This window comes from Macrotis lagotis, chromosome 5, assembly GCF_037893015.1.
Source record: "Macrotis lagotis isolate mMagLag1 chromosome 5, bilby.v1.9.chrom.fasta, whole genome shotgun sequence".
NCBI classification, from domain to species: domain Eukaryota; kingdom Metazoa; phylum Chordata; class Mammalia; order Peramelemorphia; family Peramelidae; genus Macrotis; species Macrotis lagotis.
Window position 1 is genome coordinate 114,828,257 of NC_133662.1, and position 72,089 is coordinate 114,900,345.

General features: G+C 34.3%; 2 pseudogenes; both read right to left on the bottom strand.

The window, feature by feature from the left end:
- Positions 1-15,487: 15,487 nt before the first annotated feature.
- LOC141489352 (ras-related protein R-Ras2 pseudogene) lies at positions 15,488-29,072 on the bottom strand (annotated as a pseudogene).
- Positions 29,073-43,260: 14,188 nt separating this feature from the next.
- On the bottom strand, positions 43,261-44,327 carry LOC141489842 (pleckstrin-2 pseudogene; annotated as a pseudogene).
- Positions 44,328-72,089: the final 27,762 nt, after the last annotated feature.

The window sequence follows — 72,089 nt, forward strand, 5'->3', positions numbered from 1 at the left end:
AATGTGTTTACATATTAGTCATTAGACATTTTTAAAAAAGTGAATTAGTACTCATTTAGATGGTGGCTTTTTGTTTTTTTATTCCTTCTGAATGTGGATGCCATTGTCATAATACGTATCCCAGGGCCGTTCTTGCTTTTTTGAACTGCTGATAGGAACTACATCCATCATAGCTCCATCAACTCACAATGTTGTTAATGTGTATAATGTTCTCTTGGATCTGTTCCCATCATTCAGCATCAGTTTGTGTAATTCTTTCCATACTTCTCTATTCATGGTTTCTTACAGAACAATAGAACTCCATAATATTCATATACCATAACTTGTTCAGCCATTCCCCAGTTGATGGGCATCCCCTCAATTTCTAAATCTTTGCTACTACAAAAGGGATTGTTATGAATATTTTGGAACATGTGGAACTTTCCCCATTTTTATGAATTATTCTGCATATAGGCCTTGTTTAAGTATTGATGAGTCAAAAGTATGATTAGTTTTATTGCTCTTTGGGTAGAGTTCCATGTTGTTCTCTAGAATAGTTGGATTAGTTCACAACTCCACCAACAATGCATTAATGCCCCAGTCCTCCCACAAACTTTCTAATGATCATTTCCCCTTTTTATCATCTTTACCAATCTGATAGGTGTGAGGTGGTACCTCATAGTTGTATATACATTTCTCTAATCAATAATGATTTGGAACACTTTTTCATATGACTACATGTGGCTTTAATTTCTTCATTGAAAACTACCTGTCCATATCCTTTGACTATTTAGCAATTAGAGAATGGTTTGCAGGCTTATAAATTTAATTTCAATCCTAAATTTTAGAAATGAGACCTTTATCATTTTCCTAGTTAGGGAAATTATTTCCTAGTTTTCTGTTTTCCTTCTTATCTTAGTGGCATTGGTTTTAATTAGTATAAAACTTTTTTAATGTAATATAGTCAAAATCATCCATTTTACATTTTATAATGTCCTCAAACAGAATACATTATTTCTTGAACTTTTAAGTTGTCTTTATTTCTAAATTCTGTGCCCATTTTGACCTTATTTTGGTACAGAGTATTAGATATAGATCCCTGTCTAGCTTTTGCCAGACTATTTTCCAGTTTTCCCAACAGTTATTGTTGAATAGTGAATTCTTATCCCAAAAGCTAATGTCTTTGGGTTTGTGAAACAATAGATTACTGTAATCATTTACTACTGTTTCCTTTGTACATTTCCTAATCCACTGCTTCATAATTCTAATTCTTTTTTTGTTCTTTGTTTTTTGCAATGCAAGGGGGTTCAGTGACTTGCCCAAGGTCACACAGCTAAGTAATTCTTAAGTGTCTGAGGTTGGATTTGAACTCCTTACTTCAAGACTAATGCTCTATCCCCTGTGTCACCTGCCTCTCATTACTCTATTTCTCAATCATTACCAGGCAGTTTTTATGATTGCTGCTTTATGGTATAGTTTTAAATATAGTAGAGCAGGGTCACCTTCCTTTACACTTTTTTCATCAGTTCCCTGATATTCTTGACCATTTATTGCTCCAGCTTAATTTTGTTACTAATTTTTTATAGCTTGATATATTAGATATTTAGTAGTTTGGTTGGTTTGGTACTAAATAAGTTGTTTAATTTGAATAGATTATCATTTTTATTATATTAGCTCAGCCTAACCACGGGCAATTGAAGTTTTTTCAAATGTTTAGATGTATGTTGGATGAAAAGTGTTTTCTTAATGTGTTCATAAAGTTTCTGGGTTATCTTGGAGGTAGATTCCCAAGTATTTTTATGTTGTTACTTTAAATGGAATTTCTGTATCTCTTGCCCTTGGGCTTTGTTGTTCCCATGTAGAAATACTGATGATTTATGTGGGCTAATTTTATTTCCTGCTACTTTGCTGAAACTATTCGTTGTTCCATGTAATTTTTAGATGATTTTCTTGGGTTCTCTAGATATACCATCATATCATCTGCAATGAATGAAAATTTTGTTACCTTGCCAATTATAATTCCTTCTATTTCATTTTCTTCTCATTGCTAAAACTAACATTTCTAATACTGAATTGAATAGTAATGGTGATAGTGGACCTGATCCTATTGGAAATGCTACTAGTTTGTCTCCATTGCACATAATATTTATTGATGGTTTTAGATACTGCTTATCAATTTAAGACAAAATTCATTTATTACTATAATATCTAGTGTTTTAAATAAGAATGGATGCTGTATTTTCAAAGACTTTTTCAGCATCTGTTGAGATAGACATTTCTGTTAGTTTTACTATTAATATGTTTAATTATGTTGAGTATTTTCCTAATATTAAACCATCCCTGCCTACCTGGTATAACTCCTACCTGATCCAAGGTATTATCCTGGTAATAACCTGTAATCTCTTTGCTAAAATTTTATTTAAGATTGTTGCATCAATGGTCATCAGGGACATTGGTCTTTAATTTTCTTTGTCTTTTTTGACTCTTCCTGGTTTAAGTATCAGCAACATATTGTGTCATAAAAAGAATATGGTAGAACTCTGTTTTTCTCCTATTTTTAAATAATTTATGTAGAATTTGGAATCCATTGTTCCTTAAATGTTTGGTAGATTTCACTTGTAAATTCATTTGGACCTGAACCTTTTCTTAGGGAGTTTATTGATGCTTATTCAATTTATTTTTCTGAAATGGGGTTATAAGTATTTTATTTCCTCTTCTGTTAATATGGGTAGTTTGTATTTTTGTATTGTACTCAGGTTGTCAAAGTTATTGGCATACAGTTGGGCAAAATAGCTCTGAATTATTTTTTTAATTTCCTCTTCATTGATATTGAGTTTACCTTTTTCATTTTCAATGCTGGTAATTAGGTACTTTTCTTTCCTTTTTAAAATCAGATTTCCCAAATGTTTATCTGTCTTATTGGTTTTTTAAAAAAGGTAACTCAGTTTTATTTATTAGAAGAATGATGTTCTTGCTTTCAATTTCATTATATTTTTTTGATTTTTCAGAATTTCTAATTTGTTATTATTTGAGGATCTTTAATTTATTCTTTTTCTAGCTTTTTTAGTTGCACATTGATCTCTTTTTCTATTTTATAGACATCAGCATTTAGAGATATAAAAATTTCCCTAAAATCTATTTTGGATGCATTTCATAAATTTTGGTATGATATCTCATTAATATCAATTTCTTGGATGAAATGGTTATTTCCTTGAATTGTTATTTAATCCACTCATTCTTTAAAATTAAACTTTTAATTTCTAATTAATTTTTGATTTATCTTTCTCTGACCCTTTATTCCTTGTAATTTTATTACAACATGATCTGAAAATTATATATTTATCATTTCTTTCTGCATTTGATTGTAATATTTTTATGCTTTAATACATAGTCAATTTTGTTATGGCGTATTACAGAAAGAAAAAGGTATACTTTTCTATCTGCATTCAATTTTCTCCAGAGTTCTATTATATCTTAGTTTTCTAGGATTTTTATCTACCTTAACTTCCTTCTTCTTTATTTTGTGGTTGAATTTATCTAATTCTAAGAGAGTGAGGTTAGAGATCCCCATTATTAAAGTTTTGCTGTCTATGTCTCTTTGTATGATGAAAAGTCCTTTGATTTTTCCTTTTGGGCAGCCAGGTCGTACCTTAGTTCCAAGGTCTTCATTGGCGCACACAGACATGACCAGTGTATTCAATAATGAGAGTTCAACCAGGAGAGATGTGTAACAGTTTTTATTAACAGGACACTACATCTCTACATCTCTAACTCACATAGTTGACTAAAGGTATATATAAGCCTAGTCCCCCTGTTATCAGCATTCTTCATCTCTAGGCACTGTGAAAGAGTAATGGGCATGCCACAAAAGGTGTGTATCCTGGCTTAAACAGGATGAGGATGAAAGGCAGAGAGAGATAAGGGCCAAAGTTCCTTCCTGAGAATCTTCAACAAGATAAGGATGAAAGGCAAAGAACAGAGAGAAGGGCCAGAGCTCCTTCCTGAATTCAGTGCACTCTGGTATGGACATTCCTGTTGTCCCAGGTCTCAGTTACTCTCAGGATGAATTCCTCATGGCCATGTACGCTGTCTATTTACCCCTTACAATTCCCCTTTCTTGTTTAAGCGCTAAGCACCCTATAGATTCCCAGAAAAGGGTTGTCTCAGAGGATAGATAAAAACATCAGTCAAAACCTTTCTTATGCATGAGATGAAGACTTGCATCACAAGGGGCACACACAAGAAAAATAATAAAAGTCCAATACCAAACAGTATATAAGGTAACAATACATGTAACCTACCATCAGATGGAATATGAAAGAACTGAATCAGCTTATCTGAAACCTGATTAGGTCGTAAATCAGAATCTGCTTCCTGGTCAATATAATCAGCTATTTGGGCTAATTTTGACAATTCTAATGTAACATTTTCCATACTCAATCCATGTAGCTGGGTTCTAATAACATTCCATTCTACTTCAGATTCATTATATCGCGCTTTGGTCAAACAATATTGATTATATCTATAATCACATTGTAACCTGTGTTGTGATTCCAAGTATTGTACTTCTTCTCCCAAAAACATAGTGGCTTTCTGCACTTGATATAATGCTTTATAAAATTAAAATTATAAAACTTGAAGATGATGTTTAAATCCCACTGAAACATTCTGCATTAATTCTTGTAATCCCTGTGCTTCAACTATTTGATTCTGAGTATTAGATATTGATATAGCAAGGGCTGTAGAGGCCACAATGGCTTCTACCAGTAACGTAATGCCCAAAATAACACAAGAAATACATCTTTTGTTTCTCTACTGAAAGGATAATATTTTTTCATTAATTGTATCAAAAATATGATCACTAAGTGTTCTATACCAGTTTTTTTTTTTGTTTTTACAATAGTAAATGCACAATGTGGTCATGTTACTATGAAAACTTTTCTACCTACAGCAAATTTAGGGCCTATGCAGGTCCTTACTAAATGATTTGTACAGATTAAATTGAACACCCCATCAGAATATTTAATTTAATATTAGATTTTCCTTCTACTAAAAATGCAGAACCCTCACCCAAGCATACCCTAGCACTAATAGTGATATTACTAGTTATATTATTCCTTATATCAATATTAATCAATTCAGGCATTCCTTGCACAGTATGTCCCCTAACTGATGCAACAAGTTTTTCTCTCCCTTTAACCTCTATTCCAGATACATGTATATATTGCAGTTGAGGATAATTTACTGCTCCTCTATCTTGCATGTCTCTTGTGGTGTTATGACAAGATATTAAATATTCTGCATAATTTATAAAGTCTTAAGGTACTTTGATGCACTGATCAATATGACAATATGTAAAGGGCATGAAACCAGGATAATGATACATAACTGAATAGAATTACAAGAAGACCTTAACCTGTTCCCTTGATATTGTTTAGTTTCATTCAAAGATATTTCAGTACCATTTAATCTCCATGTATATAAGTGATATTTCCTGGTGTCAATTTGTATAGAATTCTTGTTTGTTTTTACAGCAATATCCCCCAAATACATCCTTCCATCCACAATCTGAGTACACCATCTATCAGCAGGTACAATAATTTTAGTGTTCAGTGCCCAACCAGATTCCTCCCATTTGTTTCTGGAAGCACACAGGAAATCCTTTAATCAATCCCTTGAAAGTCATTGTTTTGTTAAAGTTCTGTATGGATTCATTACTTTGTTATTTCCTCAGCACCCCCTTCATCATACATGCAAGAAAGATTTCCATGTAAAATAAATTCTGGCATAGTATCTGTCCAGGATAGTGCTTTCAACCACACTGGAGATGGAATGAAAGCCCATCAATGATCAGTCATATCAGACTTTCCTACAGTTAACAAGTGCATCATCATAAATGTTCTTATGACTATCTTTAATTGTCTTTTATGAGCATGATTCTTTCTTACTCTCTTGCCTTGCCTTCTCTTTTGTCAATTCTTCCTCAGTTTCCACATTTCTTGTTATTTTTGCAGGAACCCATTTGTCTCCATGATCTGTGGAAATACAAAGAAAACCTGGACCCCACATTAATACTCTATAAGGTCCAGACCATGAGCCATCGAGCTCCTTTACCAATACCACAGATTTATTTTCAGAATTATTTTTAAAGTATTTTCTTTCCAATTGTTTCTTAATTTGTATAACATGTCTCATGGCTGGAGACAAATCGTGCAATTTAGAAATTTGTAAAAAATTATACGTATATATTGCTTTGTCTAGAATTCCTTGTGATAGATGTCCTCTTCCCCTTTCTTGTTTAGCGAGGATAGCCTTAATAGTTCTCTTAGCACATTCCACTATAGCCTGACCTGTAGGATTGTAAAGAATTCCAGTGACATGCTTTATTCCCTAAAACTTTTAAAATACAAAAAATTCTTAAGACCAATTTTTTTGCTGAAAAAGAATTCCTTCTTATAACTACAAGATTTTCTTCATATTTCTCTTAAATTCCAAAAGTCATATTCAAATTAGTTTTAAAACATTTTTAAATCATTTTAAATCATTTTCTTTCCAAAAGCCTTTCCAAAATTCTTATCATCATCAGTGCAATTCTACCTTCTCAATGCTTTCACTTATAAGAACTTTCTATCCTTATTGACCAACATTTCTTAATATTAGAACATTCTATATTCTGGGAATTAGAGATTCCCCACAATTTGAGATATCAAAGTGATATGTACTAATTCTTTACCTTTACTGTTTATCATTACTCAATCAATCCAGATTCTTCCCAAAAACATGAACTACATCCCAATCAGTGTAAAATTCCCTTTGTTTAGTTGTTCTAAAGCTTAAGAACACATAACTCACAAGTCTGTCCTGACTCCCATGACTGTGGAGGGGCTATAAAACAACAGAATCCAACTCAAACATATTCTTTACAAACCCCTTAATTCAATTTACATGTATCTTTAGATTAGTACATTATAGGATCAAAAATAACATAATAAAATTAACATTTACCTAGCAATTGCTTTCATATCAAACTTTTCACTTTATGGGGTTTATTATTTTTCTAATCAATTCATTGCCAAACATTGCAAAAAATACCAATTTAATGCAACTTTAAATCACCCCAACCTCATATAAACACATATCTCCCTATAGACTTACAGTTCTATACTTTCTTCTTTTCTTATAATGATTTGTACACCATTTTCCAAAGTTCCCAAAATCCATCTTTTGGATACAAAGTCAACCCTGATCAAACCTTCTATCTACATACTTTTACCACTTTCCATACTTAACAAATGTTTCAAAAGAAACCCCAATTGTATCTCTAAGTCTGGATTTTCTTTCCAGTGTTTTCAGAATCTCTTACTCAAACTGTACAACTCACATTTTCCACCATTCCTTTTCATTAGCTTTTCTTGACTTTAATTCATACTATTCCAAACTAGAGTCACATGGCTTATACAGCTATATAAACTACAGATATGATTCCACATTTCACAATGCATTTTTCATTCCAATGTTTTAATATTTAACATTTCTTGATTACAACTGCTAAAATCCTAGAGAAGGCAGTCGTTCAAAAATCCCTTAGCCTAATTAGAATATTCCCTGCCCCCCTTCTTCAAATAGAGTCAACTGAATAACTTTTATAGAGAGAGACCATCCTAGATTCTTTCGGGGGGGTGATCTTCTATTCTTCAACCCTTACATGTCCCATAAGTTTCTGTAATAACTAACAATATCTGACTCTATATTGATAAACTCCTCAAGCTCTAATGATGCCATATCATTCTGGAAAGAAGATTAATTATTTAGTTTCTCCTATATGGGCATTTTGGTAACCACATTATACACTTTAGGATTAACCTCTCTTGTCTTTCTGAAATTTATTTTCTCTATTTTCAAAGCAAAATAGCATTTCTTTCTATGATTTCTTTGTTTAACATATTTGGTAATATTTGCTGTTTCTTTAACTTCAAAATAAGGTCATTTTTAACATTTACTTTACTAATTCTTCCTGAAGTAGCTCTGCCCCCTGTGAGAGGGAGGGGGGCAAACTGTGAGGGGGAAACTCTCCGGCAGCACAGAATCAAGGATAATGGGAAAGAGAAGGGAACATAAACAAGGAATGGGGGGCCCCCTCTCATAATAGTAAAATAACAGGGTGAGTAACTTGGCCTCAGTCAATTTAACACCAAAATCCATTCCTTTTTAGAAATAAAAACAAAAAAAAAATCCTTCTTGGAAGTGCTCAAGAGGAGGGGGATCAGATTACTCACAGAAAGCAGGCTGAAGGGGAGAGCCAATGAGGGCATTAGACGTCAAAATAACAAAGAGCAGCAATTTAAATGAGGCAACTCAAGGACAATTTTAGGGGAACTTTTCTCCCCATCTAGGAAATCAATAGAAGAACCTGAACACACAAGTAAACAGAAAATCTAAACACATAAAGACAGATGAGGCACAAGCAAAGATCACACAAACGCAACAGAATTTTCCAAACTGACAATCTCAACAGATATCCACAAACACAGACCAATGGCAAATTCCTGACATTTCAGGAATGCCGTGAGGGGAGATTCTCTCAAACTAGTAAGAAGGAGCTGGTGGGGGAGGAGGAGGCCAAATTTCATCCTCCTGTATAACTTTATTTCTTTTCTCTATTTCCTTTTTATCTTGTACAGTTTTATTGTCTGTTTGGCTTTCTATAGAGAAATGTCTTTTAGGTTGCTCAGTTCGCTCCAAAAGCATTTTTTACTATACTAAATATCAAGGAATCTAGTTCTTTAAGATAATGAGGGCATTCTTGTTCATAGCTAGTCGTCTGTTTGCCTACTATTTTCCATTTTTCAGGGGTTAATTCAATATCTTGAAGCCCTGGTGAAACAGTCTGAATTCTTTCTATGAAACTCTTTAAATTTGGAAGATACTCCTTGATTCTTTACAGTTTTATATAATTGTTGAGCACAAACTTCCTGTTCTTCTGGTTTAATTATGGGTAACATATTTCCCATCTTCCTGACCTTTTTCTCAGGGTACTCTCACTACTTCCTGTCTTTCTGTTTAGACAGGGTCCCGGTTCCTATACTGCACTATCCCCCTTCCCCATCCCTGTTCGGGGAACCACTTGAAAAGTTCTTTGACTTTTCCTTTTGGGCAGCAGGGTCGTACCATAGTTCCAAGGTCTTTGTTGGCACCACATGGACACGACTGGTGTGTTCAATAATGAGAGTTCAACCAGGAGGGATGTGTAACAGGTTTTATTAGCAGGAGACTACATCTCTACATCTCTAACTCACATAGTTGAGTAAGGGTATATATAAGCCTAGTCCCCCTGTTATCAGCATTCCTCATCTCCAGGCACTGTGAAAGAGTAATGGGCATGCCACAAAAGGTGTGTATCCTGGTTTAAACAGGTTGAGGATGAAAGGCAGAGAGAGATAGGGGCCAAAGCTCCTTCCTGAGAATCTTCAACAAGATAAGGATGAAAGGCAGAAAACAAACAAAGAGAAGGGCCAGAGCTCCTTCCTGAGTTCAGAGCATTCTGGTATGGGCATTCCTGTTGTCCCTGGTGTCAATGACTCTCAGGATGAACTCCTCATGGTCATGTACTCTGTCTATTAACCCCTTACATTATGACTCTTCTCCTTTAAGATTTTGGATGCTATACCACTTGGTGCATATATGTTCGATAATAATATAACTTCATTGGCTAAGGTGCCTTATAAGATGTAGTTTTCTTCCTTATTCCTTTTAATGAGATTTATTTTTGATTTTCTTTTGTCACAGATCACTCTCTCTCCCCTGGATTTTTTTACTTCTGCTGAACAATAATTTATTTTGCTCTACCCATTTACCTTTATCTTGTGTATCTCTTTGCTTCAAATATGATTCTTGTAAACAACATATTGTAGGATTCTGGTTTTTAATCAATTCTGCTATTTGCTTCTGTTTTTTGGGAGACTTCATTCCATTCACATTGAAGATTAAATTTATTAATGCTGTATTTCCCTCCTTGCTCTCTTTTCCCATTGATACTTTTCTTTCCTTTCCCCTTATTTCTCCTCAGCAATGTTTTTGTTCCCTTTCCCTTTAACTTTTCTTTTAAAGTTTAACTTTACTTACTTTTATTTTTACCTCTACCTTCCCTTTTATCAATTTCCTTCTTCCCTTTCTTTTTTTTAATTTAAAAATTTGTTTATTTAATATTTATTCTCGATTTGTACAAATAATTTTTATACATTAATAAAATATTCTTGTTTAAGAGTTAAAAAAATACCCCTACCCCCAAAAATATAGACTCACTTGAGTGATAAAGGGGAGAGAAAAAATTAACATTAACAGAAAAAAATAGGAATAATTGTAGGTATGACCAGGTTGCACAGTGGACAGAGCACCAGCCCTGGAGCCAGGAGCACCAGAGCCCAAATCAGGTCCCATACACCCAACAATCACCCAGCTGTGTGACATGAAGCCACCCCATTCCCACTGCCCTGCAACCCCCCCCCCACAAAAAAAGACCTAAAATAAAATAAAATATTAATAATAGTGGGTGCAGCTGGGTGGCAGACAGAACATTGGCCCTTGAGCCAGGAGCACCCGGGTCCAAATCTGGCCTCAGACACCCAATGATCACCCTGCTATGCGACCCAAGGCAGGCTACCCAGCCCCATTTGCCCTGTACCCCCCCCAAATAATAATAATAATAATAAATGTGCTTCAGTCTGTATTCTGTGTTCCAACACCACCAACTCTGTCACAGGTGGATCATATTCTTTATGATAAGTCCATCACAAAAGTTACTTCCATATTTTTTCACCATTTCCATTGCTGATCACAACTCCCTCCTTTTGAATTTCTCTACTACCATGTACTATATTTTCTCTCTCCTTTCACTCTGACTCTGCTCTAGGGTAGCTGAATGGCACAGCAGACATATCCCTGGCCATGGGGCCAAGAGGCCCTGAGCCCCATACCACCCCTTAGGCCCAGCATCCACCTGGCCTTGTGATCCCAGACAGGCCATCCAATTCCAGCCCATTGCAAGAAGTAAAAAAGAAAATATGTTATATCTGACCACTCTCCCCCCATGGTCCATCCTCTCTTTCATCATTCACATCCCCCCCTTCCCCCTGCCCCCCCCTTTCTTACTACAAACATCTATACCCCATTTAATATATATGCTGTTTCCACTCCTAGCCACCTCTGATGAGAGCGAAGATTCCCTCATTCCCCCTTGCCTTCCCCCTTCCATATCATTGCAATAGCACATTGTAATAAAGAAAAATCTTATTATAAGAAACATCTTGGCCTATTTCCCCTCTCCTTTTTCTTTCTCCCATTACATTTCCCTTTTTTTCTGTTGATTCCATTTTCACACCATATTTTATCTTCAAATTCAGCTTTCTCCTGTGCTTCATCTATAAAAGCTCCTTCTACCTGCTCTGTTAATTGAGAAGGTTCATATGAGTATTATCAGTGTCATTTTTCTATACAGGAATACATGCAGTTCGTCATCATTAAGTCCCTCATATTTTCCTCTTCTCCTCCAATCTCTATGCTTCACCTGAGTCCTGTATTTCAAGATCAAACCTTCTGTTCAGCTCTGGCCATTCCAATAGGAACGTTTGAAATTCTCCTGGTTCATTGAAAGTCCATCTTTTTCCCTGGAAGAGGACATTCAGTTTTGCTGGGTAGTTGATTCTTGGTTGCATTCTAAGCTGTTTTGCCTTCCAGTATATTATATTCCAAGCCCTATGACCTTTTAATGTAGTTGCTGCTAAGTCCTGTGAGATCCTGATTGCACCTCCATGGTATTTGAATTGTGTCCTTCTGGCTGCTTGTAATATTTTCTCTTTGACTTGGGAGTTCTGGAACTTGGCTATAATATTCCTGGGGGTTCTTATTTTTGGATCTCTTTCTTGGGGACATCAGTGGATTCTCTCCATTTCTATTTTGCCCTCTGCTTCTAGGATATCAGGACAATTTTCCTGTAGTAATTTTTTATAAATGATGTCAAGGCTCTTTTCCTGATCATGATTTTCAGGTATTCCAATAATTTTTAGATTATCTTTCCTAAATCAGTTTTCCATATTAGTTGTTTTTTTCAATGTGATGTTTGACATTTTCTTCTAATTTTTCATTCTTTTGGTTTTGAAGTATTGAGTCCTTATTTCTCATAAATTCAGCAATCTCCCTGAGTTCCAGTCTTTGTTTGAAGGATTTGTTTTCCTCAGAGAGCTTTCTTATCTCTTTTTCCATCTGGCCAATTTTGCTTTTTAAAGCATTCTTCTCCTCAATAACTTTTTGAACTGTTTTATCCATTTGACCTAAGCTGGTTTTTAGTTTGCTATTTTCGTCAGCATTTTTTGGATTTCCTTGACTAAGCTGCTGACTTCATTTTCATGTTTTTCTTGCATCTCTCTCCTTTCTTTTCCCAGTTTTTCTTCTATCTCCCTCATTTGATTTTCAAAGTCTTTTTTGAACTCTGTCATAGCCTGAGCCCAATGTCTGTTTTTCTTGGAGTGTTTAGATGCAGGAGCTTGGACTTCCTCATCTTTAGACTGAGTGTTTTGATCCTTCTTTGGCTCACAGGCAAAGTATTTCTCAATGGTGTTCCTCTTTTTTCTCTGCTTACTCATTTTCCCAGCTTAAGCCTGGTTTTGGGGTGCTTCCTGAGCTTTTGGGACTCTCCCACAAGGATCTCAGTGTGTGAGGCTCTGTCCTCCCTCCTCGTCTGTGAATGACCATAAGTGCGCCCCTCTGCCACAGGGCTGAGGTGGGGGGATCCTGCTTTTCTATGGGGGGGGTCTAGACTGTGATCAGGATCTGAATGTGGCCAGAACCCCAGCATCCTATACCAGGTACAGAGGACAGAGCTGGGTAGTCTCTCTCTGCTCCCTCCCTAAGCTCTGCACTCATGCCCTGGGGGCTCCTGCTTACTGGCTTCTGCTTCCTGTTCCTGGATCTGGGGTGCTGCAGCCATGCTGCTCACTGTGTGCCTTGAGGGCTGGGCTTCATTTGTTCACTCTGGCAGAGGTCCCCTTCTGTCCCCCCCAGTTGTGCCTGGTGCTCCCAGGGTGTAGGTCAGGAAACTCCCCCACTGCTGTGAGCGGCAGCTCCCACCACCCTGGGGCTGCTTCCAGGAGGCTGAAGTTCTTTCACTCTGGTGGGTCACCCCTCTGGCAGGCCACCCCTCCAACCCCATGGAGCAACGCCTTTCTACTCTTTTCCAGGTTACCTTGATTAGGAGAAGTGCCTCACTGGGTCCCTCTATGGTTTCTGTCTCTCGAAAATTTAGTTAAGAGTCCTTACTTTATAAGTTTTATGAGAGAGCACCTAAGAGACATCCTCTCTTGTCACCATCTTGGCTCTGCCCCCCCCTTCCCCTTCTTTTCAGTTTCCCCCTCCCCAGTTCCCTGTGGGGTAGGATAAATTTTAAATCTAATTGGGAATGTATATTATTTCTTCTTTGGGCCAAATATTTTGAATAGGATTTACTCAGTGTTTACAACCTCTCTTCTTCCCTCTAAATTATAAATCTTTGTGCCTCTTTTCCTGGTGTTATTTATCTACCAAAACCTGGCCTCAAGGTCAAGTACTGCACTGATGGCAAATGTTTTAAGTTGAAAAGGCTACAAGTCAAGACCAAAGTTTAGGGAGAGTTGATGCATGATCTCTTTGTAGATAACTGTGTATTTAATGCAGCCTCTGACAATGAGTATGGATTGATTCTCTGCTGCTTGTGCTAATTTTAGTCTAACAATTAATACTATGAAAATACAGGCACTCTTTTAGCCAGCACTATACTATCTATATTTGGAACCATTGATTACAGCAAATGGAGAAATTTTGAGTACTGTGGACCAGTTCATTTATCTTGGCAGTGTCCTTTCCAGGAGGTACACATTAACAATGAGGTTGACACTCACCTTGCCTGAGCTGGTATTTGGGAGGCTCTGAAAGAAAGTGTAGGACAGAAGTATTAGAATAACTACCAAATTGATGATTTGCAGAGCCATGTGATTACCTCATTACTGTATGCCTGTGAAACCTGGACAGTCTACCAGGGCCATGTCAGGGAACTGAATCGCTTCCATTTGAATTGGCTTAGGAAGATTCTGAAGATCACCAAGCAAGATATGATATTAGACATCGAAGTAATTTCTCAAGTTAAATGGCCTAGTATCCCAACATTACTACAAAGAAGGCAACTAAGATGGACTGGGCACATTGTTGGAATATCAGACATATGCTTGCTAAAAATACTATTTTATGGAGAAATCACAGGGTAAGTACTCACAAGGGGCTCAGGAGAAGCAATACCAGTACACACTGAAGATCCTACTTAAGAACTTTAGAATTGATTTTACAGCATGGGAGTCATTGGCACAGAACTGCCCAGCATGGTATGCCCTCATCAGTGATGATGCTGCATTCTATAAGGAAGGAAGAATTAAAGCAGCTCAAAGGAAAAGTTTAGAGAACCCAACCCAGGTGTTCATATAGATTTTTTCTGCCTGCCCTGTGGAAAAGCATTCTGACTCATATTAGACTATTAGTTACAGTCAGGCACATTGTATTTTGTCTCAAACATAGTGATGTCATCTTGATCTTCTTTGATTAGAAGAACAAGAACCAACCAACTAGCCTTCTCTTAGTATAGTTATTTTTATGTCTTTATTGGAGACTTGGGCTGCACTGTGACTAGAAGCCTCCTACTTACATTAATACACTTCTGCCTAGCTAGGTTTTATTTTTCCCTTTTTCCCTGGAAGAGATAGATCTTCACTGAAGATTCTCCATGATGTCTACTGTTGAAAACTTATTTATTTTTTTTTTGTGCGATCTGTAGCTTTTTTTTTTCCTTGTCATTGTCAGTCTCTTTAATTCTAGCACCCAAAGCTCTACAAGGGCATATACTTTATCAACTTTGTGGGGCTATTGTACACATTTGGTAGAGTGGTGATTGTGCAATACAACTTAGCATCTCAAAATCAGGGAGCATAGTCTTGAATTGTTTAAACACAATTCACAAAACTTTAAAAAAAATCAGAAGCCATTCACAGTTAAACAAAGAGTCAGCTTGTACAGTTTAATACTTCATGTAAATGGTCAGTCTCCAGTAAGGGCTACCGAATTTTGAGATCCACATCTTGGGAGTTGTACCCGTGATAGTATCTTGGGCAGGGATGTGACTGGCCAAAAGTGGGCCCTACAAAAACCCAGAAAAATAAAGAGAAGTTTTACCTCAGTTTCTGTAGCTTCCAAATTTGCTTTTGTGTGTCAGTTAGAAGTGAACTGTGAGAATTAAATACTCATCTTTACATATACACACGTTATGCTGTGAAAGCATATTGGCTTACAAACACATAAAAACACTTGTTAACTAGTTAGATAAGAAAATAATGTATAAAAGTATATAGCAAAAACATTAATCATCTCTGACCCTGGAAAGATCAATTCCATTTTTTTATATTACATAAAAAAAACAACTACAGTTTACACCTCATTTTGATAATTCATTTCAGTGGGTTTAAGGCTAACTGAAGTTGAAATCAAATTTTATTCTCTTGGGCAAAAAAGCTAATTCACATTTTCTCCCAAAACAAAACAAAAACCCACAACAAAAACTCCCTAGGTTTTGATTTAGGATGACAGTAGGCAATGTGATCTCAGAAGTTAAAAATTAATCATTTTGCATACAATGATTTCAGTTTAGAAAACAACTGGGGACTCAAGGGTGATTCATCCCCACTATGAGTGTAAGCCCTTAAAGAATTGTGTTAATTGTGTGTATGTGTGTCTATGTGTATACACACGTATAGATATCTAGCTTAAAAAGAGTAATTGGATGGTCTTAGAGAAGCAGCCTTAGTGTTTTCATTAAGTCTGTCCTGACATGACCAAAAAATCAGCATCATCACCATCACCACCAGCTCCAGGCCAGGATTCTTGAACTAAGGCTAACATGGTGGCCATTTCAAGGACATGCTTGCATAAGGCTAAAGAGGTACCCAACAGGATGTAAACTGGAGGGAAGAAAGGAGCAGATGAGGGCTTTTTTCTGGCAGTCAGCAGCTAAAATTCAGGGGATTCTTAAAAAATGACACAATGGCAGCCTTTCTTGTCTTTCTCTTTCCTTGCTCGTTCTGGGGAAGAAGGACATTCTTGCTCTTGAAATTTCCTGATAACACGGACAAGTTCATGGAAAGCTTGGTCTACATTCATTCCAATTTTTGCAGATGCCTCCATGTATGTCACCTTGAGTTGTCGTGCAAGTTGCTGCCCTTCTTCTTGTGTTACCTGTCTTTGATGGTCAAGTTCTGCTTTATTACCAACTAAAATCATTGGAAACTCATCTCAGTCCTTTACTCTGAGAATCTGTCTTTGAAATTTATCAATTTCTTCAAAGCTTCCTTTATCAGTGACTGAAAAGACCAGTCAAAAGCCCTCTCCAGTCCTCACATATTGTTCTCTCACTGCCCCGAATTCTTCTTGACCTGCAGTATCCAGAATATCAAGTCGCGCTGCTCTATCATCTATCACACATTGTTTAGTATATGAATCTTCAATTGTTGGATCATAATCTGTGACAAAATAGGACTGGATGAACTGGATGGTGAGCGCCGACTTGCCCACGCCGCCGCCTCCCACCACCACGAGCCGGTCCTTCTCCTTCCCGGAGCCGTCCCGCCACCCGCCGCGGAACCTGGGCCCCGGTGCAGGTCGGAGCTCCTCAGCCTCCTCCACGGCGGCCGGGAGGCCTATCTGTAGCTTTAATATCTGCTCATTTAAACTTGTATGCTGAAAAGCTCCAGGAGCATGCTAACTTCATGCTGTCATCTTGGCTCCTCCTTAGAAGTCACCACACAATTTATTTTGCAGGGATTTAGACTAGATGTTCTCTAAGGTTCTTTATAATTCCAGATCTATGTTTCTTTGATTCTTCCTTGCTGATGAGATACTGTGCACACAATACCTATGAGATTTTCTTTATTATAATTTTTCATTAGGGTTGTTTTGGATGTAGTAAAGGTCAAAATGGATTAGTGATGTTGATATATTACATAGAAACTATATATATTTAAGATGCTATTAAAACAATTAGGTTTGCCAACTAGTTTCTTGTAAGATTAAGTCTGATATCTGGGAAAATAATAGTTTAATGGATGTGTGGTAATTAAGTAGGTTATGTGGGCCACATGAGGACTTGTGAATGTCTCCAGCAGTTACCATGGAAACTGTTTGCCAGAGTAGCTATGTAAGGTGTTGTGGTGTTGATTAGAGAGTTCAGACATTTCATTTCAAAATTAGACTAAAAAACTGACCAGAAGGAATCCAGGAATGGTCTCTTTAATTTTGTAACAGAAGTGATGCTATGGCAGGAACTCATGCCTATAACCTTATAACCTGACTCTTTTAAGCCCTAATTGAAATAACTGCACTGGATGTTGATTCACTGGATGTTGACTTAAGATGGTCACTGCCAAAAAGTTAACTCATATAATTATGAGTTAGTCAACAGCTGTTAGAGGGATACCCAAAAAGCCTTTGGTGGTGAAAAGATCCTGACTCCTCACATTATCACATGGGCTCAACACCATTAAATAAAAATGCTTAGGAAATTGATGACTTTTGAATGTTTTATTAACTTGAATGAAATTTAATATAACCATGAAAATAAAATAGTACTCAGAGAAGTTGCTCAGAAAATTGTAATCTGAATGACAATAAAGTTCTTATTGCCTGAAGGTGCTTATTTGATTACCATAGTAACTGTGATTAAAACAGACACAGCCAATGTTATTTGGTCAAAAAAATGCTTAATTAGAAGTTGTCTTGCAAGATAGTTTCAAATTATCATCCTTTTTCTTCTATCTCTTTCTCTTTCGCTTCCATTCTCTGTCTCTCCCTTTCCTCTCCCTCCCCTGATCCTACTTTCCTCAACCTTTTCTTCTTTCTCTTTTCCTCCTCCCTTTCCTCAATTTCTTCCTGACCTACTCTTACCTTTTCCTCTACATTAGATCATTTATCTAGTCTAATATCACAAATTTGGCCTAGAGGCAAATGACCAGAGGTTGGGTCAATAGCATTTTCAATCTAACAGTATCTTCAATCTAAGATTAAGATTGTAGATTCAGTCTCCAAGGTGATGTTTGTACTTTATTCTCAAAGAAGACTATGACATCAGGGTGGTGATGCCATGACATGCAAATGAATTGAATTCAACTGAGGGGTTGCTGTGCTAAATTACTAGTCTTACTTTCTCCTCTGCAGTCATCTAAGTCCAGTTGCAAGATATGAATCAGGATGACTGGAGATGGCCCTGGATGTAGTGGGAGACCTTGGCCTTTTAAAGCAAGGTCTTTCCCAGGTTGGTGTTTTAGTGAGACAACAGTGATTAAGGTTAGTAAGAGACAGATGAAAAAGCCAAGACCATTTGCATTAAGTCATTTATCCATCTTGCATTTGGCCTGGAGGCAAATGACCAGAGTATGAATTGTGGAAAAGAGTTGGGCCCACAGCAGTTTTAATCTAACAACAATTTCAGTCTCAGATCAAGATCTTAGATTCATTCCCTAATGTATCCCCAGAACTGAGGCAGGACAACATGTCTGTCCCTTTGATCCCTGAGAAAGCTATAGTATTTAGCCTGGAGCAATTGCCTGTGACATCAAGGACCAGCCTAGAGCTCTATTACAAAACCTGCTGAACCTTCCATTTCCATGACAGGGACCCAGGACACCAACTGTCCATTAGAGTTTCAACAAAGACAAGTTAGCAATCAAAATGGAGTGTGGTGCCTAGAAAATCCATGAGAGCATTGATCAGATCAAATGTCATATAATATCATTTAGAGTCCACTAAAAGTTTGCAGCTCCATGAATAACAACCTTGTAATCTTTAAAGAACACGGTACTCAACATTCAGAGAATGCAGTGTAAGAATTCCAAATAATGCAAACTAGTTTAAAAAGTTCTAAAATTCTATAAAGAAGTTGGCGCAAAGTCCCAATTTGAAAAATAAAGGTTTAAGAATGAGTAAAGAAAGCAAGACTCCTATAATTACAATCGACTGCAATGTCAGAGATACCCTAGACACACAGACAAAAGAAAATAACCTCAAAAGACCTATAAATAAACCTTCAAAAGAAAACATAACTTGCCCGCAAGGTCAATTAGAATTCTTGGAAGAAATGAGATGAGTTTTTTTTTAAATACTTAAATTTGTGTTATTAATGAAATGAGAACACTAGAGGAAGGAACCAGAAAATAAATAAGAAAAAATGACACTTTGGAGGAAAAAAGTCTTGAAAAAAATAATTAACAGCATAGTATCTACTTGACAATTAAACCAAACTAAATAAATTAATTACTGATATAAAATCAGATTTTTGTAGAAAACATATTAAGGAAAATATGTGAATAATGTTAGCAAGGTATCTAAAAACTTAAAGAATAAGATAATTGAGTTGGACTAAGAAATACTTAGCAAAACTATAATAGTGAGGAATATTGATGTACCCTTTTTAGACATAGATGATAGACCAAGAAAGAAGGATTCAAAATGAATTTTAGCAAAATCAGAGATAATTACACTGGCAGTTGCTTAATGGGAACTGAAAGATATTCATAAACATCTAAGTACCTTTACAAAAAGTGGCTATGCATTGGTTCAGACAGATGTTTCAAAAATCTAGAAAACATAGATCCACATCTCATACCCTATATCAAAATAAGGTCAAAATTGATACAAGATTTAAATATAAAATATAAATATAAAGCGTGACAACACAGATAAACTAATAGACCAAGAAATATTCTGTCTCTGAGATCTATGGAAAGGGGGAGAAATTTATGACCAATCAAGAAATATACTACATTACAAATTGCAAAATGAATGGTTTTGACTATATTGAATTAAAAAGGGTTGTAGTAATAAAATCAATGCTGCCAAAATAGAAGGAAAGCTGAAAGCTGGGAAACAATCTTCACAACCAAGAGTTCTGATAAAGGTCTCATTTCTAAAATATATAGAGAACAGCATCAAATTTTTAAGGTTACAAGTCATTCCCCAATTGATAAATGGTCAAAGGATTTGAATAGATGGTTTTCAAATGAATAAATTAAAACTATATATAATCATATGGAAAAATTATCCAAATCATTATTGATTAGAGAAATCCAAATTGCAACAACTATGAAGTATGACCTCATACCTATCACATTGGCTAAAATGACAAAAAGTGAAAATGATCAATGTTGGAGAGGTTGTGGGAGGATTGGGACATTGATGCTTTGCTGATGGAGCTGTGAACTATTCCAACCATTCTGGAGAGCAATATGGAACAATGTCCATAGAGTAAAAGAAACTGTTCATACCCTTTGACCTAGTAATTCCAATTCTAGGCCAATATAGAGAAGAAATCATTAAAAATCAGAAAAGTCCCACATGTTTCAAAATATTCATAGCAGCTCTTTTTTTGTAGGGGCAAAGAATTGAAAAATGGAGGGATGCCCCTCAATTGGGAAATGGTTAAACAAGTTATGGTATATGAATATTGTTCTGTAAGAAACCATAAATGGTCACACTCTAGAGAAGCATAGAATTAATTGCAGGATGTGATGCTGAGCAAAGGGAGCAGAACTAAGAGAACAATATACACATTAACAACAACATTGTGAGATGATCAACGCTATTAGATGCAGCTGCTCTCAGCAATTCAGAGAGCTAGGACAATCCTATTAGACAGGCTATGGGCAATACTATCTCTTCCAGAGGAAGAAAAACAAAATAAACAAAACAGCAAAACCATCCTTCAGAATCTGAACACTACATTTGCTTATTTAAAAGAAAAATATTTATTGAAGGCAATGGGGTTAAGTGACTTGCCCAAGATTACACAGCTAGTCAATTATTAAGTGCCTGAGGTCGAATTTGAACTCAGGTCCTACTGACTCTAGGGCTGGTGCTGTATCTACTGTGCTACCTAACTGTCCCTACATTCACATTAAAAAATAATATCTCATGTATTTCTTTCCCTTGATCCTAATTCCTCATACTGAAAATGACTAATCTATAAACGCTTAACACAAAAGTGTACATACAATATTAACCTGATTGTTTGCCTTGGGGGGAAGGGAGGGTAGAAAGAAATTTTGTAACTTAAAAATATACATATGCATATGGATTAAGGTTGAAAAAATGTTCTCATGTTTTTGGAAGAATAAAATATCAATAAAAATGTAGAAAAGCAAAAATATTAAGCATACCACATATTGAATATAAATCAACAAAATTATAGTCAATTACTTGACCTTGAAAAATTGAAAACAATGGGAGACTAAATTACATGACTCTAACAAAAGAATGGGTCAAAGAATAGATTAACCAAATGAAAATTTCATTAAAAAATGATGCTAATGAGACAACAAGGGATATACTTAAAGTAGTTATAAAGGGAAAAACTTCTAACCTTAAAAGTTTTCAACAAAAGAGATAATCAATGATTGGATAAGCAATAAGAACAACAAAATTTTTTTAACTAAGAAAAAGTAATTAAACAAATGACAAATGAGCAGTCAAAGAAAAAAATCTTGAACAGATGGATTTACAAAAAAAATGATATCAAACATTCAAGAAAAAATAGTTTCAAAATTATAAAAAATGCTGGCAAAAATATGAATGCAAGGATCCTAAAATCCTTCTTTTATAAAATATGGGCTTGTTACTTTAAACAACTAAGAAACAAAGCAAAGAGAAAAGTTTTCATTAATGGTTTTTAATGAACACTAAAAAAAGTATAAAGATTGAACAAACATGCCACAGACATACATCAAAAAAAAAATTCACTCAATAGTCAGTGTGGATTTATATAGGGGCACAGATTTGGGTGTATAGTAGGGAAACTTTAAACATATTAAGATCATATGAATAAAAAAATCATTAAAATTCACCAAAGCCAGACTGGAGTAGGTAGGAGTATAAGAACAATAGAAAGTCTGCACATTATGAGCTCTGAATGAGGCATTAACATCTTGTTTTTTCCTCTCAGGCTGTATTTTGGGCTTCCTCTTCTGTCCTTCACCATATATAGCTCTCCCCTTTTGGCTTTCTTTGTTGTTTTGTCTTTCTCCATTTGAATGCAAGCTTCTAGTTGGAATGCACCACCTTTCTGACCTGTATTTGTATTCTCATTGTTTATCTTTTGGTTGCTACATTGTAAGTCACTGATTAAATACTAATTGGTATATCAGTTAATTCAGACAAAAAGTTTTTGATAAACTACATGGAGCAGTGGATAGAGCACTGGCCCTGGAGTTAGGAGTGCCTGAGCTCAAATCTGGCCTCAGACATTTAATAACTACCTAGCTGTGTGGCCTTGGACAAGCTACTTAACCCCATTTGCCTTGCAAAAACCTAAAAAAAACAGAAGACATTGAAATAAAGGAACCTAGAGTCATGATATTTAAATTAAAGACTTTTCCAGCAACATAAGGGATAAAGCAATAATATGTGTCACCACTATTATTTGTTTTAGCATTAGAGATGATAACTATAGAAATAAAAGAAAAAATAAGGGAATAATCATAGACAAAAAATAAACAATTTCTTCTTTTGCAGATTATAAGATACTATTCTTAGTTAATCAACTAAAATTCATTGAAAAAAACAGCAAAATTGCAGGATATAACTGTATATACTTAAAACTTAAGTATTTCTGAATATTACCAAAAGAATCAAGGAAGAAGTAATGATATAAATTATACTTAAATAACTACAAGAAATACATGAATTTTTGGAGAATTTGTCAACAAAAAAATAGAATCAAGAACTATATAAATTTCAACTATATAACATTACTTACAGAATTAAAGATATACTAAAAAGGAAGAAATATTAATTGTTCATTTTACAGGACAAATTATTAAAATAAAAATGACATTTATTAATCAAACATCAAAGAATTTTTATAGAGCTAGAAAAGCAACAATGAAGTTCATCTGGAAGAGCAAATAGTCAATAATCTTAAAGAAAATAAGTGAATAGAATAGGGTCTAAATCCAAAGTTCTGAGCTATAGTGGTAAAAACTCACTATTCAATAAAAATTGATGTGAAAGAAAGCAATCTGGAAGATAAGAGGGCTAGTATACTTCAAACCACAAAATAAGTTTGAAAATGTTACAACATAAAATAGAAACTCACGATAGAAATTACATTTTGCATCAATGGAAAGCAGAAGAGTTAATGACCAATTAAGTGATTAGGAGAATCATAGAAGAAAAAATAGACAATTTTATTATATGAAATTAAAAATTTCCTGCACAAACAAAACAAATTTATATAAGATTAAAAGTGATACACTTGGGGTGGCTAGGTGCTGTAGTGCCCTGGAGTCAGGAGCACCTGAGTTCAAACACTTAATAATTACCTAGCTGCATGGCCTTGGCTAAGCCACTTAACCCCATTGCCTTGCAAAAAAGACCAAACAAACAAAAGAAAGAACTGATACACTTGCTTGGGAATACGCATTTGCAATCTCCATTTATTTGATAAAGATTACTTTTCTAAGTTATATAAGGAGCCAATTAAATTTTATAAGATTACAGTAGAAAATCAAGATATGACTACAGTAGAAAATCAAGATATGAGTAGGCAGTTTTTAGAGAATGAATGAAGCTATCATGAACACATGAAAAAATGATCTTAATCATTAAAAATAAGAGCAATGTAAATTAAAATAAATTCAGATTTTCCTTTCACACCCTTCAGATCAGCAGATTTATCAACAACAAAAAATAACAAATGTTGGAGGGACTGTGGAAAAAACCAGGAATTCATGTATTGTTGGTGGAGTTGTTAACTGGTCCTGTCTTCCTTAGAAATCAATCAGTCAAGGGTCATCCAGGTGGCGCAGTGGATAGAACATTGGCCCTGGAATCAGGAGTACATGTTCAATTCTGGCCTCGGACACTTAATAATTACCTAGCTGTGTGACCTTGGACAAATCACTTAACCCTATTGCCTTTTAAAAGAAAAAACCCAAAATTATAAAAAAAAAAACGTTTAAAAAATCAGTCAGTCAGTGGCAGCTAGGTGGCACAGTGGATAGAGCATCAGCCCTGGAGTCAGGAGGACCTGAGTTCAAATTCATCCTCAGACACTTAGTAATTGCCTAGCTGTGTGGCCTGGGGCAAGTCATCTAAACTCATTGCCTTAAGTAAATAAAATTATAAAAAAGGATTCTACCAAAAATGAACCATTCAATCAATATATAATTAATAGGCATTTATTATATTCCAGGTGCTGGAACATAAATGCTGGAACAATTTTGAAAACAGTTTGGAACTTTTCCTCACAAATTGACCTATATATACTTGCCCTTCCCCCCTTACAGTCTTCTTGCATCATACAGTTCATTCCTCTCTTTTTTTTGAGCTGGTGATACTAGTCTTCTCAGTATTACTGGGAATTTGAGTACAGGGAATGTTTGAACAGCACTGATGCCCTAAACTAGAGCATGAGTGTTCAAACTTTTTTTGAGCTGGTGATACTAGTCTTCTTAGTATTACTCAAACAAGTACTTCATCTCTTCTTTCAAATCTGAACATTTTCATTGGTTTTACACTTTCTTGAAATATTTTCCCTTCTTATTTCTTCTTCTTGACTTTATCCAAATTCCAACTAAAAACCCATCTTTTAAAGGAAGATTTTCACAAAACTTAATTCTAGTGACTTTGCTCTGCTTTTCATTTTCAGTTTATTCTGCATGTAACTTTTTATAAAGAGTTATTTGCCTTTTGTCTTCCTCAATACTGAATTCCTGGAAAGCAGGGACTATTTTTGTATTTTTTCATTATAAACTATCACTTAGCACAGAACTCAACACATGGTAATCACTGGAAAAAGGTTTTTATTGACTAAATCATTGAAAAAAATCAAAGAAATCAAAGAATGAGAAATAGGCACAAGAATATTTGTAGGAACTCTTTTTTGTAGTAGCAAAAAAAGAATATTTATAGAAGTTCTTTTTGTAGTACCAAAAAAATAGGATCATCAGGTAATTGTCTATCAATTAGGGAATGTTTGAAAAAATTATAATATGTATGTATGTATTAATGGGGGTTCGGTGAATGTACAGAGTGACTCTGATGATGTTTCCATTTGGAGGATACTAGGGAGAAAAATGGAGCATTATGTTGTGGAGGATATGAGGGAAAAGTGTGAAGACATGCAAGGGAAGAACCCTGGAAAGAGACTGTGGCACATGAGGAGATGGTCTATAATTGGCTCAGTTTAACTAACATGGCCTTGAAGAAAAGGAGTTTAGATTGGCGTATAGAGATTCAAAAAGGTCTGTTAGCTTCAGTTACTTTCTGCTCCTGGTCAATCTCTGTGACTTCTTCCTTCAAGGTGTCCTATATTAAAAGAGGAATCTCCATCCTTGGAGATTTAAAAAAAAAAAAGCAAGAATAGTTAGACAGGGAACTGGGAGTTTGAGTACAGGGAATATTTGAACAGCACTGATGACCTAAACTAGAGCATGAGTGTTCAAACTTTTAGCTCTTCTGGGCTCACCAAAAAAGTATCAATGACTATATAGAAAATTTAATATTTATTTATGACTACAGTATAATTCATATTACTGATGAATACAATAATAAAATGTAATAATGCTTCATGACTGGGATTTGAGGGCTACAGGAGGTCCATGGATTGCAAATTGGACACACTTGCCCTAGAAAATACAGAGAAATGTTTTGAGAAGCACTTTGGGTTCCATTCTTTGCTAAAACTAAATTAATATAAAATGCAAAAGAGATGCCCTTTTGAATGTAATATATGCATATATTTATATATATATATATGTATGTGTGTGTGTGCGTGTGTGTGAGTTTGACTACACATATTTCTTACAAGAGTTTTGTTTCTCTTGTTTTCTTTCTCAATTCAGTTGTAGGGGTAAGGGGCAAGGAGAGAAAATAAAATGCTTTCTATTTGAAAGATAAAATCTAATTTAGAAAAAAATAAGTAAATCAAAGACAGAAGTAAATCTCCAATATTAACAAAATAATGGAATTCTTTCAGATAGAAAAGAGCTAGAAAGAAAGTTAATATTCATAGATGAGGAAATGGCAAGAAAGCAATGGCATATGAATGAAATTGGTTATTACTATACAGTAAGAAAGTTTGTACATTATGAATCATAGAAGCTTGGAAAGAATTCAATGATTAAACTACATAAAAAGGAAAAAATAAAATTATTAGAATATAACAAAAAAAATAAGTTCACACAAGTAGTGGTAGAATAGGGACTATCTTTGACTTTAGAGCTCTTGATTCCATAGTCTCCAACTATGGAAAGTAGGTTTATTTCTAATCTCTTTGGATTCAAACTTCATTATAAATTTTTAAAAAATTCATTTCTTTCTTTTTAACTAACATTTATCAAATAGGAAAAGGAAACTGTTCTATATGTTTGGGGAAATAAAAATTTAACTTATATCATGGTTTTGTTGGAGAGCCTAATGGAATTTGTTTTTACAATAGGAGAGAAAGAGAAAAAGAAAATAGAGATAATATCAATACACATGTGTAATGAGTACATTAAGGAGTTACTAAAACTAGCACTAAGTATAGTCTAAGGAAGAATAGAGAAGATATTACCCATGACTGGGAGATGAGAAGTCAAAGAGAGCCTCCTTAATGAAGTGATATTTGAAGTGAGTTTAAATGGAATTTAAAAAGATAACCATAAGGAAGGACACTATAGACATAATGAAGAGTCTATTAAGACAAATATAAATAGAAGATTGATATATTAAAGAAGCAGAAGTTAGATCATTTTGACTATTTAATAGAGTGAAATAAGGCTAGAAATCATGATTTTGCAAAATTTGTCAAATGTCTTAAATGTCAGACAAAGGAGGCTGAACTTAATTTGAAAACCATTAAAGATCAAATGAAGATTTTTGATCACAAAATTACATTTTCATCTCTTTTAATAATTAAATGGGTTCATGATCTCTTTGCTTTGGTTATTATCTCTTTTGGTATAGATTGATATTAATTTAGCTCTTTTCCTTCTCTTCGATTCTTGTCCATATTTTAAATAGTTATGTCAACTAGTAGAGAGACTTGTGTACTCAGGCTTGTTAAAAGACTGATGTGATAGTCCAGGCATTGGGTAATCAAAGTTAGTATTAGATTAGTGAGAGTAGGTAGAGATGAGAGGATGGGTGTGAAAAATTCAAGGATTTGCAAAATCTTTGATAACTAAGTTCATCTGAGAAATAAAATGGACAGAAGTGTCCTTAATAACTTTCATGTATATCATAATGGGAATTATTTGAGGGTAAGGATTGAATTATGTAATCCCTGAAATCGCTTCTAATTCTAAACAATTCTATGATTCAATTAATCACAGACAACACATGAACTTGAAAGACTGACTGAGTCAAAGAGACTGAGTCTCTTATAATAAATAATAATATCACAAGGAAGATTAGGCTTAGTTTTCAACAAGCAGAAATGCCATTTCTTACACAGATCAATTAGAACAATTAAAAAAATGTTAAAAGTATTAATAAAACATGTAAAGGACATGGAATTGAAAATTCGTAGACATTTAGAAATATGAAGTGATAAAAGGATTGGAAGAAAAGAGAAATCACAAGGGAAAGATTAAGGTTAAACTTATTCTTTATATGGGAAGATGATATATATATATATATATATATATACATACATATGTGTATGTATCTGTATAACTCTTAAGAACATTATTAATATTATTATTAGGTAATTAGGAGAAATCCTCATAGAAGGCACCAGAATTAGTCAACTAAGTTGAGATGGTCTTTTAAAAAATGGATGGATGAGAATGAGGGATGCACTGAGAGAAGGGGCGATAGAAAGGAAGAATAGGCAAATTTTCTCAGTTAAAAGATACACAAGAAAACTATTACAGTAGAGGGGGAAAATGAGAGGGGTTGAAACTTGTTTTCATTGGAATTGGTTTAAAGAGGGAAGAATATATATATATATATATATATATATGTATATATATATATATATATATATATTTACACAATCAAATGGTTTTAGAAATTTATCTTACTGAACAGGAAGCATGAAGGGAAGGAGATCTAAGAAAGGAAGGGAGGGTGACTAAAGGGAAAACAGATAAAATGAGGAAGCGTACAGAAGCAAAACAGACTTTTGAAGAAAGATAGAATAAAAAGAAAGGAGGAAAAAAGAAAAGAAAAGAGAATGGAGGAAATGAATAGTTAATAATTATAATTGTAAATATGAATGGGAAGAATTCACTTATAAAATGGAAATGGTAGCAGAATGGATTAGAAGAGAGAATCTAAAAATATGTTATTTATAAAAAACACATTTGAAATAGAAAGATATGCAAAGAGTTCAAAGAAGGAACTGGAGCAAAATTTATTATGCTTCAACTGAAATAAAGAAGACAGGGATGGCAATCATGTTTTCAGGCAAAGTAAAAGCAAAAAATTGGTCAAATTAAAAAGATAAATGTTAAATATTGCTAAAAGATACTATTCAAATTCTCAAAGGAAAATTGACCATATTTTCCCATGTATAAGACACTCCCATGTATAAAGTTGCACCTTAATTTTGGAGTCTGAAATTCAAAAAAATGTATTATATAAAATTATTGAATTCAAGATTTATTTATCATAAAATTTATACAACTCCTCATTACCATCAAAACTCCCATCCCTTAGCTTGTCCTTATCTGTATTGATGATGAATCACTGACTTAGGAGAGACTGACCACTCTCATGGCTGTGCTCTGGACTGTGGCTGACTACAAGAACTCCCTGGGCAAGTCTGGTGCATGGATGCATACTTAATACATTCTGTTTCATGAACCCGAAGCACCATTTCTCCTCCTTGGAAATCAGTCACTTCTTTTGCATCAGCAATTCTTCTTGCCTCCTGCTGAACAATCTTTGTGGACATAGAAATTCCATTGGCCTTTTGCTCTTTAATGCATCTCTTCAAATTCCTCTCTAAATCAGGCCATTTGGCTTACTTGTCTCTCATAGCCTTCTGCCATGGTGCTTTCAGAAGGGTTTCTTCTTTTCATAGTCAGTCTCAAATTGTTTTCTCAGTTGGAGGAGGACCACACTGATGTTCAACAGCACAATTTCCATTCACTCTTGCAAATTGGATCACTTTGAACTTGAATTCAGCATTGTACAAAAATCTTTTCTGAGCCATTTCTGGGCAGAGTGTGACAAAATGTAACTTAATATACTGGTACCAAAGTGAAACAATGAGCACAAAGACAAGCAAAAAAAGTGGGAATTGCAAGTAAAAAAGCTTCAACCACTGTATAAGTCCCCAATTTTTTTTGAAAAAGGTTGCATCTTATTTATAGAGAAATATGGTAATTGATTTACAAGAGGAAATAGTAAAATTAAACAAGTAGTGGACCTAAGTATCTTTTTTGTGAACTAGATAAATCTAACTGTAAACTAAATTAAAAAGATGAGATAAATAGAATTTCAAAAAAGTTAGAAATAGCAGACTTCTGGAGAAAATTGAATGAGAAGATAAACGAATTAAGATGGAGCTGCCTTGATAGATTATTGTTCCTGGAGTGACGAAGACTCATCTTCCCGAATTCAAAATTGGTCTGAAATATTTACTAACTTTGTGACCCTAAGTAAGTTACTTAATACTGTTTGCCAAAATTTCCTCATTGTAAAATAAGATGGAGAAGGAAATGACAAACTATTCCAGTGACTTTAAGAAGAAAACCTTAAATGGGGTCTCAAAAAGTCTGATGTGACTGAAAATGACTAACAACATGCAGGAATTACTTCTTCTCAGACATGCTAATGTGAAGCAAGATCTAAGAAAGTAAATCTGTCCAAGAAGACGATGACTACTTCAAAATCTGTGTGAGAGATTACAATCTGAGGAGTGCAAACTGGAAAAGCAATGTATACCTATTATGCTGAGGGGGCACATACCATGCAAAGGTTATATATCCATAGGATCAGTGGAAGTTTCTTCCTTATTTCATTGTTAATATTCTCCACATATGTCTAAAATCAGTGAAGCTACCAGATACTGGATTTTTTGTCTGTCTGTAAATCTAATCATTTGATGTTTCCTTTCTCTTCTATGCTGTTAAGAGTGAACAGTATTCTGTAAATTGAGGTTCAGTTTTGGGATGAATTGAATCACTTGAAGGCCATTGCAGAGTTAATAAAAAGAGGTTTATTTACCTCTAATAAAACAAGAATATATGGTAGCACAGTTTTATCACGACCACCTTTTATACAATTCAGTAATAGAACTAGCTAGGTGGTATAGTGGATAGAGATCTAGATCTTGAGTCAGGACTTGACTTCAAATCCAGCCTCAGATACTTGACTGTCACTAACTGTGTGACCTTAGACAAATGACTTAACTGATTGCCTCACATCTAGGGGCCATCGCTAATCATCTTGATTCATATCTGACCACTGGACCAGATTTCTCTGGAGGAGAAGGTGAGGCTGATGACTTAGCACAGCCAACCTCACTCAAATCTAATTCATTTGCTTGTCATGGCATTACCTCCTTATTGTCATAGTATTCTTCTAGAATGGACAAAACCATCATCATCATCATTTTCACCATAAACATAAATAGAAATCATTGTATATATATATTGACATTTGCATAATATATCATAGATGTGATGTATAAATATTATATATATGTGTGTGTGTGTGTGTGTGTGTGTCTGTGTGTGTGTGTGTGTGTGTGTGTGCGTGCATATATACACACTAATACCAGCTAGGTGGCACAGTGGATAAAATGATATGAAGAGGCTGTTGAGAGTCACAGGAAGGTCACTGTATGACTGGGAATGACTTAAAGGTCCTCTTGCCTATGTACACCCATGGCCTACTCACCTGGGTAGCTCTCTGGATCTTCTCATCTGTTCCTTATGTTTTGACACTTTCTGGAACATTGTATGTAAACACTAAGCTGGTGATGATAGCAATATTGTGTGAGAGTACTAGCCTAAGGAAGTAAATTTTTACCACCTGCTGTCTGCCAGCATGGGGGTATTGTTGTTTGGCTATTTGGGGAATGCCATGGGAATTGGGAGTAAACCAGGGATTAAAAGGGTATTTAAGCTCTGGCATTCGGTTAAATAGATGGAGAACTTGCCATATTTGTCTCCTGCCTCTTCAGTGTGTTCGCCTGGGAACTTGACTACAGCTGGTTATGAGTAAAATATAAGTTAGCCGGCTGGTACACAACAGTTATGGACCTGACATCAAGGAGCCTCATCTTCCTGAGTTCAAATGTGGTCTCACATGTATGACCCTGAGAAAGTCACTTAACCTTGTTTGTCACAGTTTCTTCATCTGTAAAATTACCTGGAGAAATAAAGGACAAATCAATATCTTTGCCAAGAAAACCCCGAATTGGATTACAAAGTGTTAGACAGGATTGGAAAGATTAAACAATAAGAAAAGAAAAGGAGGGTACTAGAAATTTGGGATGGTCAGAAAAAGCTTCTCTTAGAAGACTGCACATGTCTTATATCTTAAAGTAACCAAGGATTCTATGATGAAGAAAAGATGGAAAGCATTCGAGGCATAGTGTACATCCAGTGCAAAGGCTTTTACATGGGAGATTGAGTACTGCATGGAGGAACAAAGAGAATACCAGTTTGGAAAGGGGAATAATGTATAATGATACAGAAAAATTTGTGAAATTTAAGAGTTTCACATTCTGGATTATTCTTTTTTTTTTTAGATTTTTCAAGGCAATGGGGGTTAAGTGACTTGCCCAAGGCCACACGGCTAGGTAATTATTAAGTGTCTGAGGATGGATTTGAACTCAGGTACTCCTGACTCCAAGGCCAGTGCTCTATCCACTGTGCCACCTAGCTGCCCCTTGGATTATTCTTTATGAAAAACACCTGTGTTTTAATTTGTGGTTTAACGAAAGCTGCTTTGGAAGACATCCATTAAGATTATGGTTTACCCCCCTGTTATGATATCAATTTATGATCTTTGTTATTCATGTGATTATGCTGAAGTGTCAACCTAGAAAAAAAAATCTTGAGTTGTAAGCATAAATTTCAGAAAAAAGAACAATACTACAAAACCCTTATTTTTGTGTTCCTTTAAAACGAGACCAAATGTATCTTTCTGATCCAGAATTAGATTTTATGGAACATAATTTAAGAGCCTCAGAGTGGTGTTAAAATAGTTCAAATAAGTCCACCAGCAGTTCCTATGCTTTATATTATGAGGATGGCATGATAGATGGCTGCAAGCCAACTTGAAGAAATACTGAACCATTACTTTAGGTTATTATTGTCTCTATTTATTCAGAGTCTTATGTCTTCTAGCTTTTTGAGTCTGTGGCTTCAATATCATTTGCTTTTATTCCATTACACCCTTTTGATGAAATAGTTATTAGATTTAAATGAATGCCTTTTAAGAAGAGCAGTATGCTCTAAAGAGTGGAATACACATGCACACACACATAACAACACAAAAGCAGCCTCCTTTTCACTAAATGCAAAGTACTATTATTATTGCACCTATAATCATCTCTGTCATAGAGAAATGGTGTTTCTCCAAATCCCTAATCAGATTTTTTTCAGGTGTTTGCAGATTTACTATAAATCTGTGCCCCTACAGAATTTGCCACTTCTCTTAAAAAATAAATCGATTCATATTATCCCACATTGAATCAGAAATCCTCCCTCTTACTCTCTCCTCAAACCATAGCAACATTTATATATCCCTTGACATCCTCTAACCGTTACAGCTGTTAAACTAGTTATTTCATATCCTGGGTTTCTGTCTTGGGGAGATCTCAAGAGCTGGCTACAAACTGAGGCACAGCAGTGCAGTTGCATAGATTTGCAATCTCTGAATGTGTTGTTAATTAGAAAGATATGAAGGATGCCACATCATGAAGTTTTGTTTAACCATCACAGTTAAGTGAATATTTGATCAACTTCATTTCTTGGTCCTGCTAGATGTGGTAGGCATTTGCATTCTATTTTCATCCTTTTGGTTCTCTGAGATCTTTCCTTTGTAAGAACTTATGACAATATTGAAGAATTCAGGAGAGCATAGTAAACTCCTAAGAAATGCCTTCTTGCCCTTTCTCCCTATGTCTTTCAGTTTAAAAAACAAGTAGACAAACTAAAAACTGTTCTAGCAAACCAGATGCTAATATTGTATCAAGAAATAGAAAGCCTCAGAACACAGTATCAAGATAATGATGTAAAACTGGATTCTGTGGAATACCTAAGTCACCATTGCATGGCAGATTCTCCCTTATTTACTCCTTAGGAATGAGGTAAAAAATAGTAGAAAAATTCAAGTTAACTTAGGAAGCATTGCTTTACTTTTATGTAGTCCCTTCATCCCAATAAGTCTTAGAAAACAGATGTGATGACTGGTTCTAGAAGCATATACTTCATATTTTGGAAACTTCTGTTAAGCTGAGAGAATCTTCCTTGTTGGAAGAAGGTAGCAAGGTTTGGGTTAAATTAAAGTTTTCTGAAAAGGTTTTTTTAAACATACCAAATTTATTTTTAGAAATTCTAAATATTTAGAAATTTTTTTCATTTTAAAGATTTTATTTATTTTGAGTTTTACAATTTTCCCCCTAATCTTACTTCCCTTCCCCCACCCCTCACAGAAAGCAATTTGCCAGTCTTTACATTGTTTCCATGGTATATGTTCATACAAAATGAATGTAATGAGAGAGAAATCATATCCTTAAGGAAGAAAAATAAAATATAAGAAATATCAAGATTACATAATAAGATATCAGTTTTTTTCTAAATTAAAGGTACTAGTCCTTGGTCTTTGTTCAAACTCCACAATTCTTTCTCTAGATACAGATGGTATTCTCCATCGTGGATAGCCCCAAATTGTCCCTGGTGGTTGCACTGATCAAGGTCTGCAAAAGTTTTAATATAAAGGGGAGTTTTTATCAAAGAGATTTGATTTCATTCTGACCCAGGCGGGATTTACCTGTGGAGTCTCTTCTCCACCCCATGGATCAAGAGCAAAGTATGTAACTAGGTCCAGCAAAATGTTCAGATCGAGGAACTGTTTCTGGATCTATATTTATCGCAGAAATCATAATTACTACTCTTGATTGTGGTACCATTCTAACTTGGACAAGTAATTCTTTTCATTCATTCATCAGACAGGTAAGTATGTAAGATATGTAAGATATGTAACTTACTATATATTATTGCTGGGAAAGATGGAAATGTTTCATTAGATAGTCCTTTTTCTCATAGGTTAGAAATGAAAGACTCCAATTTATTACATTGGACAAATCGAATACTGAAAGTTATAGCAAAGAATATAGAATTCCAATTTTATAGGCACCTACTATTATTCAATTTTAGTTAAACATCATTAGGTCCAAGATACAAAGACAAAAATATCAAACAGCCCATGCCCTGTAGGTACTTACATTACAGCATTTGGGACTACCCAAATATCAAGCTAGTACTTTTCATATCAAGCATAGGAATGATGGTGGAATATGATAGGACAGGAACTGTGATATCATTGTCATTGGGAACAACTAGATGAGGAAATTCCATTTTTCAATGTAGGTCTTTATCTTCAAGTACTATGAGGGTTATAGAGAATTACCCTTAATTCTTCTACTTTGGTATGCAATTTCCTGTTATCCTTTGGGTTTTTGTGGCATCTTTTAGTTATTGCCATTCTAAATATAGCTTTATATAGCTTTATGGAAACTCTGCTTTGAAAGAATAATGGAAGGGGAAGACAAATATGTTAGATTGAAGAAAGAAATGAAATACATTAAAGAAAATCCTTTAAAAAGAACTAACCTTAAAGATGATTGAGTTCACTTCTTTTATTAAGAAAACTGATCTCTAGAGAGATAAAATGGCTCCAAATCAACATTATGAGCTGCACAACCTGGAAGAGAGTCCAGGGCCTTTGACACCCCCCCCCACACCCAGCTTGTTAATACTTTACAATACTACACACACCTGTGTTATATTTAAACATGCTCTAAAGAAAATCAAATTACCTAAACAGAATAGAGGGTGACAGGCTCTCTTCCTATGTGTTCCCTCCCCCACCCCAATTTAATGGCTTTTTGCCCAGAACTTTCATTTGAGGAAATATCCTAGCCATTTTCTATCTTCAGTCCTGATTTTCTGCACTTTCCCCCATTTTTCCCCTATCAACCCTCTGATAATAATATGACTCCATCTCCATGGCCTTCCCTATTTGGGTTTTTTTCCCCCCTGAATTTCCATGACTGACCTATGTCAGTTATTCTCCTTCCTCTGTTGGTTCTGTTTTTGATTCTAGAATTTTATTGCTTATTACCTGAATTTTTCAGTTTTTTTTTAGGTGATGTGTTCCCCAGCTACAATGTAAGCTCTTTTGGGATGGGGAAGGCCTTTTTTATTTATATGTATTTATCATACAGTGTATCATATAAAATATTTAATGTATGCTGTATTTATTTTTTGAGTAGATTTATAACTGGAAGGAAAGAAGTTAGCAAACTTTAAAAGTGGAATTTGATCCTAGAGCTTCTGACTCTGAAGTTAGAGGTCATTCTGTTGTGACATTATTGTACCTTGCTATCTCCCTAAATGACAGAATTCATTAATTTATTTTTTGAAGGGGGACAGGAAACCCACAAAAATTCTTGCACGATAAAGCTATAATTTTTACACATATATTTTATTAGTAAGTTGAATAGTTTATAGGGTTTAAATCTCTGGATGAGCTTATACTTGGTCCAACCCCCACATTCCATAGAAGAAAGAATTGAATCTTTGGGAAGTAGCCTCCCCAAAACTGTCCAGATAGAAAGAAGCAGCCAGGGTTTAAAGTCAAATCTTTTGATTCCAAATCAATTGTTCTTTCAGCTACATTGATAGTTGTCTTATGCTTTGCTATTCCCAGAGAGAGTTTTTGGACCACTGTGCTAAAAAAATTAGGTCAGATGCATAAGTAATCAAAGATTTTTCACAATCACCAGTTTTTAGGCAAAGAAAAAAAAAGACTTTGAATAATACAGCCAGATAATCTGTTTTATATTATATTGTCATTTAAGATATCAACTTTGAACTAATTCCGGAGTAATAGAACCAACCGAAGGATGAAGTGAAATAATTTTCCAGTCCAAGATAACTTAAAAGGTCAGCAGGACAGTCTGTATCACTGCAGTGAGAATGGATTGCAGTCTAGCTCAGGTCACACATTGCCAAGCCAACAGTAGAACTCTGGGTAACTTAATTAGTGGTGGTAGCTTTGAAGCTCTTAGCTCTCAGCCAATAAAAAATAGGGCATCAAACACCTGTTCAGTAGGATATTGTAGGAATTCCATGGCTAGCAGTGGATACAGGACTTTGCTGAATTACCCATATGCAATTCTGATTCATAGTCCCAGGACAAGAAGAGTATTAACATACCAAGTTCCCAGGGCCATGGAAGTAGAGAGCTGCAGGAAAACGTGCATATGATCACCCACAGATGAAAACACGGGCCAGGAGAGCAGTAAAAATACCTTTCCTTAGATCATATCACCTTTTATAAGGATAGAAAACTTACAAATCCTCAGAAGTGGCTCTGAAATCAGCAGCCAAAAACCAACCTGAAGTTTATGACAGTGCCCCTTTCATCCCAGAAGCAAAGCTTTGAAATAGACTGGAAAAGTGATCAAATAATAACAGTAACAAAAAGAACCTGACTTAGGCATGTTACTGTGGTGACAGGGAAGATCAAAACACAAGTTCAAAAGAAAATAGCATAATCAGAGCAGCTTCATGCAACACTTAAAAGAAAAATGTGAATTTGTCTCAGGGCCCCAAACAATTTCTAGAAGGGCTCAAAAAGTATTTTAAAATTAAATGAGAGAGACTGAGGGAAAAAAATTAGGAAAATAAATGAGATTGATGCAAGAAAATCATGAAGAAAGTCAACAACTTGGTAAAGGAAGCATAAAAATAAGGAAGAAAAATTATATTAAAAAAACCAGATTCAACCAAATGACAAGGAAACACATAATCTAGTGAAGAGTTCTCCTTAACATGCAGATTTGACCAAATGAAAAAAAAGAGGTACAAAAATTAACTGAAGAAAACTCTAAAAAAATAGAATTGGCCACATGAAAAAAAATGTACAAAAATTAACTAAAGAAAATAATTCCTCAACAATTAGAATTAACCAAATGGAAAAGAAGTGACAAAAATGAAATGAAGAAAAAAAAGTGAAGAAAGTAATTCCTTAAAAATCAAAATTGGGCAAATGAAAGCTAATGACTCTGTGAGTCATCAAGAAACAATAAAACAAAATCAAAAGAATGAAAAAATTGAAGAAAATGTATAATATTATTTATTGGGAGAACCACAGATATCAAAAATAGACCAAGGAAAGAGAATTTAAGGATTATTGAACTACTTGAAAGCCATGATTAAGGGGGAAAGAACCTATACATCAAGAAATGATTAAGTAGAACTGCCTTGATATCCTGTAAGATATAACAATATGATAACCCCTAGAAATATTATAGCCAAATTCCATAACTCTTGTGTCAAAGAGAAAAATAACACAAACAGACAGAAAAATCAGTATCATGGAGCAATAATCAGAATAGTAAAAGCTTTATCAGCTTCTACATAAAAGGATCAGAGGTCTTGGGATATGAGCAAAATAGAGTATGCTCCCACAGGGAAAAATAATATTAAATGAAATAGAGAGCTTTCATAGAGTCCTGATGAAAAGATTAGAGCTGTTTACAAAATTTGATTTTCAGATATCAGACTAAAGAGAAATAAAAAATAGGAAACATAAGAGTCACAATAAGTGACTCAATATGGTTTAACTGCTTATATTTTTAAAAATTTATTTTCATTCATATGCACATGTATATTTTTAAGTTACAAAATTTCCTTTCACTCTCCCTTCCTACCCCCCTCCCCTCAGCAGCAGTCAGATAGCTTTGTACATAGATATTTTGATAAATATATTTACATATTAGTTATTTTCAGTGTGAGGAATTAGGATTAAGGGAAAGAGATACAAAAGAGATAATTTTTATAAAGTGTTCATCAAATTCTAGATATTGTGTGTGTGTTTTGCTTTGTTTATCTTCTGAATGGGGATAACATAGTCCATAGATGATCTAATAAGTTGTCATAAATCTCTGAATTGCTGAGAGGAGCTTCTTCCATCAAGGTTGTTCATCTCACAATGATGTTGTTGATTATTTGTACATTGTTCTCTTAGCTTAGGGTGTAGACCCTAACTGTTCACATTCTTACATGGAAAGAGGATACATGCAACTCCTAAAGACCCTGTTACTAGGGCAATTTAAAGGAGTACACATAGAAAGAAGTCAGATGTGTATATTGACCAAAAAATAATGATTGAGAAAGAGGGATACACTGGGAAAAGGGGAAGGGAGAAGGATCATGGAGATAAATTATTTACAATAAAAGAAGTGGAAAAGAGATTTTACATAGAAGGTAAGCTGGAGAAATGGCAGGCAACACTTGAACCATATTCAATTTGTACTTGATTCAAAGAGGGAAGAACCTACACACTCATTTGAGTCTTAAAATCTATTTTATCAAACAAGGAATTAAGAGGAAAGAAGGATAAGAAAAGGCACAGCTTATAGAAGGGGATGTAGATTGGGGTTTGTGATGCTCAGAAGCACAGTACTTTTTAAAAAAGGGACATGGTGAGAGGAGGCAGAATAAAGGGTAAACAGGAGAAAAAAAGTATGATAGCGGGAAATATATAGTCAATAATTATAACTGTGAATATGAATAGGATGAATTTATACATTAAAAGAAATGGATAGTAGAATGGATTTATAACCAGAATCCTACCATATGTTGTTTATATGAAATACACTTGAAACAGAGACACACAAGACTCACATAAAGATACACAAAACCAGGGGTGGTAATTATGATTTCAGACTAAGAAAAAAGCAAAAATAGATCCAATTAAAAGAGTTAAGCAGGGAAACTACATTTTACTAAAAATTACCATAGCCAATGAAGTAACATCAATACTAAGCAGATATGCAGCAAATGTCATAGCATCCATATCTTGAAAGAAAAAAGTAAATGAATTATGGGAGGAAAATAGACAGTAAAATAAACTAATGAGAAACCTCAACTTCCTTACTCAGAACTAGATAAATCTAACAACAACAAAATACACTAAAAACAATCAGAAATGAAGTTAATGAGATTAATAGAATTTTAGAAAAGCAAAGTAAGATATGGGGAAGTTGAGCCACTATGGAGGAGTAAAAGTAGAGATTTGCCTGAGCTCTACTTTAAGCCAGTCCAAATATCTCTGAACAAGTTCTAGAGAGACAGAACATCATAAAAAGCCCAAGTGAAAAAATTTTCCCATTCATGACAACTACAAAGATTTGCAGAAAGAAGATTCTTTTGCACTAGGTTGAGAGAGAATCACCTATAGCACAGCTGCACTGGAGTGAATAAGCCCCAGCTATACAGGAACAGACAGCCAAATGAATGGGTCAGGGGCAGTGGTGTGAGTTTCCGGATCTCTCAGCTTATGACTTACTTTTTAGCTCTATTTTAATAGTTAAAAATCAGACTGGGATAACTAAAAAAGAGGTCCAAAAAGTTTGTTATGAGAAGAATGTTTTAAAGAGCAAAATTGCAAAGAAAAACAAATGGAAAAGGAGATAGGTCACTAAAAAAAATAATTCCTTAAAATGTAAAACTGAGCAAAGGGGAACTGATGATTTTGTGAGATCAAGAAATAATAAAACAAAAGGAAAAGAATGAAAATCTAGAAGAAAATTTGAAAGATCTTATTGGAAAGAGCAACTGACATGAAAAATAGATCCAGAAGAAATAATTTAAAAATTATTGGACAACTTGAAAGCCATGATAAAAAAAAAGGACCTTAGACATTATCCTTCAAGAAATTATCAGGGAAAACTGACCTGATTTCTAGAAGCAGAGAATAAAATGAAAATGGAAAGAATCCACTGATCATCTCCTGAAAGAGATCCTAAAATGAAAACTGTCATTATATTATAGCCAAAGGTTAGAGATTCTCAAGTTAAAGAAAAAATATTTCAAGTAGTCAGAAAAAAAACAATACAAATGTCATGGAGGTACAATAAGGATAACACAAGATTTAGCAGCTTCTACATGAAGAATATGATATTCTGGAAGACAAAAAAAGCTTGTATTGCGATCACAAATTAACTACTCAACAAAAATGAGCGCACTTTCAGGGGAAGATATGGACGTTCAATGAAAAAGAAGACTTTCAAACATTCCTGATGAAAAGACAGAGCTGAAATGAAACATAAAACAATAAATAGGAAAGGCAAATCATGAGACCCTTGATGATGTTGAATTGCTTCTATTCCAGCATGGAAAGATGATACTAATAACTAATATGAATTTCCTTATTTATTAGTACATTTAGAAGGAGCATATATAGACCAGGGAGTTGAATCTGAAGGCAGAATATATTTAAAAGGTGGAGTTATGGGGGTGATAGAGGAATGTACTGAAATAAAAGAAAAGAGATAGAATGGGGTGCTATTTCACATAAAAGAATAAAAAAAGCTTTTGCAGGAAGGGGTCTAGGTCAAGGGGAATGGGTGAGCCTTACTCTCATCATAATTAGCTTAGAGAGGTTATGACATACATAGTCAATTGTATATAAAATCTATCATTCCCTAGAGAAAAATAGGAGGGGAAGAGGATGGGAGAAATTGGGGGGTGATAGCAGGGAGGGAAGATTGTTGGAGGAAGCAGTTGATGCAAAACACTTTTGAGAAGGGACAGTATGAAAGGAGAATGAATAGAATAAATGTCAGTGAGGAGAATAAGATGGAGGGAAATTTAGTTAGCAAAGGGGAAAATTATTGATAAAGGTCTTATTTCTCTAACATAGAGATCTGCATCAAGTTTATAAAAATGAGAACCATTCCCAATAAATAAATGAACAACAGATATGAATACTTTTCATACAAATTTATTAATACTATTTAAGGCCATATTAGAAAGATGCCTAAGACTATTGATTTGGAGAAAAGCGCATAAATCTGAGGGATTACCTTAAACCTATTGAATAGATTAATAGGACAGAAGGAGAAAATGACAAACGTTGGGGGAATGTAGGGAAAATTGAATCATTAAGGCATTGTTGGAGGAGTTGTGAAATGATTTAACAATTTTGTAGAGCAATTTGGAATTATGCCAAAAGGGCTATAAAATTATGCCTGCCCCTTGTCCTAACAATGCCACTACTAGGTCTGTATTTTAGAAGAGATGAAAAACAAAAAGGAAATGTACCTACATGTACATGTATATGTATATTTATAACATTTCTATTCTTGTGGCAAGGAACTGAAAATTGAGGGGATACCAATCAGTTGAAGAATGCCTGAACAAATTGTGGTATGTGATTATGATGGAATTCTATTCAACTATAAGAAATGATGAGCAGAATGCTCTTAGAAAAACGTGGCAAGACATACATGAATAGATTCAATTGGAAATGTACCATATACAAAGTAACAGCAATATTGTAGGATGATCAGCTCGGAATGACTTAGCTTTTCTTTGTAATGCTGTGATCCAAGATAACTCAGAAGTACTCATGATAAAGAATACTATATATACCCAAACACAGATCTGATAGTATCAGAATACAGAATAAAGATTTTCTTTTTTTCCTTTCTTATTTTTTTCTTGAGGTTTATTTTTTTTTGGGTGGGGCGATTGTCTATATTTTCTTTCATAAAATGAAAATTACAGAAATGGCTACACATTTTTGACATATCAAATAACTTGATTTCTCAAAGTAGTGGAGTGGGATGGGAAGAAAGGAGAGAACTCAGAATTCAAATTTTTTTTAAATGAATGCTAAAACTTGTTTTTTACATGTAGCCAAGAAAAAAATAAAATAAAATATATTTTTAAAATAAGTATGATAGGTCTCTGGAGGAGACTGAATGGGAATAGAAAGGAACTTATCTTTTCATCAATGGTATATGATACCTATGCAAAAATTAATCATATATTAATACATTAAAAACCTTACAACCAATTGGAAAAAATTAGAAATATTAAATGGATCTTCTCCAGAATATAATGCAATACAACTTTCATTCAATAAATAACTCTGGAAACAGATTAAAAATAAATTGGAAACTAAATCTAATCCTAAATAATGAATCAACAAAATAGTTTATTGATTTAAAGAGAATGACAACAATGACACAACACATCAAAACTTTTGGGATACAGCCAAAGCAGCACTTAGGGAAATTTTATAATTCTAGATGCTTTCATCATAGAGAAAGACTAGATCAATAAATTGGACTCATAAGTAAAAATAATAATTAAAATATTTGCATAATCCTTAATTAAACACCAAATTGAAAATCCTGAAAATCAAAGGAAAGATTAATAAAATTGAAAGTAAGAAAACCACTGACAATAAATAAAAGCAGGAGCTGGTATTATTAAAAGTAAATACAGAGGAACCATTGGTAAATTTGATTTATTTAAAAAATTAAAAATCAAACAGAATGGAAAAGGGGTGAATGCACCACTAATGATAACATTAGGGCAATTGTTAGCAATTATTTTACTCAATTATTTACCGATAAATCTAATATTTCAAGTAAAGTGAATGAATATGTAGGATATAAATTATCCAGATTAACAGAAAGGGAAATGAAATATCAAATAATCCTATCTTATAAAAGGAAATTGAATAAGTAATATCCAATCTCCTTAGTGTGATACTTGTGCCTCTGCAGATGCTCTTTTTTTTGAGAAGCATTGAGAGCTGTCTCATTTATTCAACAAATATTTATAAAGTACCTTTGTGCAAAATATAAAACATTACATGAATTCACATAGCTAAAAATAGTCTCCCTATTCCATTTGTCACCAAGAAGAAAGAAGTACTCAGCTTTATCCCTCCTTAGCATTTGTGAATATTGGTATGAGGCCATGGGAGAATGATTTTTAAAGTTCTTGGTCTGGCACCAAAATGAAGAAGCTGGAATAGTGACCATCATGATACACAGGTTATGTTAGTAAGACTACTCTATATAGCTAGAATGTTCCGAGGAAGCCCCAGTCTCATATCAAAATAGAACTAAATGTATATATCTAAAGTCTGGTCCTCCTTTTTATATTGGAAGTCTTGCAGATACCTTCAGAGGTAGCTGTGAGCCTGGTGATCTCACTCATGTTAATCTCTTGATAGCTTCAATCCACTCAACTCTCTCTGCCTTGCTGCTGGCCTGAATGTAGTAGTGGATGTCATCCTTAGTGATCACTTTGAAGAGGTTGCCCTGTACATTGCCTTTGACACCGGTGGGAACTCCATTATCCTCCAAAGCTGAAACAAGGGAGCCATGGAGAGAAAAGCCACCAACTAGTCTGTTCTCCTCCTTGGAGGGTTATAATAGTGCAGGAAAGCAGGGTCACTTCTCAAAACAAAGTGCCTCACCTTCCAGTTGTTCCTCTTATGTCCTGCTTGGCTAAATATCCTTGTTTAATCACTGTGCCACTCAGTTCAGTGGTGCTAAAGTTGAATTCTTCTTTTGAATTTGTCTTCTTTTTACAGCTTTCAGTAAAAATGTACAGGGCTGTAGAATCATCTAGGAACTGCTCTGCTAAATCCCCAGAGTGAATGGCCTCAGTGCTCCGGGTTCCAATGGGCTTAAGGAAGTTCTCCTCCAACAGCATGGAAGCCAGAGTGACAGCTTCAATCTGACTAGCAGCAAAGTGACTGGAGATCAGCCATTCCACCAGAGAAGAGCCTATGAAGGTCTTTTTGTAGATACTTCCCTGTTCCATATTGGGTGATGGGCGTATTCCAAAGCTACTGTCATGCATCTTGTCAATTATATCATGCAGCTGATGTGAGAGGGAAGCTTGAATGAGTTTTTCATGATGTGAAGCTGCTGGACTTTTCCTGGTTGTCCAGCATGAATTGCACCTGTAATCTCAAATGCCCATGCCTCCAAGAAGTAGTCTGTGGCTGTTCTGGTCCTTAGCTTAATGAGGATCTGTCTATTCTTATACTCCAGGCAAGGGCATGTGATGGTACAGCCATCCAGGAAGATGCATCCTTTAAGAGAGGCCCCTTTCCTGACTCTCTCAAGCTTATAATACAGCAGTGTGTTCTGCCTCAATACAAACCATCTGACTTTCCAGTTGTGGACAATGTGACCCCTTTTCACAAGGAAACCTTCCTTTAGCATGCCACCTTCTTCATCCATCCTCATTGTGAGACGAGCTACAGCTTGTACTTTGGGGAGGGCACCTCTGCAGATTCTAACTCCACCTGACCTTATTTTATTCCCTGATTTTATCTCACAGCATTTCCATTTATATTCCTAAGTGTTATCCAAAGGGAATCACTAGCCATCCCCCAAACATATCCCATGCTTTTCAGTCTTTTGTCTTTTTTCATACTTGTTTCCTTTGCCTCCCTTTCTATCTTTCCCTACCTTATCTATTTTTTTCAAAGGTCATGTCCTCCATGAAATTTCCAATTCCCAAAACTAGTTCTCTGATTGCATAATACTTTGGATTTTATCTATATTCATACTATATTCTGATATTCTGTCAAACTTCAACAAACATTTTTAAGTATCTATTATATGACAAGAACTGTGAACTAAGCACTGAGAATACAAAGAAAAACAAAAGTATCTATTCCCAAGGAACACACATCCTAAAGCAGACGATAAAATGCAGGGAATTATATTTAAGCAAGCTCTCTCTCTCCCTCCCTCCCTGTCTCTCTCTCTCTCCCTCCCTCTCTCCCTCTCTCCCTCTCTCCCTATACAGACACACACACACACACACACAACACACACACAAACACACAATTTGGATGTAATCTACAAAAGGAAGCCTCCAGAATTAAAGGCTTCCTTTAAAAGGTAAATTTTTAAACTTATTTTGATGGAATTTAGAGAAGCGTCTCCCTCCTAATTGGTTTGGAAGTTTGTAGGCATTATTTATTGTGTCTTCCCAAGTAGCCTAGAGTGTTACACTAAGTATATATTTAATTCATATTTGTTGAAGTAATTATTGACTTTTTTTCTTATTAAACCTTTATTCTGTTGTTTACTGTGTCCTATTTACACCTGTCTCAAACTGTGTGTGGAGGAGAGTGACAAAGTGACAGAGAGGAAACTTATGATTTGTTCAGACCTATGTTCTTCTAAGGGTGATGTAGTCTGGTAGTAAACCAACTTTATTATTAATAATACTATATATATATATATATATATATATATACAATAATAGGAACTATCAAACTATATTCATTAATAATACAATATTGAAAATATTGAAAATACAATAATTCAAATATTCAATATTAATACAATAATCGGAACTATTTAAATGATTCAAGTTTTTACCTTAGTGTGTCTCTGAAGATTAGATGTTCATTATAATATTAATTTAAACTCAAACAATGTTAAAGTTGAAAATTCTAACTCACATTCCAGGAATTCTTAACCTCCCCTACCCTTTTCAAAATGTCTATTGATTAACTGACATTTCTGGTGTCATAGTGATGAGACCCCAACCCTCTCTACTCTGAGTTTATTGAACCCCCAACACTTTAGTTTTGAAAAAAAAACATGTTTTGAACAACTTGTTTACAATCCTTGGGTATCTGGTAACAAGAAGATTTTCATCCTGCCTGAAATCCCTTCAAGAATCTTAAGGCCAGGTGCCCCCCATCACATTCTTGCACCTGTAGATAACATTTTTGTTTTATTTAAGGAACCTGCCCTTATTACTTAGAGCTGGTGCCTCTCCCAGCTTAGCCCACAGTGCTTTAGTGTCCAGCTTGCCTCTAACCCTCAGGGCTAGAGTCTCCAACTAGCCTACTATACCTCAGAGTCATGCATTAAAAGCTAACTTGATAGATAATCTGAATTAATGAAACTCTTTCACAATACATCTCTGTGCCAAAGTCTTATCAGTAGATCCTTTTGCAGGCTATTGAAGTCTTGAGTCACTTCTCAGAATTATACATCTATCTATCTATCCCTCATCCTTTCTATCTATCTATCTATCTAATCTATATCTAAGGATATATATATATATGTATAAATTTATATAAATTATATTGGAATAAAGATATTTATTTTAACACCCAAAGTCAAGGACTCAATAAAATCTTTCCATGAACCACTGAGGAGTCTCAGACTTAAGAATTACCCTTTTCAAGCTCAATAACAACACACACACAAACACACAATTTGGATGTAATCTACAAAAGGAACTTAAACTCAGAGAGTATATATATATTTGCTTATATGTGTAGTCAAACATATGAATGTATATGTCTGTATGAAATGTCTGTAACACTGTCATAAATTCCTTCTTAATTTTCTTAAACCATGCTATACAGATACTTCTAAATATTTTATTAATTTTGAACTGAAGAACAGCAAAACTAGCCCATGTAAAAAGTCTAGCCTCTATCCATTAAGAACATATTTATATTTTGCTCAATATATTATACTAATATTATACTTAATAAGATAACAATATTACATAACAAAAAAGACACATTAATAGGAATATCCTAGATATGATGAGATCTTGAAGTTCAAAATACTCTCCATTAGTGATCTTCCTTTACCAAACTATTGACTGTGTTTTCATAATTTTCTTGTATCACTCTCATTTTTTTCCACCAATTACTCATCCACTTCTTTTAGTTGATTTTTAAAATTCCTTTTGAACACTTGGGTTTGAGACCAATTCACATTTTTCTCTGAAGTTTTACATATAGCTGCTTTGATCTCATTATCTTCTGAGTTTGTAGTTTGATCTTCTCTGTCACCATAATAACTTTCCTATAGTTAGGTCCTTTTATTACTATTGTTTGCTTATGTTCTCAACCTATTTCTTGACATTGAACTTTATATTAAAGTTGAAACCTGCTCCTGAGGGAGAATGGACACTTCCAAGCTTCAGTTATTCCTGATGCTGTTTTTAGTACTAGTTGTGGGGGGTGGTTCCCACATATTTTCAAGTTTTCAGGTACTTCTAGTGTGGTATGATTTAAGGAAATGTGAGGCCAGTCCTCTCCTGACTTGTGCCCTCATCTGTGAGCTACCAAAAGCACTTCCCTGCTCCCCTGTAGTGTCAAGTGCCTGGTACTTTCCTTATGGCTCTGGAATTGTGATTGAGTAGTCTTAAATCCTCTGGTTGCTCTTTTCTGCCTTTAACATCAGAGCGAGGTCACTGCTCCCTCATGAGTAACCATGAGCACTTTTCTCCCCCTTGGAACTGTGATCAGAATCCCTGCTCTGCAAGCACTAGTACTTCTCTTTGCCTTGAGTCTGCAATCCAGAATCATATATAACAGGGTCCTCCACCCAGGGGCCCTGTAATTTCCTTTTGACTACTTATCTGACCCCTTTACTGTCTGTGGGTTGAGAGCTTCCCAAGTGGCTGAAATATCTGATGCAGATACTCCTAAGACATGCCACTGGCTTGCATGGGCAGGACCTGTAATATATTTTGTTCCAGGTTCACCCAGAACCCCAGTGAGACAGACTTTCTTCTGATAACTTCCTAAGTAATCTTGGACTAGGAAATTGTTTTATACCAACCTTTTTATTACTTCTGCATTTCCAGAATTCTATTTGAGGCATCATTTTAAAGTTGTTTAGAGGGGAATTTTGGAGAATTCAGGTGAGTCCCTACCTTGACTTTGCCATCTTGGCTCCACCACTTCCCTTAGTGATCCAATCCAGACCAAACTTTAGTGGGAATCCCCCTTAGAACATCTTTGACATGTGGTCATCATAACTTCCATTAAGTTCCCTTATTCTGGCAGTGTTCCTCTGAAGATCATGAAATTTGTCAATGTTTTTCTTAAAATGTGAATCCCATAACTAAACACAAACTATGGGTGTAGTTGATCAGGACAGAACACAGTGAGAATGCCTCTCTCAAGAGCCTACTGTGTCCCAAGCTCTGTGCTGTGTTGAGCATACAAATAAGAAAAAGAAAGACTTTGTAAAGAAGCTTACATTCTAGTGGGACAAGACAGCTCACAAAAGAAAGCTGAAAAGTTGAGGATTAGAGAACCATCAAAACCAAGCTGAACTGATGGAAGATGGAGAGTTACTTTTAAAGTTCTGAGCTCTCTATAAAGGAAGACTTTGGGAGGAAGTCAATGCTCCTTCTCAATCAGAGGGGAGAGGTGGCTGAAGGACCTGAGAAGATCCTGAATATCAAAAACTGAGTCAATCTGAATGGTGATGAGATTTCAGGTGATCAATTTATTCTGAGATATTTTATAGAGTCAAAATAAAGCTTGTACACTAAGATTGACTAAGCTTTTTAGCTTGTATGCCACATTGCTGACTTACTGATACTGAGGACACAATCCACTTAGATCTTTTCACATATGAGATTTTTTTATTCTAACTGCCCTATAGCAATATTCCCTTTCCCCCTAAAATCCATACTATTTCACAATTCTTTAAATATAGAACATATCAGTCAAGCTACATGTGAAGGATTATATTTTTTTTTCTTTATCATGATTCAATAAAAACCTTGACTTTAATGTCCTTGAGAGCAGGGATAAGGTCTTTGTTTTTGCTTTGTGTGTGTATTGGAGGAAGGATTGATGGGTGGGGCAGGGGGAGTCTAGGGGGTTTCTTTGTATCTCTCATGCTTATCACAGAGCACAGTGAATAGTAAGTGTTTAATAAATATAAGTGGCTGACCCTTATGATATCCAGGCAATACTTTTACTCAACTCTAATTATGATTACTGCCTTAAAATATGCTATGAGCAAACATATCAAAAAGGAATTAGGCTTAGTTGTCTAGTTCCATAGAGCAGAAGTGGGGATAAAGGGTTCCCATTGCAGGGAGGCAGATTTTGATGTCCTTTAAAGGGGAACTCACCAAATGGAATTGTTTCAAAATGGGATAGCTTGTGGCAGCTAGGTGATACAGTGGATAGAGCACCGGCCCTGGAGTCATCAGTACCTGAGTTAAAATTCAGCCCCAGACATTTAATCATTACCTAGTTGTGTGGCCTTGGGCAAGCCATTTAACCCCATTGCCTTGCAAAAAAAACAACAAAAACTAAAAAATATGGGATAGGTTGCTTTACATAAGGTAGTGAGCTCCCTGTCCTTTTTCGCAGGGCTAATTTCTGTACTAAGTTGGAGGTTGAACTTCTGTTTCTAAAATTTTTTGATTCTGAAACTATGACAAGGTGATCTGTGGGGTTATAGTTGCTTATAAATTTCAATTTATACATTCCTTAGTATGTTCAAATTATTTTAATTTTTTTAATGGAGCTAATTCTTGGTATTTTTTTTGACAGATCCCTTAATATCCATTGAGGATGTAAAATAAATGGAAATTGCATTGTGTCATACATTCCTGAAATTGCTTTTAATCAAAGGAAGATGTTCAATTAGGAGTCAGTTTAGAAAAAATAAAAGGAACCCGCCAGGATGTTTTGGTGTTACTCTCTTTTTAGTGTGCCAAAAAAAAATTTGAAGATTGGTATGAATTTGGAGGTAGTGCAATTAGGTACTCCTGAAAACATCTGCTCTCCTTATTTCATTGAGGTAGTAATTATACATCTGTACTAGTTTAAATATTCACACTATGCTAAACTTTCTATGGAATAATATTCATCATAGCTTAGGAAAAATTTATTGATACTATGGAAAGTTTTATTAAAAAGGAACATTATTATTTCTTGGAAAACATCTCCCCATAACCTTCAGTAATTCCATTTCTAAGTAAAGCTAAATTTCATTTCATATATTTATTTATTTATTTGTTTGTTTATTTTGCAAGGCAATGGGGTTAAGAGTAAAATTACATTTTAAATGGCCATGGAGATTAAATAGAGCAATGACATTATTATTTGAAAGAATAAAAGCAAATAATTAAAACACATTCTTTTTGTAGCTTGTTGGCTTCATTTTATTCTGACCTTTAACTTGTAGTTTTAGAGCTGAAATGCATGCTAAAGGTCATTTAATTTGATCCTCTTATTTTATAAATGATGAAATTAAAACCTACAGTTAAGTGATTTACCTCAGATCATATTATTATTAAATGGTAAAGTTCAGATTTGAATTCAAATCCTTTGATTCTTAATATAGTAATTTATTGTGCTAAATTGCTTCCACAAATTCTGGGAATTTTCATAACATAATACCATCATTTTAGAGTCAGAATGCACAATTCAGATCATAGAGTCCAAATCCTTCATTTTATTTATGAAAAAGAGGCCATATCTTCTGTTTCCAAATTCAAGATTCTTTCTGCTCTACCAGGCCACTTTCTCAAATCATACCAACTTTTAATAATATTTGATATATTTAGATTACTTTCCCCACACCATTAAAAAATAAAAACATTTGAAATACATTTAAGGTTAGATGCTCTGATGCACACTATATTAAGAGAACTAAGCAAGAAAAAGCACTGATGCAGCAAAACATTTAATAAGGATAGGAAAAAATAACAAAGTGATAGAAAACAAGATCAGTTAATTTCCAGATACGTTCTTTTCTTTCTCTTCTTTCCCTTTTAATCCTGTTCTTGCCTCCCCAATATCTATACCATGCTGTCTCTTCTTTGAAGTTCCTTCAGTGCTTCAGGTCTTCTTACCCTGGAAAAAATACAACTCTCAACATGGAACATCTCCTTGTAAGATTGGTACTCTTCACCTATTGGTTATGTCCTCCTGGAACCTCTATTTGATAGAGGAACCAAAGCCCACCTCATTTCCCTCCTCTGTTACTGACTCCAGACTTCAAAATCTGTGCCAGGTACCTTCAATCCTCCCCTTTTCAAGTTTCCATTTTCATCTTCCTTTTGTGTATTGTTTTCTCTTATTAGAATGGAAGCTCTTTGAGGGCAGGGCTCTCTTTTTTGCTAGCATTCATATCCTCAGTACATAACAGAATTCTGAATACATATTAAACAGCTAGTAAACTTCCTTCATTCCTTCCTTCTTTTTTTTTTTCTTTTGCACTATACTAACACATAGTACTAAATAATAAATAGTATTATGTTTATGATTTCCACTAAAATCTGCATTTCTAGTGTGGTAAGTAAAAGGCTCAGTCTATTTCTGTACAGGGATCCTAAGACTGAAAAAAGTAGGTATAGTATCTAGAATTATCTTCTTCCCTTGTTTGACTTTTTAGATGTATCTATTTTGAAATATGTCTCTTACCATAATGCCTTTCGACCATGTTTCTATGTAGGTTCTAATTTGACTTTCTTCAGGTGCTACTCATCATTTACATGATAGGCTTCCACTTTTTCCACGCTCTCTGGTTTATCTCTTCTTTGTACATAGTCATAAATGCAACAGAATACACTAGTCTACCTTTCTGAGAGGACTAAAGAAAAGTTAGTTCCTGGTCATTTCATCGAGAGGAGGCAAAAAAGTTTTTCTCAGTTTCATCAGGAAGGGGAAAAAGGAAAAACAGGCATAACTCAGAAATATTATAGGTTCAGTTACAGACTACTAAAATAAAGTGAATATTGCAATAAAGCAAGTGACATGAATGTTTTTGGATTCTCGGTACATATAGAAGTTATGTTAACACTATATTATAGTCTAGTAAGTATATAATAGTAGTGCTTCTAAAAAGCCAATGTACACATATTAATTAAGAATACTATATTGCTTAAAAATCGCTAACTATCATCTGAACTTCCAGGAAGTTGTATTCTTTTTTCTGGTATTAAAGTCTTGCCTCAAAATTTATGGTTGTTGAATAATCAATATCGTGGTCTTTGAAGGTTGGAATGGCTATAGCAGTTTTAAGAAATGAGATAATGCAGTTTGATACATCAATTGTCTTTTCCTTTCATGAAAGTTTACCCCATTATAGTAGAAATAAATTTTATTTCAAGATTGGAATCAATCTATCTAGCTGCCATTGCTTTTATCAACAATATTCTCCAATACTGTTGTGTCTCAGGAAGGGGAAGACTAAGGAAAAGGAGACAGAAGACACACACACACATGCAACATTTATTAAGTTCACCATAATATATAGACACAGTTTGTGGCACCCCAAAACAATAACAATAATCATCAAAAAGCATCTATCACAAATATAATAATAATATTAATAATAAAAATGTTTGAAATGTTGGGGGAATTACCAAAATATAACACAAATGGGATGATTTTAATTCTTTAACCTCAGGATTATGTAGTGATTAATTATCTGTGTGATAATTGGGCATCATTGTGGCACTGTGGTGGCACTGAGCTCTTGAAGATTATAGTAGCAGTGTAAGTACTATCAGATTCCACCATAATTTGCACATAGTTCAGGCAATAAACTACCTTAAATTTCATATTTATCTACCAGCTAAGCATGCACAATTGCACTGTTTGACATTTTTTTGATTTTCAAATGTATACTGCTTATAGAAAATAGGTGGAAAAAGTGGGCAGATGGTACTAGTAATTATGAAGTTTTAATTTTTATTTAAATAAATAAATTTATATAAATATATTTAAATTGTTATTTCATATAAAAATGAAATTAACTGTGGTGCTGTAAGTGTGAGATTCTTGTATAGTGAGTGAAAGTACAATTATAATAATTTTGCAATTTTTGCTATAAATAAAACATACCAAAAATACAACAGGAAGATTTAACTAAATGGAAGCATGTTACATAGATTCTGTTTGGAGAGGTAACTGAAGATGTTAGCAGATTCAGTTTTATCTTAAGCTCAAAGGAAGATTTCATGGAACATTTGTTTGTTTCGAATACTGTAGTGCTCATGCTAAGAAACTGCTTACAATTATATGCCTTCAAGAACTCTTGAAGAGTATGAAGAGCAGATAAATCTTACAAAGAGTTGTGACATTCCAAATTAGCTCTTTTTATACTTGATGGAAATAGGTAGGATATAAAATATGACAGGAGTAAGGAATAAATGAAAACAAAGATTTGATAAGTATATAGAGTCTGATAGTTGACTATCTAGAATACTTGTAGGACAAAGACTTGGGAGATAAACAGAATCTCCAGGTATGATCAAGATGAAGTGCAAACAAAAGAAAATGAGATAGAGTAGTCAAACAGTTAGAAGGAAAATCAAGAGAAATCAGGGTCATGAAAACCTAAAGAATTGAGAAAGTATTAAAAGGAAGGTGAGCAGTAGTGTCAAAGGCTGTTGAGAGGTCAAGAAGGATGAATGTTAAAAAAAAAGACATTAGATGATGCATTTAAGATATCACTGATAACTTTGGAGAGATCAATTTTGTTTGATTTATAATATCAGAAGGCAATTATAGACTTAAGAAGAGAGTGAAAATAAAGGCATCCGAAGGAATTCATTATGGATTCTCTTTCCAAGAATCCATGGATCCAATCACAAAAGCAAAGAGATATGGGACAATAGCTAGCAGAATAGAAGAATCAAGGGACATTTTTTTTTTGAGGATGAAGGAGAAATGAATATGTTTATTGGCAGTTAGGAATTATGAAAGCCTTGGTAAATTGGCATACATCAATCTGATATACTCCCTCCCCACTTGCTTATGAAAAGTTGATTGAATATGAAATGAAATAAAGCAAACATAATATGTTGTTTTGGAAATTTTTGAAGCTTGGAGTACTGGTCTGATCATATCATGATAGACCTGAGAAAATTATGGGAGATGAGAGTAGGGAATATCTTGCCTCAAGTTGTAACTATGATTGGAGGACATTACTCAATGACACCAATATTTCACAGTTGACACCATATACATTTTCATTCTGAGTCTTCATGGATCTGATTAAGGGTAGTGGCCTCAAAACTGGAAGCCATGGTTTTATTTTTTGCATCCAAATATCCGGAGACTGAAGTTGCACCCCAAAAGAACCATCTTTAAATGTGTCCCCCAGATTTAGTTCACATGAATATGATGAAAGAGTTGGAATAAAAATTGTGAGGACATCAATTATCTCTGATAGCTAATTTCCCTCCAGAAGAGGTCAGGATGTTGAAAGGAACAAATGGATCAGAAAATTTCTAATTGAATGAAAATGAAGTAGTGCCAAATTTTGGTTGTATAAAACTAAGCTGTAAAGGTTGGCTAACCTGGTGCTAATTATTATTACAAAATAATAGGGCTTTGATGGGCTCTACTGATTTCCCTGTTATTCATTTCAGGGTAAGGTGGACATTAGTATGTATTGTGATCCTTCAGATTCAATACTCATTTTAGCTTCTTTTATGATGAGGCAGATTAACTCTATTTCATTTGCTTCTATTGTATCCCCTTGATAGGAGCAGCTGCAGGACCAATTTGGTCAATGCAGAGATAAAGGTAATTTACATATTGATGAATTCTAAGAAAAGAACTTAGTTTTAGTTATAATCACTAGAGAATAGACAGTATCCTCTTTTACTCCTACACTTTTAATTCTCCAAATGTTTATTAAAATGAATATAAATACATGTTTTCTTAAAGTATGCCATTGATTCTTTTCATAAGGCAATAATTGTCTGTTGTTATTAATCAGCTGTTCAGCTGGTGTCCTACTCTTCACAAATCCATGAACCATGATGTCCTTGGGGTTTACTTGGCAAAGATGCAAGAATGGTTTGCCATTTTTCTTCTCTAGTGGATTAAATCAAAAAGAGATTAAGTGACCTGCTCAGTTAGTGAGTATCTGAGATCAAATTTGAAGTCAGGTCTTCCTGATAGTAGACCTAGTGCTCTATCCAGTGAACCATCTAGTTGTTTCAATAATCGTTTCTCACATCTATATACTGCTGTACTAATAAAAGTTACTTTTGTTTACATTGTGACATTCAATATTCATACAAACCTTGTAAACTTGAAATGACAGGTGTTTTAATTCATTTTTCCAATTGAAGCTTAGGGAGATTAAGTGACTTAAGCTCAGGTCATTGAATTCTTTTTTTTTTTTTTTTAGTTTTTTTGCAAGGGAATGTATTCGGTGGCTTGCTCAAGGCCACACAACTAGGTCATTATTAAGTATCTGAGGCCGAATTTGAACTCAGGTACTCCTGACTCTAGGGCTGGTGCTCTATCCACTGTGTCACCTAGCCACCCCAGGTCATCTAATTCTAAAAGTGATAGTTTTTCCATGATACTGTCATGACAGGATTGTCATATTTACCTTCAAAGTAGGATTGCTTTTTTAAGAGAATCAAAGTTGTCTAAAAGTTACTTTTACAGAGAGGAGAGCATAATAACTCTTTAACTAATGCATATTGGCTGATTTGTTTTTTTGGAGGGGAGGGGATAATATAGTAGTACATACCTTTATAGGAAAGTCCCAGCATGGAAAATTCTTTCTCTGTAGAGAGACAATTCAGCAGTACTAAATAGTTTTAGAAATTTGTATATACACACATGTGTACATGCTTATATATATATATATATATATATATATATATGCATATACACATACATATTCATAAATTCTACATTTATGCAGCTAGATGACACATTGGATAGAGTCTCAGACCTGCAGCTAAGAAAACCTAAGTCAAAATTACTAGCTACATGGCTCAAGGGAAGTCACTTAACCCTATTTGCCTCAGTTTCCATTTCTGTAAAGTGAGCTGGAGAAAGAAATGGCACACAACTGCAGCATCAATGTCAAAGAAACTCCGAAAATGGTCATAAAGAGTCAGATATGACTGAACAACACCTTTATATATTTACTATATTTCTTGGTTGATTGACAAAAAGTAAGTTGTATATATTACACCATTAAACTTCTGAATTAAAAAGGAATTTAAGCCTCAAAAGATATGTAAGGAAAACTTCATGCTGCAAAGGAGAACTAAGGCTATTAGCATGATATTAAAACCTTTAAAAAGTCTTTTAAGGTCCCTTTTCCACTAAAGTTTTATGGGATGGTTTTATCAAAGAATGACGCTGAGTCCTATAGGGATATGCTAGTCAAGGGCAAATTCCAACTAAGCCTATAAAAGTAGAACTTAGTTGTGTCCTCACCCAGGTATTGCATGTCAATTATTCAAGCACAATTACCTCTGAATTAAAAGAGCTGGCATATGTGATATATTGGCAATAGCACTTCAAGTATTCTACTAGCTAAAGCATCCACTAGTTATAGTCTATGTCATGGGATAAAATTATTTCGCTTAAATATACTATTTTGGAGTATGGAAGTTCTAGACTATCACTCTTGTTCTTCCCAGCTTTAATGGAGTAGAACCGAGTATAGAAAAGAGAAAGCAGAGATGAAATAACTTTGAAATACCTATAAAGTGATACCAGCTGCTAGGGAAATATTCCATTCTTCTGTTGCTAAGGTAAGGAAGAGATTTCAGTGAGGAGTACTATCCTTGTTTTACTAAAGGGGAGATGGAATATATCTTTAGTCTTTTCTTCCCTCACCCCTCTCCAAGGTAGACTTTTATTCTTTCCAGCAGGGGAAGGAGGTTGGATTCAGAGGCTGCTCTCCTCAGAGAATAGGAATAACAGGCTAAAAATATTCTATCTGCTCTTTTAAATATTGTTCATCTATGAGAATATGACTGGATTCCATCTAACTTCTTATTGTATTTCCTTTGGGGGGGAAAAGGAAACTCCAAAATCTTTATCTATGATGACTCCTTCCACCTACTTCTAGTTCCACAATGAACACACATAGCAAACAGAGAAAGAAATTCATTTATCTAAATCAGAGGAAAACAGAAATAAGAAATCAGCTAAGTGTAGAAGAGAGCACCAAGCCTGGGGTCAGGAACGCCTGAGTTCAAATCTTGCCTGAGATACTGACTAACTATATGACTCTTGGTATATAGATCCTCATCTGGAAAATGAACTGGTGAATGAAGTTTCAAACCCTCCAGTATCTTTGCAAAGAAAATCCTAAATGAAGAACTGAATATAACTGAATTGAATGAACATTAATAACAACATACATAGAATATATATATATATATATATCTATATCTATCTATCTATCTATCTATCTATCTATCTATCTATCTATCTATATATATATATGTATATATGATGGGGACTGTCAGTTCCTCTCATGACTTTTAAGTCTTCCTTCAGCAGCCACAAGTGGGGTTAGTCTTTTTCATCTTGTGTCTCAAAAGTGGAAACTAACCCTATGCTTGAAGAAAACTCTTGCTTGGAGAGTCTCCAAAGGGTAAATCCTGCTTGAAGAGTCTTGAAAGGGTTCTTGGGCCTCACTTCTTTTAACTCCTCCTTGCTCCTCATATAAGGCAAAGCATTTATCTCCATTAGTAAGAGTAGTTCCCCATATTAATGGTTCTTGGGACAGAGATTATAGTAAGAATCTGAAAGGGTAAGTTTATTAGCAGGACTCTGCAGAAGTATATGATCTTAATAGACTCTAACACCCCTCATCTTACCACTCTTCTAACTTTTTAAAGAATAATCATTGTTTCTGACATTTTCAGTGGTGCTTTTAAAAAAATTTTTGTAATTTACTTGGCATAGCCCTAATATTTCTTTGTTTTATATATATATATATCTGTAATATATAGCTCATGTAGAGAATTCCAATGAGAAAATTTGATCTATCAATGCAGATCAAGGTCACTTTTCTTATTTATAGACTGAGTTACATAGGCCAATAAGAATTCCAATATCTAATAGTTGTGTGTCCCAGGACATCCTGTGACATATATGGGAGGGTGAAATCCTTCATAATAAACCTATGACTTATTTTTCCCCTCATTGATGATCACTTTTGCTTTGTTTTCAAAGAGTATGTCAAAGAATGAGTTTTTAAGTTTTTATCAAATTATCTAAGGTATTATCAACCAGTCAACTAGCATTTATTAAATGCTTGCTATGAATCAGATACTGAACTAATAACTGGGAATATACATGCAAGCAAAGAATGTAAGCAAAAATACTTATATTCCAAAAGGGAAAGAAAAAGATAAAAGGAAGCTAAAAATTTGTGGGCAGGTAAAGGTTGAGGGGGATGGTGGATGAAATCCACAGTATAGCAGGGATGAAGATATGACTAACTTGGGCACTCTCCATAAATGGAGGTTCTTGGAGAAGTCACTCAGTCAGAGAGAAGTGATATGGGGTAGAGGATACCTCCTTGTTGTGATTTCCAGGAGAAATCATAACATTCTATCTGGACCTTTTCCCTCATTCTTTTCTCACTCTTTTAGGTCCACGGTAGAGGAGGATTAGAGAGCAACCTGGAGAGGTGAGGAGCTATTACTATATTCCTTCTCCTCAAGGAGGTCAGAAAACTCATCTCTCTGACATTTCATTCATCTATAGTATTTAATGAGTTTTTCTGCTTTTTATCTCAGAAAGAGCTATAATGAGTAGACCTTTTTTCTTCTTCATGTAATTCTCAGTGAGTTAGAATAACCTTTTCAAATGTAGAACTGCTTTTCCCCTAATCTAAGAAATAAACATCCTACAACTAGGGTTTTTGACACACTAAATGATGTCTTTAACTTGGGTACAAATGAATTTGTTCCATGATCTTTGTCTCTGTGATAGAAGCATTTCCACTTGCTATTGTGAAATGTATTTAATGTCTTATTTTTAATTCCTCAAGGACAGTAAATTCCATTTTGTATTGACTCGATATACATCAAGGAAAATCTGTAAAAAAAATCTGTAAAATAATGTAAAAAACCATTTATAAAATGCATTGGGAGGTAGGAAGAATATTGCTCCGATTTCATCCCATGTCCTTGAGGACACCAGTAACCCCATCCCTCTGACTCATCACCTCTCATAGAAACTTGCTCTTATTTCTTCCCTTTGTTACAGACCTTTTCTAAGTTCTTGGTTATATCTTTTTTTTAACTTTATAAATTCCTCCTTGTTAAACTTCATGTCTTCAGTCTCTTTACAACTAACAGATTCAAAGGATTTTAGCCATTTAGTCTTGACATAATAGAAAATTAAATCTGTATATCTGATAAATGATCTTCTAAAATCTACTCAAAGGACTCCAGAGAGAGGGGGTGTTCTTCATTACTTCCTGAGATAGCCCATTCCATTTTTGGACAGATATACATACTTTTTCATGTATTTTTAAAATCATAATTTCAGAGATTTTCAAGCTTAATGGGATTCTGGATTATAGGGATATAAATCATTAAATCACCCTTCCTTCCATTTTACAGATAAGAAATCTGAGGGACATAGAGATTAAATGACTTGCTCAGGGTCATAGAACTAGGAAGCATCTCAGGCAGAATTTAACTCTGGTCTTCTTAACTCCAAAGTTCTATCTCATGTACCTCTATCACCCATGTATTGTTAGGAAGTTTTATTTTGTCACCTCTCTCCATCTACAAATACTTAAATTTGCCTCTTTACAACTTCTACTTATTACTCCTATTTCTGTCCCCTGGGATCACATAGAACCAGATTATTTCTTCTCCCAAGTGACAACTTTTCAGATTCTTGAGGACGACTACCATATCCCACTGAGTGCTCTCTTCTCTAAGCTAAACACACTCAATTCCTTCAAGTAATCATGATACTTTTTTACATCATTATTGACTTCCCTTTAAGTTCCCCTTTGGGTGATTGTCCTTAGCTAAGATGCTCAGGAATGAACTCAAAACTCCAAATGCAGTTAGACAGAAGAATTTACTAGGACTATTATTTCCTCATTCTAAGGAAAGCTAGATATTCTCATATAATTTTCTTGTGTATCTTTACAATCGATCCCGTATTAGCATTTTTATTATGTCCATAAGAAATAACTTTGGTACAAAATACCAAAGCAAAATAAAATTGGATAACTTTGCTATCTCTCAGTTAGCTTTGTCTCATCTGCCTTGAAAGTGTACCTATCCTTTTCTTAATCTTTATTCCATAATAAGGCTAGATTTCTTCCTTCCCACAAACAAGTTATCCTTTTTTTTGTAGGGTCTGTAGTTGTTCTTGCAAGAATTACTTTATTCTGAAGTTTTGCACTTTTAGCACCATTCTTATAATCTTGGGACTTATTTTTCATATTCTTCCTTTGCTACCTTCTCTTGCTTTCATATTCTGTACCTTTTTTATTTTTAAGTAAATGATGCTAAATGATTTTTCCAAATACATATTATGAAAGTTTTTTTTTAACATTCATCCATATGCATCTGTATATTTTGAAGTGGTTTGATGATTTTGATATGTATCATTGACCCCTTTTCTATGGGGATTTACTCTCTCTAATCCAAACTCTAAGAGATAATGGCCATTTCATATCAAGGTTCCTATTGTTTTCTACCCCACCTTAGAGCTTCCTTCAAGAGAATCAAATCCAGAGTATTTTGCTTAATTAATTGCCTCATCTTTCTTTTGGAATGATGGAATTTATAATTGTAGTTTAAATATCAGAAAGATAATCACTTTAGTACTACTTTAAGATTATTCCATTTATTAAAAAATCATAAAAAGACTCAGTGGAATTCTCAGTATCCTATCCATTTCAATTTAATTCAGCAAAATACATGGAAAGCATTGTGCTGAGTTGGCACTATAGTTATTAAGATAGATAAAACATATTCTTAAAAACCTTACCATTAATGAAGAGGAGGAACAAGAACAAAAATAATTAGGATAAAAGAAAGAGTGAGATAGGAATGAGACAAAAGTCCACATTGAATGTTATGAGTAATTTAAAGAAGGAAGACAAATCTGGAAAAGCTTGATAGAGGATCACTGAGGTTCAATCCCCTCATTTTACACATAAGAAAATTGAGGCTTAGAAAAGTTAAATGACTTGCTCAATGCAGCATAAGTAAAGTCAGAGGTGGCAAATGTGAACCAAAGTGTTCCTAATCTATCTATGCTGAGGTATATCAATAAATGTTCAGCCACTGGCTCTCTGAAAACCAAAAAAGGATACATAACACAATTTTTAGGTTTACTATGCCTTATTAGGTAAGTTAGGAGGTGTAATGGATAAAGCACTGGCCCTAGAATCAAAAGGACCAGACTTTAAATCCGGCCTCAGACAATTGCTAGCTGTGTAACCTTTGGCAAGACACTTAACCCTCAGTGTGTCACATTCAGAGCCTTCTCCATTCATTCTGATTCATATCTGACCACTGGACCCAGATGACTTTGGAGAAGAAAGTGAAGCTGTTGACTTTGCACAGTATCCCCACACTCAAATCCAGTTCACATGCAACAACAACAATACATCATCATCATTTTCTCTATCATGTTCTTAGTTCAACAAAACAATAAGTCAAGTTCTGGTTTGTAACATTTTGCAATTCCAAAGGTATAAATTTCACAATGAAAAATTGAATAATTGACTCCTGCGAGCCAGTTGTTCCAGCTCTAATGCACCCCTGACCTGCCATGTTGCTTTTCTATGGATGTATCATATGAGTCATGCTTTGAAGAAAAGTAGAGAGAGATGGAGATTTAGGACAATCTAAGCCAGCCAGATCTAAGGAACATGATGGCTAAAAGTACAGGGGAAGTAAAAGCAGAAAGAAATAAGAGCTGAGGTGTAATTCAGGGTAATATAAAGGGAATCAATGTAAGACTGGTTGAAGATGTTTTGTAGTATGGAATTGTGTTGAGGCTGAGTTTATGCTTTTGCCATGACTTTAGTACCTCACTCACTATCTTTCTAACTCTTCTAAAACTATTCTTAGAGTCCTTAGCATACACATTGAGAAACTGACATTCTAGCCTCACAGTTTCTTGAGATCTTCAAATCCTATGAACTACTGAACTTTCTACTGTATAATTATCTCTTCCATTTTGCCAGGGGTTAGGAGTGTGAGATCTGGAAAATCTGAGTAAAAATTTTTTGGCCCATCCTTTATACCACATAATAAGTCTAAATCATTATGGCAATAAAAGATGAAATGTGTTGATATTATATAATAATATACATATATTTTATGCATTCTGTTTTCAAACATTTTTGATGATATTTGTTGGTCTTCACATATATCTGCAGCTTCTGAAAAACTTCCTCCCCCCAATTTTAATTTAATTTCTTATATAGATCTGTGATATCATAAAACTGCAATGGGGAAAGTAGTGATGTGAAGGAAAAACTATATTTCATCCATCAACCAGGGTTCTCCATTACTACACTTCACTATCATTTAACATGCTTCTATCTCCAATCTTGAGAAATCTGAAATTTCCCATTCTTTTAATTATAATCTCTTTTACAACCTAATTATAAGCTCTTTACTTCTTCACAACTCAAAAAACTATTCTTTTTTTTCCTATATGACACTTTTTACCTTGTTGATCTTGTTGTTCAGTCATCCAATCATGTCTGACTCTTTTTGACCCTGTGGACAATAGCAGACCAATGCTGTTCATGAGGTTTTCTTGGGAAAGATAGCAGAGTGGTTTACCTTTTCCTTCTTCACACTATATCTCAGTTCCCTTCAATTCTACCTCTCTCAGTTCTCTGATTTTGTTTTTTCCTCTATCTAATCTTGACAGTGTGCTCCAACAATTCAGAAATTCCCTTTCTTCTGCCCTTGAACCACTTGATCTCCAGAGCTACAATTCTCTTTGCTTTACTAAATCTAAGTTGTTGTTTTTCCTTCATTCTCAAAGAAGACCACCACATCAAAGAGGTGATGGTATCTCATTCAAGTGAATTTTATTTAAGTAAAGAGGTGTGTGTGTGTGTGTGTGTGTGTGTGTGTGTGTGTGTGTGTGTGCAAAGTCACCAATCTCACTTTCTTCTCTGGAACTATTTCTGGCCAAAATAGAAACTGATTAACTCCTACCACCACAAATAATAAAAATACCCTCTTTCAAGACTCCTTTTGAGTTGTCTGGTGAAGCAGGAAGTAACCATGAAATGATGTTAAAATTGAGTACACTGTAATATCATGCCATGAGGTGGAGGAGTCTGCTTTAATGAAAAGTAGTGATGCCTCTTCCTTTGAGACTGGAAAGAGAGAATGGGTGAATGAAGTTATTTCTTAGGCCCATAAAACTTTGTTGGATTTTTTTTTATTTCTCTTTTATTAATGATTTTCAAGGTTAGTTTTAAGGCTAATCTATTCTCAAGTTCCCCATCCACATCCAAGGAAAAATACTTTAATTTGGCCTTTTATTTTCCTGAGTAATTATTCTGACCTTTTATTTACCTGAAAAGTTTATGTGATCCATGGGAACTTCCTACATTCCCCTCTTTTTTCTCTAATATCTCTTTATATTTTCATCATTTTTCCTACCTTCTTTTCATAATTGAAAAATGACTCTGTTCTTCCTTAAAGATAACTTCTTAACCTTCATCCCCTTCTATCCTATCTTCTCATTGACTCTTTTTATCCCCCTTCCTCTCCTTCATTTCTTCCTTCCCTCCCTCACCTCTCTTTCAAATTGTATTCATTTTCACATCTACTTCAATTCAGTCCAATGATCACTTTTATAAGAGACTTACTCAAAGGAATATAAGAGAAACAGAGTAAAGTAGTTTACATTATAACCAATAATTACCTATATACAAGAAGTGGAATAAAAAGCATCACTTGAAAAGTGAACACAAATTGTTAATATTATATTTTGTCCTATGAATTGGTCCTCTTCCGAAAATTGCAGGTAAAGGAAGTGAAGAGAAGTTAACCATGGGGTGGAAAAAGGGAGAATGGACTAAAAGAATGGCTTCCAGGGAACTGAGACTATATGCTCTATGGAAGATTTTAGGAGGATTTAGGTCAAATGACAAAAGATGGTTATTTTATGGGAATACTAGACAAAGAATTTTAAAAAAGTCTAGAAACATTGACACATTGACACATTAAGTTTTATATGGTTTAAACAACACATTTTGTGCTTGATCTCTAACAAGAGTCAGAAGACTCAGAAATTTGCCACTATCACTTAACCTCTCTTAGGCAGAAAATAAAAAGTAAAGATAATATTTTATCCCTATGAATCAACTCAATTTTAAAGTATTTTATTTTCTGATTGAGATGTATGATTTAGGCTCAATGAAATACAGTAATTTTCATCAAAAAAGGTATTGTACCTCATTCTGAAAACTCATTAATCAAAAATACCCCTCATTAATCAATCAATAAACAAATATTAATTAACTTCTTATGTACTAGTTTGTATAAAGCACTGGGGTTGTTAAGTAAAAGTAAAAATAGTTTGTTGCCCTCAAAAAGCTTGCATTCTAATGGAGAAGAAAACATAAAAGTAAAAGGTATAATGAGGATACAAAATAATAAAATTTAGAGCTTTGATAGTACTTTAAACTTTACAAAAAGCTTTTCCTATATTATTCAATTTTAAATGATTAAAAAAGAATATGACCAATTAAATTAGCATATCCTTCGCAAAGTTCAAAGTGTTTTATATAAATATATGTATATATTTTATATATACATACATGTATACATATATTTATACATAATCTAACTTGTTATTTCATCTAGACTATAACTTTATGAAGTGTTATTATAATTCCCATTTTACAGATGATGAAATTGAGTTTGAATGAGATTCCCAGCATTAGATATATAGAGTAGATGATAGCTTAAAAGGAAGGACACTGAGAAATTTAGTAGATCAAAGGAAAACTATTGGGGTTGTTTTAGGTAGAATTCATTTTCGGCTATTAGCATTTAGGCTATTCCAGATGGCCTCTGGAATCCTTTCTAAACCTGAGATACTGTCATACTAGGTGCTAATGAGTTTTCATATTGAATTTTAAGGAATTTAAGGTAATCAGGGATTCTAAGAAATAAAGATGAGAACGAATATCATTCTGGGATGGGGATCAGCCAATGCAAAACACTGAGAAAGGAGATGATGATGATGATGATGATGGTAGTGTTAGTCCTTTGTTTTTGAAGAAGAAACATTAGGGAGTTGATGCCATGACAAGCAAATGTTTTGAATTTGAGTGAGGGCATGCTGTGCTAAGTCACCAACCTCACTTTCTCCTCCAGAGACATCTGGATCCAGTGACCAGAGATGGATCAGGATGACTGGATATGAGGCAATCAGGATTAAGTGCCTTTCCCAAGGTCACACAGTTAATTTCTGAGACTGGATTTGAACTCCAGTCCTCCTTCTGATTCCAAGACCAGTTCTATATTCACTGCACCACTTGCCCTGATGGGAGATAGAACATTAAAAAGTGTTTACTGATAGAAAGAAAGGGTCTTTCAAGTTATAAAGTAGTTCATTGCAATTTTTTAAATATTGTATTCACAGTCAAAACAAAACAACAAAAGAAACTAAACCATCTATAACTGGAATGTTTGAGCATTTTGACCCTAGAACAAAGATGACAGAATGACATTCCCTTCCTTCTTTGTAAGATGTGGGGGTGTTAGTGATTTGGAATTTACATAAAGTATCTGACTAATTTTATGTTCTGTGACCTGTTTTTCTCCCTTTTGTAAAAATTCATTATCAAAGTGTTGGTTCATTGGTATGAGCAAGGGTGGGTGTAAGAATTTAGAAATGAATGAGGTTTCGAAACAAAATTTATCAATAAAATTTAAAACAGTGAATTCTCTAGGACACACATAATGATTTGATTTAAAGCACACACTTTCTTAGAAATAAAAGTATTGTATAAAGTATGGTATATCTTAAATGCATGTGAATTCCTATATCTGTGTTTCAGTCTCATTTATTTTACAGCCTCCTAGGAGAGGTTAATATGGTCTGTTCATGTGAAAAGTATGTGGAGTTTGTTGCTCAATATGAGTGTAAGTTAATTCCAAAAGCCAAGGTGACCTCCTTCAGGAATCCATGCCTTCTTTAAGGTTGGGGAACTTCACTTTTAGATTTATGTTTCATATGCTTGGTACATAGCATATGCTTAACTTGGTACATAGCATATGCTTAATAAAATATTTTTATTCATTAAATCAATGTATTAAGAGAACAAAGATTCAGAACTGGAAATGACCTTAGGGATCACCTAGTGCATTTTCATCATTTTCCAAGTAATTAAGAGCCTACAAAAAGTTAAATGACTTGACCAAGCACACCCAGACTATAAGGTGTGAGGTAAATTTCAAACCCACATCCTCTGATCTAAATCTGGCATGTTTTCCTATATAAGATACAATTAGGAGTCTTCAATTAGATTTTCAATGGATAACTATTAGGGTTGTTTTAGGTGGAATTCATTTTTTGACTATCATGAGTTGAACCAGATATCCTCTGGAATCTAACCCTGAGATCCAGTCATACCAGGTGCTAGTGAGTTTTCCATCTTAAGAGTTTAAAGTGAAAATCTCTTAAGTTAAGAATCCCATGGCTCCATTGACATTGCAGTGAGAATCTCAGCACTCCACTTACCCGCCATCTGTAAATGTATGTTGATAATGAACTCTGTTTTTGATGTTCAGGCACTGAATTCTGGAGTGAGAGAAGTTCAATATCTTCCATTAAAGACGATTAGGCAAATTCAATCTACTAACTTCAGCAAGGAGAGGATTAACAGGAGCTTTGCAGGTGAGTCCACATTGATTAATGGAAAGCACACTCCAAAACAGCCTTTGACAAAAGTGTCAGATGGCTCCGTAGAGCAGTATGCACCCCCTCAAATGCTAATCCAATGCTCAGTCTTGAAAGGGTAAAGCTTTGGTTTATCAGAGGCTCAATGAAAGCATGTTTCCCATCTCCTCTGTCACCTCCTGGTCGCCAAGAGGGTATTTCTTTTTGATGGAGTGGCTCTCAGTTGAATTCAAAGTCTTTAGCTTTGTATCAAATCCACTGATATTCTCTCTTGTTGATGAGATCACCAATATGTTTTTTGATGTTTGTTGCTTTAATGAATTTCCTGTGGAAAGCAATTTCCCATTCATTATCTTATAAAAACAAGATTTTATCTGCACTTGGTTTTTAAGTATTTTCTCTTTCATTTGGTAGATATAGTTATAAAACTTAATATAATTTTCTTTTTAAACAATTGTTTTCCTAATCAACAGCAACATAGGTTTAGCATTCAATTTAGAAAAGGTCTGTTGATTAATTTAGGGAATATGAAAATCCAACTTGGATAATTTTTCCCAATGTATAGCATTTTTATTCTGGAATTATTCATAGGATAAGTTCTTGACCTTTTTTTGGCTAAGATTAAGTAGAAGTTACATTAGTTTTCTATAGCTCCACACTGATGTTTCTTTTGATTCTTTTCCTTTGCTCCATATAGATACAGGAAACACACAACATAGCTGGATAAATTAGATATGTGTGTACAAATAAAATTATCTTTGATATGTATACATGATATTTCCTTTGACAGAATATAAATTCCTTGGGGTCAGGAATAGTTTTGCTTCTTGCTGTGTTCAAATCCAGTCTTAGATGCTTATTAGTTATCTGTTTGCTTCAGTCTCCTCATTAGTAAAATGAAAATAATAACAGTACCTGCCTCTCAGGAAAGAATCATATGAGATACTGGATGTGAATCACTTAGCATTGCACATATACCATGTGCAATGCAAATGTTAGTTATTAATATTGGTGATAGTGATTGTGGTAGTGGTAGTAATGTAGTAGAAAAGCGAAAGTAGTAATAATAGCAGCAGGAGCAGCAGTAAGAGGAGTCATTGTAGTCTTTGTATTATCAACACTTAGAATAATGCCAGAAATATTACAGCCAATTAGTAAATGCTAGTTGCTTGCTTATAGACTGAAATGAAAATAAGAATATTCTTTTAAATGAATACTTTTTAATGAATCCTTAGAATAAGTATGACACAGGCATAGCTAGAGGATAAGTTTTGGTATTTGGTAGTCGGGAGTTAAGTCCTACTTACCACAATTCAAACAAAAGGGATGGGAAAATAGGTAATTACTTAGCATTTCAGAGTCCCAGATAACTTTCTAAGACAATAAGTTATAAAGGAATTGCTGACTTGCAAAATTAGAGGGAGTTTCTATAACATGATTACCTTATATTGTTAAAATCACAATACCGTTCTAGGCAGTGGTGATTCACAGAAAAGAGCAATAAAATTGTCCATTCCTTCAACAAATTTATGTTCTTTTGGGGGTTATAATTAGAGGTGAGAACATGGGCTGGACATGTACAAGAAGAAGTGCCATCACAACGTGTCCAAAATCTGTATATGCTTATGAAGTATGCCGACAGTGATAAATAAATACCAAATAACTCTGGAAGGGAGAAAAGATTGAAGGCATGGGATAAAAATGGAGGTGGTCATCAAGAAAAGTATGGTCAGAAGAAGAACCTGAACTAAGTCTTTAAAGCCTTGAAAAGGTAGATAGATATGAGAGTGAAATGCACTTTATGACTGGGCTGAGGGTTGGATATAAGAGATGGTATGTTAATTTGTAGGAGAAGCAAGTAGGTGAGTATGCTTAAAATGCAGGGTAATATGAAATATCTGGAAAGTAGGAGAGGAAAGATTAGGGAGAATTTTAAGTGTCAGGCTAAGGAGTTGGCATTTTATTCTTCAGAAAATAGTAAATTACATGAATTTGTTGCATAAGGGACTAGACAGGTTCTACCTTTGTCTTTGTAAAATTAGTGTGACAACTGGGTGTTAGAGTAGAGAATGGGAAGAGTTTGAAATCAGGGAGACCACTTGAGAAGCTATTGCCATAATCTAGGTGAGAATTAGAACAATTGATTGTTTGAGTCTTCAAAAGGGTATGTCTGTTTTCCAACCTAAACAAAAAAAATTTAGGGAGACATGAAAGTGATAGCAAGTTAAATGGTGAATAATAAGAATTGGGTTTAACTCTTGCCCTCTACTATCTATTAACTATTTGACCTAGGCAAATTTTAATGCCCTCACCTGGGAAATGGTAGTAATATGACATTTGTATTTACCTTGATAGGTAATTATAAGAATCAAAGAAAATTATATGTATAAAGTATTATATAGGTATCACCTAGTGTTATGTGTCATTTGTTAGATCCTTAGAAGATCCTTTGTTTAAGCCCTTTAAGAGCCATTGACTGTATGTTGAGAAAACTTCTAATACTTGTTTAAAGTTCCCTGCAATCGATCTATTAAATGGGAGTATTTGAAAGATGAAAAGGACCTTAGAGATGGCTTATCCTGATTTTCTCATTGTCTTCTAAAAAGTAGATTTTTCTTTTATTTCTTTTTTATAATACCTAGATTCCCATGAATATCATTCCTCTCCTCTTCCTCAGAAAGCTATCCCTTATAGAAAAGAGAAGTTTTTTTAAAAAAAGAGAAAAGAATAGAAAATGTCAGGAAAACTAATCAATACATTGAAAAACAAACACCCGATACTATATACGGTACCATAGATTTTCCCCAAATCTTTGCAAAGCAGTGTAATAGGTAATGTATCTTTTCATGAATCTTCTTTCAGATTAAGATTGTTCTTTGTAATTTTGTAACACTCATTTTTTCAATAGATTTGTTTCCAACCACTTCATTTCACAGATAATTAAATTTAGTATCAAATAAATTGCCCAAAGTAGAACATGTAGTAAATGGCAGAATTGGGGTTCAAATGAAGGTCATATGACTCCAAAGGTATCTGTAGAGATTATAGAAAAGATAATCTATAGCATTTATATCAAATAAAGGCAAAATGCTAATCTTCAGATTACAATAACAAATCATTTCTGTGTCACTTTAAGGTTTACAAACAGTGATAGACTGGTTCAATAACTGCCTCTCCATAAAAAAAAAAAGCAAAAGAAAATGCATAGCACATTTAAAAGTTTGAGCTCCATAATTAATATTTCCATTGCTTAAGTCTAGATGATCAACGAAATAATAAATTATGCCCAGATTGTAGCATTTGTCAAATTCAAGGTTTGATTCTCATGAAGCAAGAATGAGTTGACTCCTGTATATCATTAATTACAAATATTCTCTCTCTCTCGCTCGCTCGCTCTGGCTCTCGCTTTCTCATATATAAATAAATATATATATATATATATATATATATATATATATATATATATATATATATATTACATATATACACATGTATATGTATATATATTTAGTTGAATTTATAGTCATCATATATATATATATATATATATATATATCTCATGGCATTCAAGGGGTAGATAGTGTGCATAAAACTCATTTTGCAGGTGAAAAATTTGAGACATAAAGAATTTGTGGTTAGCACAGCCACATAGTTGCTAAGTTTCAGAGATAGGGAACATATCAGTGTCTAATCGTATTTCATGTCATATATATATATATATATATATATATATATATATATGTATATATATATACATATATCTGAAGTACAGATAAGGGATATGTGTGCCATTCAATATTTATTAACCTAGAAAAGAAATTTACATGCTAACTTTATTACACATTTAAGAGAAATAGCAAGTTGTACACAATTGATTTGCTTGTTTAATTCTATATATTAAAAATAAATCATCACTTTTAAAAAAACATTTTTCTGAATAGAGATACACAGAAAAACACATGAAGGATACTTTTAAGTGTAATCTGTGCTATTAAAATCTTTTACACCATTTTCTTAAGTCTAGACAATCAACAAAAAGGCAAAGCAATTCCTGACTTATGTGTTTTGCTGATTTCTGAGGTATTAATTCTCATAACAAATTTTAACAATTGGTTCCAGATTAGTTCATTTGGCTAACTGAAATCCAGCCCTGAACTAATACTGGAATTTGAAACAGGAAGTAGTAAAAGAATTTTAGTTTAGTTTTTTTCTTTTTTTCTTATTTTTGGATCCATACACTCTAGCACAGTGAATGCTTTGAACCTTCTAAGAATTTAATGTTAATCAACTGAATTGAAAAGAACTAGTAAATCTTGGGAATAAACTTGGAGCATTTCCAATAAAATCAGGGGTGAAACAATGATGCCTTTTATCACCATTACTATTCAATATAGTATTAGAACTGCTAAATGTAGCAGTCAGAGAAGAAAAAGAAATTGGAGGAATAAGAATTGGCAATGAAGAAGCATAACTTTTACTTTTTTGAAAATGATATGATGGTATACTTAGAGAACCCAAGAAAATCATTTTTAAAAATCCTTAAACAATTAACAAATTCAGTAAAGTAATAGGATATAAAATAAACCCTCATAAATCATCATTATTTGTATATATGAACAAGAAAGTCCAAGAGCAAGAGATAGAGAAATTCCATTTAAAATAACTATAGAAACATTAAATATTGGGTAATCTACCTCCAAAGACAAACCTAGAAACTATATGAACACAATTTAAAAGCACTTTTCATTCAGATAAAGTCAGATCTATATAATTGGAAAGTGTTAAATGCTCATGGTTAGTTTGAGCTAATATAATAAAAATGATAATTCTACCCAAAGTAAATTACTTTTTTTAGTGCCACACCAAACTACCAAATAAGCTACATTACCAAGCTAGAAAAATAGCAAAATTCATCTGGAGCAACAAAAGGGAATAGCTGATGAAAAAAATGTAAAGGAAGGTGGCCTAGCTCTATCAGATCTAAAACTATACTATAAAGTGGCACTCATCAAAACTGCCTGGTACTGGTTAAAAAATAGAGCAATTGATCAGTGGATTAGGATAGGTTCAAAAGAAATTGCAGTAAATGATTATAGCAGTCTACTATTTGACAAACACAAAGACATCAGCTTCTGGGATAAGAACTCACTATTTGACAAAACTTGTTGGGAAAACTGGAAAATAGGGCAAAAACTAGACATAGATCCACATCTTATACCTTATACCAAAATAAGGTCAAAATGGGTATAGGATTTACATATAAAGGGTGACACCATAGATAAACTAATGGACCAAGAAATATTCTATCTATGAGATCTATGGAAAGGGGAGAATTTATGACCAATCAAGAAATATACTACATTATAAACTTCAAAATGAATGACTTTGTCTATATTAAATTAAAAAGGGTTTGCAGTAATAAAATCAATGCTGCCAAAATAGAAGGAAAGCAGAAAGCTGGGAACCAATCTTCACAACCAAGACTTCTGACAAAGGTCTCATTTCTATAACATATAAAGAATGGCATCAAATTTATAAGG